At 37.3% G+C, this 72089-nt stretch overlaps 2 protein-coding genes across 2 annotated transcripts; one reads left to right on the forward strand and one right to left on the reverse strand.

The window, feature by feature from the left end:
- Positions 1–721: 721 nt before the first annotated feature.
- Positions 722–33373, reverse strand: LOC140144392 (uncharacterized). The gene is made up of 10 exons (XM_072166205.1): positions 33196–33373; positions 21365–21418; positions 20179–20349; positions 18382–18559; positions 18007–18063; positions 13612–13779; positions 11612–11665; positions 11138–11191; positions 9793–9840; positions 722–6075 (listed from the first exon to the last, which is right to left on the reverse strand). Exons 2-10 carry the CDS (start codon positions 21395–21397, stop codon positions 6002–6004), a joined length of 837 nt encoding a protein of 278 aa, XP_072022306.1. The 5' UTR covers positions 21398–21418; positions 33196–33373; the 3' UTR covers positions 722–6001.
- A 32025-nt stretch (positions 33374–65398) lies between these two features.
- LOC140144391 (uncharacterized) lies at positions 65399–67807 on the forward strand. The gene has a single exon (XM_072166204.1). The coding sequence runs from the start codon at positions 65402–65404 to the stop codon at positions 67013–67015; it is 1614 nt and encodes a 537-aa protein (XP_072022305.1). The 5' UTR covers positions 65399–65401; the 3' UTR covers positions 67016–67807.
- Positions 67808–72089: the final 4282 nt, after the last annotated feature.

Genomic DNA, 72089 nt, shown 5'->3' on the forward strand with positions numbered 1-72089 from the left:
GCAGATGACCCATAATAAAAGACCTTATTACAGTCAGTTCCGGTCAGGGTAATTCATTCATTTGTATTTCATTACCAACATCAAATAAGCCCGATTGTTCAGTGGCTACACTTGCCTGTCCTGTAAAATTGCCCCGACCAGCTATCTACGGCGACCCCCTTCGTTCACCAGGTCGCTTGTGCCTGGCGGAAGTTTCGTCAGCATTATCCCCTAGATTTCAGCTGAAATGCCTAGATATGCTTGACATAAAAGAACAAAAACTTGAAGCCATGTGTTTTGCTCCACAACGACACCCATATTTTTTTTTCAAATTTCTACTTTTTACATGATTGTAATGCCCAGTGGTGTACTACAATACCACATAAAAGACTAAGCCTGAAGTGCATTAATTGCAGTAAAATTTTTATATTAAAACCGGAGATCTCCTGTTTTATTCAGAGTTCACTGATCGAGTGCTTGCTAACACGTTCTGTGAATGTCAACTCGCCCCTACACACGTATACATTGTATGCATATCGCTGTTTGTAGTGCGTCTTGATGTATAAACTGCGTATAAATCACACATGGCTTTAAACTTCTGATTGTTCTATAGGAAACAACAGCTACACTCACACTTGAGACGTGTGATCGTAAGACATCGTTTTTGTTTTGTTTGTTTTTTCAGATAAGAGATACAATAACACCAAATTTGAACTTTTTGTCATTAGTTCCATTTATTAGCCAAAAACTACATCCACATTCTAATCTTAAATTTAGATAAGGAGCTGTATAATAATTATGTGTACCACCCCACCAGAAAGTTAATACCACACACAAATTATCCAGGGCTGTTTTGTAATTGGCAAAGTGGCATGTGCAGTACAGGAGCATTTTGTGATCCTAACATCCTCTTTTTAAAGACATTTTTAATAGATATCCAGCAAAAAAGCATATTCCAAAAATTTCAGTTCATTCTGATTTTGCGTTTGTGCGATATGCCTGATTAGGTGTATTACACTGTCCATAGGCCATTACTGTTTTAATTTTGTTCTTGTACAATAGAACGTAATTCAAATTTTGTACATAAATATTATGTAGCCAGAGGTTTCCAGAATTCCAGTAGTATAAAAATCTCAACTTTTTTTTTAGAAAAGTGTAGGATGAGGCTGTGGATCACAAAATGCCCTTATAATATACATCTAAATATACATTATAAAAGGAACCAACTTTTTCGGTAAATCCCACAAGCATTTGCGAGTACACCCGAGAACTCGTCATTTGACGTCACGCCGATCTGTGCCGATGCACACATCTTTATCGAACATCGTCACTGCGCATTTCAAGTCGGCGTGATGTCAAATGACGAGTTCTCAGGTGTACTCGCAATGGCTTATGGGATTTACCGAAAAGGTCAATAATTTAACAACCTTATTTGTTCTATGAATACAAGATCTGTTTATTTAAATTATAAATAAGTAAGCCATATAATGAATGCCCACTCATGAGCAATGCCATCAAAAAACCATTTTGATCATCTGATGCTACCATGGTTTAAAGAGTGGTCTTCAACTCTGAACACCACGTTTGACAACTTACTGTGTTACCTTTTCATTTGTAAGGATGGACATATTCAGGTGAATGTTGTCATGATCAGAATTGATAAAAATCGGGTTTGAAATGTTTCATGATTCACTTCATAATTATTACACGCCTCCTTTTATATTATGTACATGATACATTTAAAATTAAGTGCAATGTGTACATTTTGAGCCAATTGGGTTTTTTGCAGTTTCTTCAAACCTGTTCAATTTGTAAACATAATTCAAACATGTTACACAACTGTATCAATAGCCTTAAATGTATGGTAAACACACCTTAAATCTTTTTCAGAATGTCAAATTCAGATCAGTATTAATCAGATAAGTTAGCATGAACACCTAATTGGCATCACTTGGATCCCACAAGACATGAGGAAACTACGCCCAGTCTTCAATTTTTCCTTTTTTTTTTACCTTGAGCTGCACTTTTGAAAAGAACTTTGAACTTGACATCAAATCAATTGGATTGTTTAATATTAAAAAAGTGCATGCCTTTGAATATAATTAGGTATTTGATATTGAATAACTTAATGTATTTCATGTTTTACTATCAACTTCTAGCCTTAATACAAAAGTCTCGCACTTTCTTTTGGCAAAAAGTGCAGCCCAAGGTAAACAAATTAAGGGCAAAAGCATCTTCTAACCATTCCTGTGAGTGTGTTACAAGAATAGCAAGATTGAGATGTTTTATATATGGATTCAATAATGTTTCACCGTTGTTCATCACCGATAACAACGAAGCGTCGATCCGCATTGTCTGCATGGTTTACTTCGTGAGGGCAACTTTAGCTGCATGAGCGAAGTAAGCCATGCAGACACGCAAGTTGTTAAACGGTGATGAACAATGGCGAAACATGACTGACTCCCTGTCAACAACAAAAACTCTACAGATTGTCACATTCACAGGATCATTTCAAGGGGAATGTCCAGTTTAGTCATTGCCACTCAACATGACAAGAAGACCGACTATTTTTCTGTTCATAGCAACAATAGAATTACAGAATAAAAGGGCAATGTTTAGACACTTCCTCCAAAATAATGAAAACTACATGAAGCGCACACAAGTTCCAGACATGGCATAATTACGTACTAACTCGTATACGCGCTTCCATTAACTTGCATTCACATATACATGTACGATAAGCGTGAATTCATCACGGATGGTTGGCTCCTGTAAAAAGGTACAGGAAGGGTTGTTGAAAAAAAATTCAATAAAAAACACATGTACAATTTCAAGTTACGCTGGAATAATGATTCAGGCTAAAAAATATAATGCTATGTCTCAAAGTCCTTGGCACACCTCTGTTAGAGGACAATAGGGCTATTCAATAAAACTCTTTTGACTTCTTCGCCCGGCTTTATCATATACTTTACCTCCGAGGGCGTATAGACCACTTGACGCATGTGACGTCACTGCCCGGCAGTATGCGCGCGAATTATGAAAATTTCAATTGTTCTCTGCTGTGCGTACGTATAGTAGTTTGCTCAGGGCACATGCATTTAAAAATCACCCACCACATATAGTACAAGAAAGCCATTCAACAGTGTGGCAGTTTGTTCAAGCATATCGATAGACCAGTCCCTTGCCTTTGTTGATAAACAATAATTGCTAGTGGTCTATAGGATGCTATGAAATACACCGGTCGTTCAATGTATCAATTTAACAACAATTTCTCACAACCAGAATTTTAAAATTGACAGATAAAAATATAAAAATTAATTGTATTCATTGGTGGGCAGTAAGGAGGTATATTTTACAACTAATAAAGACTTTTTGCTTTAAAACATTCCCCTGAGGCAGAATATGCCCCAAGAAGATTTTCTTCAAAATATTTCTCAGAATTTCATGATTTTGGCAGCAAAAATATAAGAGTGAAATAAAACTTGAATGTTCTGTTTCTGCTGAAATTGATATGCTAAGAAAAACAAATACGCAAGGGCGCTTTGAGACATAGTTTTCTTTTAGCCTTATCAATACCAAAAATGATTATTGAGTCAAATACATAAATTTAAAACAGAATATCATTTGTATGCAGTTGCATTTCTGCAATAAAATTATCACATCTAGGGATGAACTCTCAAACACAGCTGGGTGCTACCCACACATGTCTGAAAGGGACATAATATAAACTTTTTCTCATGGTCATATCTTTAAAATGAAAATCTGTCCATACACACAGGATTACTTCAATACTCTACTCTAATGACATTTCAATATCCAAGTGGTTACTTTACTGACACAACTGAAAAGTGTGCTGGTGTGGAACTGCTTGCTGTATCAATTGTCACAGCCTGAAAATTTCAGCAACATAAAGAGTTTATGGCACGGGAAGTAAAGTCAAAACAAACTAATGTGTTTGTGAGAGACTGATCAGGGTGCACAGGTCGTATGTATCCGTGTTCACTTATGTCGGGGTGTGTTCGTTGGGCACGAGTGTTATTTTTGTGAGGCAATCATGGGACAGGAAAGTGCACATTGCTGTTACAATTATTTTACACACACATCATATGGGCATGGTCATAAAAGGTGTTCCATGTCAGTGCATTTTGCTGTGGTGTTACTTGGGCAACCGTTTGTTTGGTTACATACTTGATTGTGTTTAGAGTATCGTATTGGAAGTAATCCTGTCTGTAATTTTGATTCATTTTGATGGACATGATTTTAAGGTATGACCATACGTAAGATTACGTTTCTTTTTGAGCCCAATCAATTTAAAAAGCCTTTTTGCATTATGTATGCCCCAAAATAAATGCATTGCGTGCAAAAGCTTTCCTAATATGCACCTTTAGGGTTTCTCTACCAGATGTTGGTATTCAATTGCATAACAATAGATACAGCTCAGAGGTTAATTTTTATCTATATTATTATGTACTATGCCTACTAGGCCGTATAAAATTAATGTTTTGGTTCTCGTCCCCTCCTCCTCAATTTCTGGGATTTGTCAGATTTTTTTTTCCTTTAAATTATTTTAGACTTTGGAATGATTTATGAATTTTTCATACATATAAATAAGTTTATTACTCTAGGGGGTTTATCCCTCAGAAACTCACATTTGAAAAAGAAGTGCCTCATCGTTTCCTCGAGCACTGTTGGAAAAGACCGAAAACTACTGACAGTGCTGATTTTACATTGAAAAAAACAAAAAACACCTCCCTCCCTCATCAATTCATGAAAATCCTCTGGACGAGAACCAAAATATTAATTTTATATGGCCTTACCTTGTGGGAAGCAATATAACTTATAAGGTACAAATCAACATCTAGTAGAAATACCCTACAGGTGCGTATTGGGCTGTGCAATAATTATGTGTACCCCCACAAGTTGAAATTCTCAAAATAGTCTGCCAGAAATTGCCTGCCCATCAGAGCCAACAGAGCCCATCCATTTCGACGTGCCAGCAAATCTATCACCGGCATCTTTGAACAATTTCATAACATTTTCCAGTTCCGTTTTAGGGTGAAATATCAAAATGGTGCAAAATTAAAAAAAGTTACCCTTTTTATCTGTGCTTGTTCCCCTTAAAATTTACCCCTCTGGGTACACACAATTATTTCACCAACCCTCAACGGAGAAAAGAAAATAACTGGCATACTCTTCTTCATCTGAAACTTTCTGCTGCTAAACTATGGGAAGTCAAAAACCCACATTTTCTGACACATCCCAAAATTTAGTAAGTATATTTCACCAGTTATTTCTACTGAGTCCAAGTCACATAGCAAAATAATTAACCCTAGATCACCTTTTTGTTGTACAGATAATCATAAAAGAAAATTACTTTTGAAATTGCCATTATATGATGAAAATGCTGGGCGAGGGTATGTAGGAAGTCATTTAGTGTCTGCCCTTGTTATCACATAAGACGTCTGCCATTGACAGCTAGTTGTCCACAAGATGAATTTGTTAACAGTGTAATTTTCATTAACTTTTTAATAAGCTCGACTTCAAGCCATATTGTAACATTTCAAAGAAACAGATTTCTTTTACACAAAATATTAGTTATCATTGTCAGATATGTGTCCTTTTTAATTTTGAGCCGCACATGAGGTAAAACAAAGAAAATTTAAATCTAGCGTGTATGTCGACAATGCATGTCACGCCATCAATCGTGACTGAGGCATGGTTCTTTTCATGTGTATGACCATCCAAAATGCCATGTACGCACAGTGTTACTGTTATGAAGATCACATATGCATTTGACTAATTTTTGATAGCATGAACAAAATGACAGGACACATCATTTTATTTAAAAAAGTTGTATTTTTTAGTATATTATTAGCTTATTTAAGTCTATACATTACAGTCGTGTAAACATCAGAATTCTGAAAAACATTGAGGGCATCTGCCTCAGCAAATGTTACAATATGGGTTTAGATCCAACTTTTTCATCAAATTTGAAATGGCTTTACTGCATGCACTGCATTTATCATAGCCGTTCAGATATGGACACTTTCTTTAGCTTGATGACAGCCTTCCGCTTTCTGGCATTCTCTGACAAGACTGCAAATAGAAGGAAAATTGGAAACTATAGTTAAACTCTACACTCCAAATAATTATCAATAAACTGTTGAATAATATGTAACAAAATGAGTGAATTGCACTCAATGTTGATTAAATTGTACTGGTATCGAATAAGAATTTAATCAATATTGAGTTCCACTTGACTCATTTTTTGCTGTTTCCTCTTTACTCAATATTGAGTAATATTTACTATTTTTTATTTAGAGTATACGTCAAGTCCATGACTGCACATGTGTTGCAATATTTAGACCAAAAGTCGCAAAACATTCTGTGAAATTTCAGAGTTACATGGAAAGTAGGAGCAAAATTACACATGCCTACAAACACAAACAAAATTTTACTTCCAGTAAACTGCACACATTTACTTTTTTGAAAGAGTTTGATGTGCTCTTTAAGCATATTATAAAAAAGTTTGTTTTATTTGCACAGCTTGCCATAAAAATAGCACAATGTTGTCAAAAATTCACTCTGAGAATGATTTAGTAAGAAAAGTGTCAAACTAAGCTCTTGAAAGAAAGATCTATCTATTCAACTGTATGTGCAAAAATGTATGCTTTTAGTGCACCAAAATGCTGAAATAATAAAACAATCAGAGTAGCCTTAGCTAATACAATTTGACAGTATTTCAACTAGGCACAGATTTGCGCTGCATCACATGTTGTGAATTGTGCACATAATCATAATAATAAATATTTTGCATTTGTGCATTCTTAACTTGCATTTTCCTGTTAATTTTCTTTAGCTGCCTTGAGCTAAGTGAGTTTTTAGAGCAGGAAAGAGTGAAAAAATTGATTTTTAAATCAAGAAATAAATTGGGGGAAATATTAACATTTTTGTACCATGTACAGGTAAACAAATACATCTTATTGTTTGTAAGTATCAAGAAATCTCTAATTCGGGCATGGGTGAATATGTCTCTTCTTATCCTGCTCTTAATAAAACACCTTAAGCCTTCACAAAAAAAGCGCATTTTGATACCCCGTTTGTCTGATGTTGTTCAATATTATCAATACAGTAGTGTTTTTGAAGAAAATTATCCCAATTTAAAAGTTCGCACTTTACAGTGATCAATGATTATTATTACGCAAGCATTGTGACATATAAAAATGTCCCGATTAGCTATCTATGGCGACCCCTTTCACCAAGTCACTTGTGCTTGGCCCGAATTTTGGTCAGCGTTATCTCCTGCATTTCAGCTGTTAATGCAAAGATATGCTTGACATAAAAAAAAACCTGGCATTATCTTTGTGCTGACTTCAAATCAATGCAATATTTACTGCAACTTTGAAATTTTACAAACTTTACAAACACTAATACTGAACAACATTGGACATATAAAAATGCACTTAAAATAAACCATCATTCTTTATAAATGTATTACTTTTGGTGGAGGCTTTACAAAGTACATTTTAACAATTAAAAACTATATGGACATGATGTTAAAGCCTTAATGTACGATCTTGTTTCCAGAATATACCTTTATTGTTTTCAAAACCGATTTTTTTTTTTTTTTATTTGTAATACTTACACAAGTTCCAACTTAAATCTATGAGCAAACTGTAAAATTCGCCCTGTTAGTAGTAAAACAGGATGATTTTCTGTTGGTCCGACATATTATCATAATTTTTCAGATTATGATAACTAGGCGGTTACCCGTATTTCACGGTTCTCGGCTTGGTTAGTGGCTTTTACAGATCTCAAAATCAGGGTGTGTCCTTTGGCTGGGATCACTTTCCTCACAGTGAGCGCAATTTGACCTGACTTTCGCCCTCAATTTGAAATTTGACCCGACCATAGACCGTAGACCACAGATGACCTAATGAACGCAAACCTAAGCTTCTTTGGCAAAAGTTACACCCACTCACCAAGTTTGAGCTCCATATGAGCAATTTGAAATTTTTTTACCTATGGCCTCTTAACCATAGGCCTGACAAAAATGTCACCGTGGAAACCATTGTTTGTTAGTCCAAGCTCCACTCACCCACCAAGTTTGAGCTCCATATGAGCAATTTGAAATTTTTTACCTATGACCTCTTAACCGTGGGTCTGACAAAAGGTCACCGTGGAAACTTTTGTTTGTTAGTCCAAGGTCCACTCCACCCACCAACCAAGTTTGAGCTCCATATGAGCAATTTGAAATTTTTGACCTATGACCTCTTAACCATAAGTCTGACAAAAAGTTCACCGTGGAAACCATTGTTTGTTAGTCCAAGCTCCACTCACCCACCAAGTTTAAGCTCCATATGAGCAATTTGAAATTTTTAGACCTATGACCTCTTAACCATAGGTCTGACAAGCAGGTCACTGTGGAAACTTTTGTTTGTTAGTCCAAGGTCCACCCACCCACCAAGTTTGAGCTCCATAGGGGCAACTTAAAATTTGTACCATTTTTGACCTATGACCTCTATACCTTAGGTCTGACGAAAAGGTCACCATGGAAACTTTTGTTTGGTAGTCCAAGGTTCACCCACACACCAAGTTTGAGCTCCATATGGGCAATTTGAAATGTTGACCTTTTTTGACCTATGACCTCTTAACCGTAGGTCTGGCATAAAGGTCACCATGGAAACTTTTGCTTGGTAGTCCAAGGTTCACCCACACACCAAGTTTGAGCTCCATATGGGCAATTTGAAATATTGACCTATGACCTCTTAACGCGAAAAGGTCACCGTGAAAACTTTTGCTTGATAGTCCAAGGTCAACACAATGGCATGGCTAGATTTGCCATTTAACATGTTTGAAATTAGACTTCAATTGGCCTTGACCCCGTCGCTGACCTTTGACCTTAAAAAATATAAACTGGTTCTTCCTCATTCAAAGCTGCACCCGCCTATTTGATGAACGTGCGACCCCCAGTCTCCGAGAAAAGAGGCGGACAGACAGACACACAAACAGACAGATTCTGGTGAATTATAGTAAGATATGTTGGAACAATCGCAAATCGTAGTCTCCTCGAAGCCAGTTTGTTACGCTCAAGCCAGTTTGTTACGCTCCTCCACACATACGTGGAGGGAGTGTAACCAAACTGGCTGCGTAGGAGACTAACTCTGAGGCCGGACTCGCCGTCCTAATCTAAAAACTGCGAGATATTTCGAGTGATAGAGGCAAAGTTTATGATGTTATTTCTTTCCAAATTTCAAACATTTTTCGCACCCAAATGTATTGGGAACTTTCATAATGAGTGCATATTAACTATTTTATCATTTTGATCTAAAAATTTAAAAAGATCGTACATTAAGGCTTTAAATAGAAACTTTTGTGTCTGAATATTACCTGTACTGCTGCTATGCACTTGTGTGATTTAAAAAAAAAAGTTTCTGAACAATTAATTTTAAAAATAATTTTAATAATGTAAATGATACACAATAATAAGTGTGCACTTTAAATTTTTACTAAGTTAGTGCGTATGAGCACTGCACAATATCTGAAGTCACATCCCTCCCTGCCAAAAGATCTGGTGAATCAAAACCACCAAGTAATATTGACCAGTACCAAGACTGATTAGCAAATGGTTGACATTACTGTGACATTTCAAACAAGCTTAATATGAGGCTGACATTTCAATCCAGAATCCAAACTTTTGCAGAACCACCTGACTTTTGCTGGGGAAAGGAACATTTTGGCCCCGAAATTGTTGGACCCTGGTAAAACGTACATGTAAACCAAACTGTAATAAATAATTATGTTTTCAATTACCTTTCTCCTCTGGGGTAGTGTATCCTATCATTGCCTCAAGTAAGTCCACTGAATGAAAACAATAAAAATATATAAATCAACTGAGTACATGAATATGGTATGCAAGTTCAAATTACTCTATTAATAACTGTTTATTGGCGAAATGACCCGTGGAGTCACTCTTTCACTGAAATTGTGGTGCACACACATGCACATATTATAATCCAAGAAACATACATTAGTCAGAAATATCATGGGCTACAAGATTACTTATGTATAATGAATAGATCATAATGTACTTTTTGTATAATCATGATGTAAAATTGATCAATGTGCTGTTTGTTTTCATATTTGCTACTTGTAGACTACTACGTAGTCCACTTGCCCATTGTCATGATTGTGCATACTCTGGATATTGCATTTAAGCTTAAAACTCTGATTTAATTAATTTGTGCACAATTGATAGATTTTCACAACTGATCATCTTTTCAGTCACCGTACTCCCTCTGTATGTTAGCTTCCCAAGTGGACTACTGACTTTGGATTGCGGTTAACATTTTTAACATGGGACGCTATGGAGAGTTAGACCAATTTCTGGCCTAACTAAATTGGTCATGATGTAATGCATCTTTAAATGAATCTGGCTTGTGATTGGTCGCCCAGATCTTGTTATTGTTTAAATCCTCCCGACACATACCATTACCATTAACTATACATGGTACACATCTATCTTTGGAATGCGGCGCTTTTGTGCTGCCGCGAAAGTTGATGAACGTACGCATCTAGCACGTATTGTACCACCATGCTTAGTCTTGTGGTTAGATTTGATTGATAAACAAGTATGATTGACAGTGTGTTTTAGAGAACGAAGTCCCTGCATGGTTAAAGTTCTGCTTAAAAGTGAAAGTCCATAGTCGATTTTTAACTCGTAATAAACAGTGGTAAATTTGTGACTATTTTTGCATTTTTCTCAAAAAATAATAACACACTGGTAATAAATATTATGTATATTATTGGGGCACGGGATCCAATTACTACACTGAAATTGCAGTGACTCAAGACAAGCGGTTCAGTATATATGTTAGGAAACGAGGTACATCCTAGCGGTACCTTATTTCTTATCATAAATAACAAACCGCTTGTCTTGGGTCACTGAAATTCCAGTGTAGTAATTGGATTCCTTGCCCCTATAATAATATACATAACTTTTTTTACCACTGTGTTATTAGTTTCTGAGAAAAATGCAAAAATAGACACATGTTTATTGAGGGGTGTAGTACCCCCTTAAAGAGAGGATGCTAGGATCACGAAACACTCATTTATTTTAGAATCTTGCACAAATAAATAATAACAATATTTAACATACCTGCTGATGGTTCTGACTTCTCGTTAGCATTTCTTTGACGCTTCAAATCTGTACCTGCAAAACATAACAGGAAGAGAAGCTATTGGGGATAATTTGGAAAACATGCTATTTGTATTGAACAGTTTTCTACATTTATATTGCCTGTTGGTTAACATTTCTTGTGGAACTTTTGAACTTGAATGCTGTTTTCTCATATCTCATTTGTTGCCTGAGAATAGGGGAATCCAACATCGACAATCCCAGGCTTCCTTCTAAATCATACACCAGAAATTCACGTAGCTCTTGTGGGTTGAGCATGGGCAATTTCCCATGAGTAATTTGCTAGAGCTTGAGCATCTCCAACTGAGATACATACCAAAAAAAGAGAAAATACAGGGTGAAACAGGTTTAAACTATATGGTTTCAGTAGGCGGTGATATCCTCAACATGATTAATAGATTTTAAACACTGGTTGTATTATTGAAGCTTAAATACCTTCTACTTCTTCAACCTGTGTCTTCTTCTGCTTCTTCTTGTTAACTACTTTAGCTGCAAAATATAACAGGGAGAAAAGGGCTATTTAGTTAAAAAACAAAACTTCTTTTTATTGAAAAGTTTTCAACACTGTCATTTTGTTGCTTAAAACATTTCAACTTTTGAAATTGACTGAAAAACAAACAAAAACAAAGATATTCTTTTGTAAGAAATTCCGATAACACTAATTATGTCATCGGATAGTCTTTTTTTTATCATTTTGAACATGGTCTATCCCACACAAGGATAAATGTGCGGAAAAATCAAAGTAGATATTTGTTAAGAGTTAATTACTTTGATACGTATGCCAAAAAGATTTAAGACTCAAAGTGTAATCAAAATTTCCCTTTCTTTGGTATATTTGTCACAAATTTAAAATTACAGTTTTTCATCTTTAAAATATACGGGGGTCATTCAAAACGTTCAACCTCCATCATCAAATCTGTTATATTATACATATCCCATGATATTGAACATATATCCTTATGCTCTTATATATATGCTACAAAATAAAAGTTATTGAAAATGTGATTTTATTAGTTGTTTAGATGTTGTAGCTTAATTTAGATAATCGTCATAAAAATGTTTTTAGAGCCAGTTGTCTAACTACTTATTCCGCATAAATATTGTGTTCCTATATATGAGCTACCGAATAAGGTACAACTAGCTAGACTTGAGTCCAGTTCATGTTTACGGAGTTTATGGTTAGGGTTTAGGAGTGGGATAGGGCAGTCTTTGTAATAAGACTAGTATGGTTGCACCCTATTTGGCAATCGCTCCATCTTTCTTATGATAGGCTTTTTTGTTAGCTTATTTGGAAAACGCAAAAAATATTCTGCCTTGTTTTTCATGTTGACAGAATAACTTGCCAGATTACATGTAGGTTTTGATGTAATTTTACATGCTCTCATACCACAAAATAGACGACCACTAGAACTCGGCCCATAACGTTGTAAATTGTTATCTGTATGTATATAGATATTAATAGAACATACAAACTTAATGTATTTCCCCTTACATGAACGCATGCATTGGCGAGAATGGGAGGTTGAGAGGTACGGTGTGTAATAGGTAATAGTTATTTCAAGAAATGTATTCATATTCCCAGTCCATATATTATAATATGTTAATATTTTACCCTGATGTGGTAGTGACCTCAACACATTGAGGCAGCTGTTTCGCGCGCCAATCAATGCGGCGTATGTAAGGGTACATAACACAAAATAGCTTTCCATAGACTTTACATGCAAGATAGGGGTCACGTTTTAGGCCTTAAGTCGAGTTACCTCCTACTTTGTACTTTGAAATATATATATTTGATATCATCTTAATCAGAACAAAATTCTGCATAACATATCTGAAAATGACACAACATTTTAGGTCTACTTTTTGAGAAAATCAGCGTTATATAAAAGCCACATTTTCCTGTGTTTACATCCGACTGCTAACCACCTTTTGACCTCGTGTGTTCATGCGCACATAATCGTAAACATCACTCAAATTTTTGTGTTTTCATGCATGAACATCAAAACACATCACACAATGCACCCACGTTTAACCATGGATGATGGGGATTAGGCTGTCTGGAGGTGTTTTTTTTATCACAATATCTAAAGCAGATCATGTGTGATTTGATTGGACGATTGTAGGTCACATGCCATTCAATTCGTAATACACATGTGTCACAAATAGTAGAATATTAGTATACATGTTATACCGTGGACATTTTCATATTGCAATTTTAAGGAATCGAAGCGTTTGCTCGTGTGATCAAAGTTTGTTGAAGGGTCAATATGTTAAACGCTTCAACTCATCATATCCTTAATGCATTTTGCACTTTTTGTCCCGGGTTTTTGAAACCTTGCATTGTCTTTGCAAACTACCCAGACGAGGTTGACATAAACTTAATGTGTTTCAATTATTAATTATTACCATTACACGATCATGAAAGGACTACCTACTGGCACTACTCCGTCCCAGTTGTCGTTGCAAGCTTGGTTGACATGCACTTTGCTGTTGTTGTTGTTTCTGTTGCTGTTGTGGTGGTAGCTCAATATCAACCATCGTAACATCACCGGGAACATCACCTGATGACATACTAGGAGTTGTATCTACATCCTGACTCGAGGCTGCATAATATAGAATTATCAATCAATATATATTTTGAGTCGAGGTCCGATTATTTGATATTGCATGAACTATCATTCAATTCAATTCAATTCAAGAAACATTTATTTCAAACTTCAAAAATACATATTATAAATGACAAATGCCATAATTTTCAAACCAATTACATACAAAGCAAAGTAGTGAATCCGATCACAAGCCCACTGATGGCAGTCAAATGCGATCACGTAAGAACAAACAACCTATTAAAAGGCAAGAGACAGGACAAGAGTGGGCCTGAGACAAGATTAAGAGGGGCATCAATAAAAAAACCTAAAATAAAGTTGTGGTGCAACACGCGGGGATCAAGCTCGTGGGTGCGGGTTGCCGGCAGACAGTACAAACAAAAATACAAATACAAACAGGATAAGACAAGACATTACAAAAAAAATAAATGATGTGAACAGGAGTCAAAGAATAATTACTGGTAAACCGGTTTAGAAAGCAAATTGCTCTTAAAATGATGTTTGAAGGAGCTTGTGGATGTGGCATTTTGGATGGAAATGGGAATGGAGTTCCAAATGTTAACTCCATTCACTTTAATCGGGTTAGCAGCAAGATTAGAATGAACACGAGGCGGATAGAAATTATTCACACGCCTTGTATTATGACTATGAATTGTAGCACTATATTGAAAATAGTTGTCAAAAAGTGCAGGAAGCAAGCAATTGTGAGCTTTGAACATAAAGATAGCTGTATTATAAAGTTCATTTATATCATCCATACGAAGAGTTTTAAGATTGGCAAACAAAGGCCCAGTATGTGCTCGAATCAGCATTGGTGATATCTGATTGCACGCTTCTGAAGTCTAAAGAGAGGGTTTAGGCATGAAGACGCAGCTCTCCCCCAAGCAATATTACAATAACTCAGGTGGGGGAGAACAAGGGTGTCATAGAGTGACTTCAGGATGACAGATGGAAGGACATAACGAAGCTTAGCGCTTCGGGCAACTTTGCTTGAGATGTATGAAAGATGATCAGCCCATGATAGTTTATCATCGATGATGATACCCAGGAATTTTATGTGTGAGAGACTTGATCAATAACTTTGTTGTCAATGAGAATATCAAGAACAGCAGGGAGTTTATTCTTCATAGCTCTGGTGGTGAAAAGCATGAACAAAGTTTTATCTATGTTCAACGAAAGCTTGTTGGCATGAAACCATGAAGCAACTTTAGTTAATTCTGTGTTCATGTTGTCTTTTTGATTATACGTTTTCAACGTGAATATCGAGGGTAGGTTCAGGTGCGTATAAATAAGGAACTTTATAAAGTAGTTTAATATGGTAAATATCTTCAGGTGCTGACTTCTTTGTTTAGAGGTCGGGGTTACAGATCACGTAGGCCTACAGCCGGTACTTGCTTTTCATTTTTGCAGTAATTTTATTAGTAGGAAAATGGCAATAGTGTGCTCTATAGATGTTGAACCCGTGGTTATAAATATATATGTTCAGTTTATAGCAGACTTTACTTTTGGCTTTTGGGTATATCTCTGGCAGAAAGCTACATTGCCCTTATAACTGTATATCAAACTGCCCCTAGGATAATTCCCCGTTGTAAAACATGACAACTCACATACATGTATATGCACATCACGTGCCGGCGTTTGATGGAGATGAGGCTGTCCCGGGAGGCTGTATGGGAACAATTTTCATTATCATTTATACCACATCGAAACCGGTCCTGTCCTTTGTTATTTAATCTAGGGATTGTTTGGCACGTGTCATTCAATAAAATAACAACTGAAAACATAAATATGTTGCACGGTCGATCTATGTCATCGATATAGTAGAATATGGTTTATACCGCAATAAAAATGCCTAAATGTATATGGGACTTTTGAGAAGGAGGAATGGTAGTGTTTGATAGTGTCATGAAAGTTTGTTTGTTATGGTATCCATTGAACTTTTGAACAACCCATATCCTTAATGTCATTGGGTACTTTTTAGCCTATCGTTGAACTGGGTTTTACAAACTATCTGTATAAACTATCGTTTATAATCTGTGTGTTTTGTGCCGAAATAAAAATTGAAGCTGATCATTGCTATTAATATCACCAACGGCCTGCTTAGTTCACTATAAAGTAGATAGTGGCAAGCACATGATACAGGACTGATCACTCACAACAACCTTCACTTTAAACTGTATGTGTTGATTGTTAGTCCGGAACTCCTGCAAAGCCATGGACATGGCATCTTACCTATCCATTCTGTAATAGTCTGCATTGTGTGTTTTCTCGGTATTGAATGTAATTTTATGAATGAAATATAAAAAAGTGGCCTCATTTAAGTTATGTGTCACTTTACAGTATTATAATTAATAATTTTTTTATTTTCTGTAAGTGCATGTCAAAATATGCGATACATTGTTCAAAACTTTAGGCTTGTGCCATATTAGCTATAGCCCCTAAAAACTTAATTTTCCATCAGATTTTTCTCGTTGAAAAGACAAAACTGATGTTTTTGAGATAGCAATAATATCATCAATAACATTTTGAGTCATTTTTATCCATAGAACGATACAGGATATGATAGATAATTACTTTGACTACAATGTGGTCCATGTAATCAGGGAAGTGAGATAGAAAGAATATCAATTATGCACTCCAGGCAACCAAACATCATGCTATATGCTCAGTAGTCCACTGATATGCCTGTTGTCTATCATAGATAGCGGATAGTCAAAATAAAAGTTCTATCGTTTATTCTCATTCTTTGTCAGTTAAATATTATTATTAAACTATAGACTATTTTTTAAATTGAACAAAATTTGTTTACAACTTCACATATTTTGTTGCGCGTGCCGCGCGTGCGAGTATTCCGCACTGTGTCTACGCATACAACGCGATACATACTCGCACCTCTATGAGCATGTTACGCATTATCAAAACTCATGATGACTTGGGGTCATCTACAGCCCGATAGACGACACCAAAAATCATGCGGTTGTCCAATCAGATTATACCCACTCCCACTGACTAAGAATGAGTATAGTGACTCATACTCCTGAATTATACTGCTGAGGACCACAAAAGGGTGTCTCATGTCCCCGAGCACTTACAAATCCAATGCAGTATACATTTGTAATTTTATCAATAAATTAGGTGTTCGAGGGGTTACTCTCTTGAAAGCTCAACACTTTTTGCCCATTCTGTTTTGCCACCTGTAATATGTCTTCTTCTCTTAAGGAGTGGGGTATGAACGTTTGGACAGTATTTATTTTGGGACATTAGAGCACATCAGACATATCGAATTGCATTCTGAATACGAAGAATGCCCTTCTGATATCAAATAATTTTGATTTTTTGAAATTCGCAATTTAATACACATTTTTGGCAAATCATTAAAATTGATATTTTGATATTTAACAGTACTTGAAGTAAACTTTATAAATCTGATGATTTATACTTAAAGTGTATGTAGGTGGGATGAAAAGCCGACGATCAATTGAAAATTTTGACCTTTTCGTATTGAAGATATGGATTTTTTTCCCAAAACACCAAAAAAATTAGGTCTTTTTGGGAAAAAAATCCATATCTTCAATATGAAAGGTCAAAATTTTCAATTGACCGTCGGCTTTTCCTCCTGCTACATATACTTTAAGAATATATCATTAGATTTATATAATTTACTTCGAGGACTGTTATATATCAAAAATTTGAAAAATATCAAATTTTTATAATTTGTCGTAAAATTTGTATTATATTGTGATTTTCAAAAATGTAAATTATTTGATATCAGAAAGACATGCTTCAGATTCAGAATGCAATTCGATAGGTCTGAGGTGCTCTCATGTCCCACAAAAAAACTACTGTCGAAACGCAATAAACGCTCATTTTAGATCCCTTAAATAAAATAAAAATTGTGAAATAAAATTTTGTTATTGAGCATTTTCCCCATCAGGAATCAAATGTATGAAGGAAACATGAGACAAACATATTTTTTTTTTTTTTTTGCCTAATAAGTCAGCCTTATAATTATAATTCATTTGTACAAATTGTTAAAATTATTCCCTACCATTTAGAGGTGAATAATGGAAGAACAGACACCCCTGCCCAATTTTTTCCACCAAAACTGGTATTAAGATAAAATTTACTCAAATTTACATATATTTCAAATATTCAGTAGGCGGTGATATCCTCAACATGATTAATAGATTTTAAACACTGGTTGTATATTTGAAGCTTAAATACCTTCTTCTGCTTCTACTTCTTCTACCTGTGTCTTCTTCTTCTGCCTAGCAACTTTTTCTGCAAAATATAACAGGAAGAAAAGGGCTATTTAGTTAAATAAAAGTTATTAAAAATGTGATTTTTAGTTGTTTAGATGTTTCTTAAAGCGAATACCAATTTCGTATGTCAGAAACTGTTTTATTGTAATTTTAGTATGCATCATATTGTAGCTTTAGATAATCGTCAACAAATCATGCAAATGTTAAAATTATTCCCTACGTTTAGAGGTGAATAATGGAAGAACAGACACCCCTGCCCACTTATTTCCACCAAAACTGGTATTAAGATAAAATTCACATATATTTCAAATATGCAAATCTAATTTAAAAACGGTACCTGGCTTCAGGTGATTTGTCATGTATTGCGTCCAAACCTGCTTCACCAACGGCATTTCCTTTTGAAATTCCTCCGCTAGGCCCGGTGTGCATGTTGTTTGTGCATGATCACGTTCTACATTCTCAGAGTAGTACATGATATGTACATGTACCCCGTATGAAGACATCAGTTGCTTAGCCTAGATGCAAAAGTATTAAATAAAAACATGCTAGTTAATTAGACCAATAAAGCATAAACATGGTGCTTGGAAATTAAAATGTTTGTCACATGCTATGTCCATTTTCTGAATACTGGGTTAGGAGAAATATGATTGAAGCAAAGCACATAGGGAACAGCACTTGATAAGAAGATCTGGACCAGGAGCCACACATTTGGAAAAAGCAGCTCCTGGTCCTGTGATTATCTAATGAACAAGGAGCCATTTTTAAAGAGCTATTTGAGAGTCATTTAAGTTTTAATTGTACACATTAAATACAAAACCTGAGTAACTGCCCTATTTAAAAAAATGTAGAGTCTGTGGACCAAGAGCCAAAATGTTATGAGTATGACCATTGTGTAAATGTCTCTCTCTCTCTCTCTCTCTAGAACTCTCTTCCCTACATCTTCAGGTGTCCATTTTTTCCAACTTTATGAATGAAAATCAATCATAACTTGAGACGCATCGTAAAATCCATTAAAATCGGTACCATTCGTAAGGATTTATTACAGGGACCCCTTCGCCTCCTGACAATGCTAAATGCCCATAAGTATGTAACAACTGACAAGCGCCTATGTGGCAACTGCATACTACATGTATGGGATGGCATTAGTCAAAGGGGCGTCTTTAGAGGGTGTCCAAAATGGTAAAAAAACTAAAAATCATTGTGTTCACTTCCTATTCACTCCATTATAAAAATCAGAATGTTAGGGTTAGGGTGTCCAAATTGAAAACAGGGCGTCCAAATTGAAAACAGGGCGTAAAATGACACCTGGACACCACTCTGGCAAATGTATAAAATGTGATACATGCATTATCAAGATTTTTCAAGAAGATCCTGCTTGCAAATGAAAAAAAAAAATACTTCCTGTTTTTACTTCCAAATGCATGTTACAATGTATATGATATTAACTGAATGTACTTTTTACTAATAAATTTATCAAACAATGTCAAAAACAACATTAAATGTACAGGTGGTTGAAAAAATGAGAGACGGAGAGATGTTGAGATAAAATATCCCTACATCATACACTTTTCATGTGAGGGCACCTTGATTGAAGATGGGAATTCATATTATTATTTTATTTTTTCAAGACAGGGGATTGCAATTGTGATCAATTCAAACAGAACAATTAAGCCTATAATGTATGTCCAGCATATATGTCACCTTTTGGGTTAGAATTTCCGACTTCATATACTTAACAAAATCTTTATACATGTACATAAAAACTACATTATAAACAGCTGCTAAATTAATCTTCCAAACTGGGAACCATTGTTCACTTCTTAATAAAATCATGAGAGTTTCTATGTACAAGGTCTAATGTTGATTTTAAGGTGTGAAGCCATGTTGGATTGACCCCTGGTGCTTAAGTTCACACAGGGGTAAAAAATTGAAAATGCTCTGCTCTAATTATGGTTAGCATTTTAGCAACTATTTTATACTGTTGCGATTTGGTAGTTCACAGCATCTTGCGAATGGTATATAGTGAGCTTGGCAAAATTTGCATTGATCATTTCATAGCGAGTGTGTAGAAGAATTCAACTATTGAACTATTGGTTCATGAAAAGAATTTTTAAAAAGGTTATGAATGACTTACTTTTTTCTCAATCATGTTCTTGATTTTACACATCTCTGTCTTTACTCTAAATGCCTCAGAGTCAAAAGGAATGGGGACCAGTAGCAGTTTGCCACATTCTTTGCACTTTTTTCTGCTGTTGTGGTTCCTTGCACTGCAATCTGGGCAAGGTCGGTACACGCTGCCTTTTTTCTGAAAATAAACAAGAATATACATGTAATACCGTAATCTTACATCAACATAAGCATGTCTGTATTATGGCGTGACAATACTACGCACTAGTACGCAGTGCAGTTAAACATTTTGAATGGGTACTGATCTTATTCCAGAACAACAGTGTTAATTTACTTCATGGGCTGTGCAATAATGGCTCGCCAAAAATCACCATATCTTTAATACGAAAGATCAAAATGTTCAATTGATCGGCGGCTTGTCATCCCACCTACATACACTTAAGTATAAATCATCAGATTTATAAAGTTTACTTTGAGTACTGTTGAAATTAAAAAAATATCACTTTTTAATCATTTGTCATAAAATGTGTACTATTCCAGTGCGAATTTCAAAAATCAAAATTATTTGATATCAGAAGGACATTCTTCGTATTCAGAATGCAATTCGATATGTCTGATGTGCTCTAATGTCCCACAATAAATACTGTCCAAACGTTCATACCCCATCCCTTAAATGGTGTTGATACATACTTTGTGAGCGCACATGCAGGAAAATGTGCATATTTCAGCATTTCTGTATCGATTTCTGAAGACTTTTAGCGCCATTTTATTCAGAAGGCGCCCCATGATTGTGCGCAAAAAATCACTTGCCCTCAAACCCCCCTTCTTGGCTTGCCAAAAATTGCCCCCTTCCCCTTCAGCTCTCTAAAAAATTTCTTTCCCCAATTTTATTGCACAGCCTCTTATTTGCCCATTGCGCCCAGTGCAATGCAGTTAACACAACACTCAAATTTGTGATTTATGATTGCCAAGCAACAGCAGATATTTAATATGTCTGATGTCCTCTCATGTCCCACAAAAATATTGTCAAAATGCTCATTACAGAGTCATTAAGCTTCGCTTTAATGTTTTAAAGTCTTTGCTGACATTTATAGTCCACACTTGTCAACAATCAGGAAAATTGCATTTCCCTATTATAGCCTAGTGGCTGACAGGCTCTGGCCTACAAAATGTATGTACAATACATAGCTTACCTTCTCTTGAATATCTGCACCATTGGAGCTCATAATGAATGTATCTTATTAATCCTGAAAAGAGAGAGAGAGAGAGAGAGTGTGTAAACTTTTGCGCTGTACACGTCACTTAGCTCTGACTTTGCAACATCACAGAAGTACATGTATATGCACGCTCGTCAGACAACTTTAACTGTAAACTACTATATATAAATAAATATATAAAATACCATATTATGCATTGACACATAATACCCTACTCGGTTGACTCCCAATTTTTGGGGGTGTTGAGTAGCATGGTAGTACCAGCACAAGACAAGACATAACATCAAAAATATTGATAAATTTACAAATTACATGGACATGGTAATGGATTTTGGAACAGAAATAGAAAAGCTTGTTCGACAAAGATACCAAAATGTTTGCAACATTCATTGTTTACAGGGGTAGCGTTAACCCCCGATCAGGGGTGAATGACCCCCTAAATATAAAAAATATTAACTCTGACCCTCTACTTAACTCCTATCCCTGACTACACAGCAAAACATTTTTCACCCCCGAGATTAATTTTCACCCCATGTATTTGGATTTTTTGCAAGCTCTGGAGTGAAAAACACAGAAAAACAACCCCCGACTTTCGGGCCTTAATCCCGGTGGGTTCAGTCTTCACTGACGATGTGTACGCATGATGGTTCCAGTTAGGGGTACTTTTATATTACATTTGCAATGTTTAAAAGACATTAAAAAAACATATAAAATATACATGAAAACACCATAAAATTACTCAGAGAAATTAATTGCAATTGTTGAGGCAAAATCTCAGTCACACAGCTCACACACCCCTACATCTTTTCCACACACACCCCACATACACACCGGTCCCCCATACAAAGTGAGATTGACAAAATATTACACACATTGCAAAGCGAGGATAAAAAAGAAACATGCATAAAGACCGAGGAAATTTGCATTGCAAATTAGAAGCGAGGAGTATGCTTATATACCCCCTATACCCGTACCCCCCTCGCTACGTCAGAAGCATTATAAGGCTAATGAAAGTCGATTCCCAGCTTCCCGTTAGGGCCTACCCTACTCCGCTCAAAACAATTTGCTGGCCAAATATTTCATTATTTTGAATAAAATGTTGATTTCTAACAAACTTTAACACACAAATAAATAAATGTGGCTTTATCATAAATCTCTTTCTGTTGATTTTCAGGGATTTTCTTTGCAGTAGGAGCATGGTATATGGTTAAAAATGAATTAATAATGAATACCTACTCAATTCTTTGTCCCGCACTTTTTGATCTGCTCTGTTCTCATCCCGTCAAAACAATTGTGAAACATTTTGAAACTAGAGTCAACAGACGCTGAATACAAGCCGCAATTTGACCCCTATAACTTGACCCCTGGGTTACGGATGGGGTCAACTGCTCTTGCACTGTGCTTAGGATGTCATAAGAAATATTCCTGGTGAATTTCAGCTTAATCGGAACTTATACATGGATTTTGATTTTTTGAAAATTTTTGATTGACCTTTTGACCCTTTTAATGACCTTTGACCTCAATGTAAAAAAAACCTTATGTACACCGACAAAATGTATTGTTCCAATTTTAATTAAAAAATTCTAACATGTTCAGTTCTTGAGATAAAAATTCTTGAAGTTATTCAGCTAAAAACAGGAAGTGACCCCTTAATGACCTTTGACCCCCAAAATAAAAATACCATGCATACATCAGGGAACACTAATTCATGTATGTTGGTTATATTATTCTGGTCTGTTTACATTTTGAGATAAAATTTTTTTGAACATTTTTGGTTTTTGACCGGAAGTAACCCCTTAATGACCTTTGACCCCAAACCTGTAGGCATCCTAAAGACCCTGGCTAGTAGCAATGCATGTGTGCTAATGGCGACTTTCTGCTATATATTTTGTAAAGACAGTGATTTTTTGAATATTTTTAGCTTTCAGACCAGAAATGACCCCCTTAATGACCTTTGACCTCAATTCTTTTTAGGAAGTTTTAAGCACTGCCACATGTTGATTCATATGCATGAGTCACATGATCATTGCATGAAATTTGTGGAAGGAGTAGCATTTTTGTGAAATCACATTTTTGACCATTATAGCTAGGTCAAAGGTCACAGCGAGGTCAAAGTCAAATGGAAGGTTTGGCCTAGCCCAGTGGTCATTTGGGTCAACTTTGGATGAAATCTGTCAATCCTTTGCGAAGCTAGATGCAGTTGATTGGTTGCCAGAAGAAAGAAAGAACTAGAGTCAACAGGCGCTGAATACAAGCATAATTTGACCCTATAACTTGACCCCTGGGTTACGGATGGGGTCAACTGCTCTTGCATTGTGCTTAGGATGTCATAAGAAATATTCCTGGTGAATTTCAGCTTAATCGAACTTATACATGGATTTTGATTTTTGAAAATTTTGATTGACCTTTTGACCCCTTAATGACCTTTGACCTCAATGAAAAAAAAAAAACTTTATGTACACCGACAAAATGCATTGTTATAATTTTAATTAAAAAATTCTAACATGTTCAGTTCTTGAGATAAAAATTCTTGAAGGTATTCAGCTAAAACAGGAAGTGACCCTTAATGACCTTTGACCCCAAAATAAAAATACCATGCATACATCAGGAAACACTAATTCATGTATGTTGGTTATATTATTCTGGTCTGTTTACATTTTGAGATAAAAATTTTTTGAACATTTTTGATAATTTTGGTTTTTGACCGGAAGTAACCCCTTAATGACCTTTGACCCCAAAACTGTAGGCATCCTAAAGACCCTGGCTAGTAGCAATGCATGTGTGCTAATAGCGACTCTCTGCTATATAATTTGTAAAGACAGTGATTTTTTTGAATATTTTTTACAAATTTTTCAGACTTTTACCGAAATGACCCCTTAATGACCTTTGACCTCAATTCTTTTTGGGAAGTTTTAAGCACTGCCACATGTTGATTCATATGCATGAGTCACATGATCATTGCATGTAATTTGTGGAAGGAGTAGCATTTTTTGTGAAATCACATTTTTGACCATTATAGCTAGGTCAAAGGTCACAGCAAGGTCAAAGTCAAATGGAAGATTTGGCCTACCCCAGTGGTCTTTTGGGTCAAGTTTGGTTGAAATCTGTCAATCCCTTGCGAAGCTAGATGCAGTTGATTGCGGTTGCCAGAAGAAAGAAGAAGAAAGAACTAGAGTCAACAGACGCTGAATACAAGCCGCAATTTGACCCCTATAACTTGACCCCTGGGTTACGGATGGGGTCAACTGCTCTTACACTGTGCTTAGGATGTCATAAGAAATATTCCTGGTGAATTTCAGCTTAATCGAACTTATACATCGATTTTGATTTTTTGAAAATTTTGATTGACCTTTTGACCCCTTTAATGACCTTTGACCTCAATGTAAAAAAAACCTTATGTACACCGACAAAATGCATTGTTCCAATTTTAATTAAAAATTCTAACATGTTCAGTTCTTGAGATAAAAATTCTTGAAGTTATTCAGCTAAAAACAGGAAGTGACCCCTTAATGACCTTTGACCCCCAAAATAAAAAAAAATACCATGCATACATCAGGGAACACTAATTCATGTATGTTGGTTATATTATTCTGGTCTGTTTACATTTTGAGATAAAAATTTTTTGAACATTTTTGGTTTTTGACCGGAAGTAACCCCTTAATGACCTTTGACCCCAAACCTGTAGGCATCCTAAAGACCCTGGCTAGTAGCAATGCATGTGTGCTAATGGCGACTCTCTGCTATATATTTTGTAAAGACAGTGATTTTTTGAATATTTTTAGCTTTCAGACCGGAAATGACCCCCTTAATGACCTTTGACCTCAATTCTTTTTAGGAAGTTTTAAGCACTGCCACATGTTGATTCATATGCATGAGTCACATGATCATTGCATGAAATTTGTGGAAGGAGTAGCATTTTTTGTGAAATCACACTTTTGACCATTATAGCTAGGTCAAAGGTCACAACAAGGTCAAAGTCAAATGGAAGGTTTGGCCTAGTCCAGAGGTCATTTGGCTCAAGTATGGTTGAAATCTGTCGAAGCATAAGAGAGCTAGGGCGAAACGTGGCAATTCACGCAAAATGTCACGAGGTTGCCAGAAGAAAGAAAGAAGAAAGAAGAATTGGAAGAAGACAGTACAAGCCGACGTTCGTCGTCGGCTTGTAAGAACTAGAGCAACTGTGCCCTTTGCAAGGGCACGAGGTAAGTTAGGCGTATGACTGTGATGACATCATCACGCAGCAATACTGTGCAACGTTAAATTTGACCCGACCTTTGTCTTCGGTTGACCTTTTCGGTTTCATATTCGAGCAATGTTACATTTGACCTGACCTTTGACCTTGGATGACCTTTTCGGTTTTACACTCCCCAAGTGTTAGGGATCATTTGCCGCAAGTTGCAGCCTGATCGGAGCAACTTTAAATTTGATCTGACCTTTGAACTTGGATGACCTTTCCAGTTTCATACTTCTCAAGTGCCAGGGATTATTTTCCCGAGTTGCAGCCCAATCAGAGCAACTTTAAATTTGACCTGACCTTTGACCTCGGATGACCTTTGCGGTGTAATACTTCCAAGGTGTCAGGGATCATTTCCCCAAGTTACAGCCTCATCGGAGCACCTTCACATTTGACCTGACCTTTGACCTCACATGACCTTTGTGGTTTTATACTCTCCAAGTGTCAGGGATCATTTTCCCCGACTTACAGCCTAATTGGAGCAACTTCAAATTTGACCTGACCTTTGACCTCCCATGACCTTTGTGGTTGTATACTCCCCAAGTGTCAGGGATCATTTCCCCTGACTTACAGCCCAATTGGAGCAACTTTAAATTTGACCTGACCTTTGACCTCACATGACCTTTGTGGTTTTATACTCCCCAAGTGTCAGGGATCATTTTCTCCAAGTTACAGCCTGATCAGAGCAACTTCAAATTTGACCTGACCTTTGACCTCCCATGACCTTTGTGGTTTTATACTCCCCAAGTGTCAGGGATCATTCCCCCCGACTTACAGCCCAATTGGAGCAACTTTAAATTTGACCTGACCTTTGACCTCACATGACCTTTGTGGTTTTATACTCCCAAAGTGTCAGGGATCATTTTCCCCGACTTACAGCCTAATTGGAGCAACTTCAAATTTGACCTGACCTTTGACCTCACTTGACCTTTGTGGTTTTATACTCCCCCAAGTGTCAGGGATCATTTTCCCCGAGTTACAGCCCAATCGGAGCAACTTGTAATTTGACCTGACCTTTAACCTCACATGACCTTTGCAGTTTAATGCGGTCATATTTCAACATTTTACTTACCCCCCCCCCTCCATTATTTACCATTATTGCATCATCTGTAGAAACTATAAAGTGGGATTATTGATTTTCATAAATGCATCATGGGAAGGCGTGATGCAGTTTTAGCCAAGATATCACCCCCCACATACACACACCCACCCCAACCAGTTCCGATACATTTCTTCAAGAAAGAAGAAAAGTACGTGTGTGCAGTACCAGTGCAGCACAAAAGCTTTTATAGTACTAATACCACTGCATCACTAACCTCACAATATTCAGATCAAATCTGATTGAATGAAATCATTTCCCACAATAGCCTATTTCACAACCACATGTAATAGCTTCTAATACCATTGCCAACTCTACATGTACAATTGTACATGTACAAACAACTGCAATCACACCTATTTAAAGATATGACTATCTCAAGCAATGCATAATACTGTTGTAGCTGTTTATATCTGGCATACAGGCATCACATCACATCACAAGTTACACTCAAGATATGTAACAAAATTGGCATCTGAACATACCTCAGTTTGTTTCGTGTGAATCGCCCACTTGCGGTTTCATACACCCCAACTGGGCTGTTCAGTTGAAATTCATACAACCTCTCCGGAAGACATTATCTTAATCTCCCACACAGGGCGTGTGAATTTCGAATGGGCCTACCTCAATGGGTGACTCCGTTTGTAATATTCACTCCTGTGTGGACGATTCCAGTCATGTCTTGCGTGAAGGGTGTATGGATTGCAGTTGGAATAGCCAAAATTTACACGTTTTGATGTATGGATTGCAGCTGCAATAGCCAGGCGGCGACTGGTATGATAGAGCCGGCAACTTGTGAAACCGCCCGGCCGTATGACATTTTCCACACGGTTGACGATGGAAATTTACTGAATTTAGAGAATGCACGGCACTCACCACCTAGCACTAGACGAATCCAGACGAAGTTTTACACGTTTTGAAGCACAGACACCAGAACCATTGCTTGTTTATCAAAACACTAGACTAGATGTCTCCATGTTTTGCCCCTAATTATAATGAGGGTGTGGCACATATGAGGCAAAAATGACCATTTTTGACCCCTGTGACCCCCTGATGACCTCCGATATTAAAACTTTTAAGACTTTTGTAGCCACTGACCCAATACGGGTTGCCTATGCGTTTGGTCGAAATCCGATCACGGATGTAGCACTAGTAGTCAATTGTGAGAAAGAAAGAAAGAAAGAAAGAAAGAAAGAACTAGAGCAACTGTGCCCTTTGCAAGGGCACGAGGTAAGTTAGGCGGATGACTGTGATGATTTGATCAAGCAACAACACTGTGCTGAATAGTATTAATTTTAATAAGATTGTTTCATTAATTGCCGTTTTAATAAACCTTAATCGCGAAAGCTGGCATTTTGAAAACTTGACCTTTGACCTCTGTATGACCCCCTTAATGACTTTAAATAAATTTTAAAATATTTAAAACATGTTAAGAATGTCATAAGGATCATTGCATTTAAATTTCAGCTCAATTGAAGCATTTTGAAAACTTGAACTTTTGCCCCTTTATTGCCCCTTAATGACCTTAAATGAATTTTAAAATATTTTCAACATGTTTAGAATGTCATAAGGATCATTGCATTCAAATTTTAGCTCAATTGGAGCATTTTGGAACACTTGACCTTTGACCCCTTAATGACCTTAAATGAATTTTAAAATATTTTTTAAATGTTTAGAATGTCATAAGGATCATTGCATTGAAATTTCAGCTCAATTGGAGCATTTTTAAAAACTTGACCTTTGACCCCTTAATGACCTTATATGAATTTCAAAATATTTTTTAAATGTTTCAAATGTCATAAGGATCATTGCATTTAAATTTCAGCTCAATTGGAGCATTTTGAAAAACTTGACCTTTGACCCCTTTATGGGTCCCTTAATGACCTTAAATAAATTTTAAAATATTTGAAACATGTTTAGAATGTCATAAGGATCATTGCATTTAAATTTCAGCTCAATTGGAGCATTTTCGGTTAAAATGACCTTTTTTGACCCCTGTGACCCCTTGGATGACCTCTGACGTTAAACAACCCATAACTTTTGTAGCCAGCTACCCAATACTGCTTGTGACCGAATTTGGTCGAAATCCGATCAAGGCTGTGGAAGTAGTAGCCAATTGTGAGAAGAAGAAGAAAGCAAGAAAGAAGAAAGAAATGGCAAGAAAGAAATAAGTTAGGCTGCACGCCTAACTTAACTAGAGCAACTGTGCCCTTTGCAAGGGCACGAGGTAAGTTAGGCGGATGATTGTGACGATCTGATCAAGCAGCAATACTGTGCTGGATAGTATTAATGTTAATAAGACTGTTTCATTAATTGCCGCTTTAATATACCTTGATCGTGGAAAGCTGGCATTTTGAAAACTTGACCTTTGACCCCTTAATGACCTTAAATGAATTTCAAAATATTTAAAACATGTTAAGAATGTCATAAGGATCATTGCATTTAAATTTCAGCTCAAATGGAGCATTTTGAAAAACTTGACCTTTGACCCCTTTATGGCCCCTTAATGACCTTAAATAATTTTTTAAATATTTTAAACATGTTTAGAATGTCATAAGGATCATTGCATTTAAATTTCAGCTCAATCAGAGCATTTTTGGTTAAAATGAACTTTTTTGACCCCTGTGACCCCTTGGATGACCTCTGACGTTAAATAAGCCATAACTTTTGTAGCCAGCTACCCAATACTGCTTGTGACTGAGTTTGGTCGAAATCCAATCAAGGATGTGGAAGTAGTAGCAAATTGTGAGAAAGAAGAAAGAAGAAAGAAAGAGGAAATGGCAAGAAAGAAATAAGTTAGGCTGCCCGCCTAACTTAACTAGAGCAACTGTGCCCTTTGCAAGGGCACGAAGTAAGTTAGGCGGATGACTGTGATGATCTGATCAAGCAGCAACACTGTGCTGGATAGTATTAATTTTAATAAGATTGTTTCATTAATTGCCGTTTTAATAAACCTTAATCGTGGAAAGCTGGCATTTTGAAAACTTGACCTTTGACCTCTGTATGACCCCCTCAATGACCTTAAATGAATTTTAAAATATTTAAAACATGTTAAGAATGTCATAAGGATCATTGCATTTAAATTTCAGCTCAATTGAAGCATTTTGAAAACTTGACCTTTGACCCCTTTATTGCCCCTTTATGACCTTAAATGAATTTAAAAATATTTTTAACATGTTTAGAATGTCATAAGGATCATTGCATTTAAATTTCAGCTCAATTAAAGCATTTTGGAACACTCGACCTTTGACCCCTTTATGACCCCTTAATGACCTTAAATGAATTTTAAAATGTTTGTAAAATGTTACTTAATGTCATAAAGATCATTGCATTTAAATTTCAGCTCAATTGGAGCATTTTGAAAAACGTGACCTTTGACCCCTTTATGACCCCTTAATGACCTTCAATGAATTTTAAAATATTTTTAAAATGTTTAGAATGTCACAAGAATCATTGCATTTAAATTTCAGCTCAATTGGAGCATTTTGGAAAACTTGACCTTTGACCCCTTTATGACCCCTTAATGAACTTAAATAAATTTTAAAATATTTTAAACATGTTTAGAATGTCATAAGGATCATTGCATATAAATTTCAGCTCAATTGGAGTATTTTTGGTTAAAAGGACCTTTTTTGACCCCTGTGACCCCTGGATGACCTCTCACGTTAAAAACAACCCATAACTTTTGTAGCCAGCTACCCAATACTGCTTGTGACTGAGTTTGGTCGAAATCCGATCAAGGATATGGAAGCAGTAGCAAATTGTGAGAAAGAAGAAAGAAAGAAAGAAATGGCAAGAAAGAAATAAGTTAGGCTGCCCGCCCGCCTAACTTAAAGAAACAAACAGCAAGAAAAAAATAAGTTAGGCTGCACGCCTAACTTAAGAAAGAATTGAGAAGAGACAGCACAAGCCGACGTTTGACGTCGGCTTGTAAGAAGAAGAAAGAATTGAGAAGAGACAGAACAAGCCGACATCCGTCGTCGGCTTGTAAATAGTTGTACAATCACCTTTATGGTTGTAAACTACAAACTGTGATTTATCACATGTATACATGGGTAGTTATTGGTTTACACCTGTAACAGATGCAGTAATGAAATGGTATAAAATAATGAATAATGAATAAGGGGTGGTGCAATAATTATGTGTACCCGGGGGGGGGGGGGGGGAAGTATAGGGGGGGGGGGCAAAGATTTTTTGGCAGGCCAGAAGGGGGGGGGCCTTCCTTAACAGCCCGAAAAGGTTGACCCAATTTTTTTTCACGGTCGTTTGAAAAAGTGAAGAGCAAAAAAAAAAAAAAAAAAAGCGGTTTTAGGCGCTAGCGCCCTAAAAGCAACCTTTTTCAACAATTTTATGCTTTTTCAATTTTTTTATGCCCTTTTTATTTGCTAATCTGCTTTTGTCACTTCTTCGCTTTTGCCACCCTGTTTTTGCCGCCCTTCTTCTTCCGCCGCCTTACGTTTTTGCCGCCTTACTTTGACCCGGGAGCTGGCGCCCCAAAGCCCCCCCAAAATACGCGCATAGGCAAGCAATATTTGGCACAGATATTTTGGGTACTGTTTCTACATTACACCCTAAAAAGGCATAGGAAAACGTTAGGAACACATTCAAATATGGAAAAATTTCATGCTAGCTGCGCTCGCATTACATGATAAGACAATTTAAGGTTTTAAATGCAGGTTCCCCAAAATCTTGAATGTGTAGGGGGGGGGGCAAAGATTTTTTGGCACGTCAAAAGGGGGGGGGGAAGGCTTTTGGCACGTCGAAAGGGGGGGGGGGCAGATTTTTTGGCAGGGCCAAAGGGGGGGCAAGCGTTTTTTGGCAGACCATTTTGAGAATTCACCCCAGGGATACACATAATTATTGCACCACCCCTAATGAAATGGTCACTTACGCAGCCATAAAAAATTATGTAACGGGAAACTGGGAATTGACTTTCATTAGCCTAAACGGCATCCTCGCTTTGTTGCCTCGCTTGGTAGCCTCGGTTTTACGCAAATCTTCAGGGTGTTTTGGAGCAAAATTATCCTTGAAATGAAAAATAGGGTGTATTTCTAGGACTTTCCTCTGCGTTTCACCACTACAGTTTTCGGGTTTTTTTTTGTATTTTTCTGTCCGTTTGATTGATCCAACAAAATAATTAAATAGGAGAAAAATTCAAAAGCATCCTTGTGGTCAAAATAGGGGTATTTATTTCGGAAAATGTCCTTTGTTGAATCCTCGTGATATTCAGGGGGTAAAATAAAAATTCGTAATCAAAATGATAAAAATAGGGGAGGTATTTTGGGGCAAATTTTCCTTGATTTCACGCAAAATAGGGGGTAAAATTTAGGTAACCTAGGCAAACCTTAGTTAACACATTTACTAGTCAGCGAATTCGCCGAGACCGGGGCCCCAATACAATGCATATTTACATAGAAATTTGAATTTTTTTTTCGAGAATAGGTCGGTGAAGGAAACCTACATAAATATGTTTTCTATACTTCACTTGACCCAAATATATGATTTTTTATGGTGATAATCCCCGGGGGGGCCACTCAAATATGACAGTGTACGCATGCGTGACCAAATTTTTTCAAACACCCCTAAACGAGTTTTACCCTACCAGCAAATTTAGCCCCTTAATAAGGTAATTTAGTGTAGAATTTACCCCCTAATGAGTTTTTGGCTGGTGAAAATGCAACAAATGTACCCTTTTTGGACTCATAATTTACAAAAAAATTTAAAAGGTACCCTAAACAAGTTGCCAGTTTCAGAAAACAACCCTTATTCTTGAAAATCACTGTTTTTAGACCCTAAACGCGTCACACGCGTAACTTGCCTTGCCTAAAAAAAACACCCCCTTTTACTTGTTTTTTTGGTCACGCATGCGTACAGACCATTTATGTGAGTGATCCCCCCGGGTGATAATCAAGTCGCACATGGAATTTTAGAGGGATTTTGATGGCAGTTCCATTAAAAAAGCTGCTATCGCCATGAGACTAAGATCTAGAAACACCCCGAAATGCCGTTTTGGGGAATTTTGCTAGCTGAATCTTTTTGATAAAAGCCAATCTTTGACAAGATGTAACTTTGCTACAGAAAAAAAAAAAAAAAAAAGGTTTCCAGTTTTGGCTTAGTTTACTCAAGGGCTTTAATTTGATATATAAAATGATGCAATTTGATGGCAAATTTGAATTCACCTAGCATACCTATAAAATTGCTGCAAATGTCCTCGATTCCCCGTGAAATAGGGGGTCATTTTCAAATCCTGGAACCGTCATACGTCCTATACAAACTGAACCCACTCATACTCATGCACTGGAGCCTTAATACTACCCCTGCATTGTTTAACCTTGATTCGAAATTTGTAGTAACTACAACTGCTCGGATTGTGTAAATGATACACTACAATCATGCAATGTACCGTACATCATGAGCATGAACGTGTGAATGAATTCACTTGCATTTTTGATATCAATCAATACATCCACATACCTGATGTACCTGGAACTTGAAACCACAGCTGCTGTGCTGGATCTTTACCCGGATCTTTATTGATGTCTCTGCTGGAATGATCAAAAATGCTGGATCGTGAATGATGCTAGCGCTGGAGTAGATGCTCGAAGTATATTTGTAGTCCTTGACTAGTCCAAATTTGACCAAGAATTGGACAATTTAGCCGGCAATTTAGAACTCTTTTTGGTGAAAGACAAAAACGGCGCGACAAATCAAAGCAAACCGGAAAGAAAGTTTAACAGTATTGCTAAAAAGTTTGTGACCCGGTTTGTGAACAAGTGTATGAGAGACCCACATTAGATCACATCGCAAGGTTTCCATTTGTTTGCAGTACTCTCAGTTGCATACAAGAAAACTCCGATATCGTTACTTTACCGTAAATCAACTGTTCCCGATTAAATAAAATAAAATAGTAAAGATTAGCAAAAAAAATGTATCTATTGTAGAACAGAAACAGCCCAATACGGTCGCTAAACGGTCGTATTGGCAACACTCACTGGCGAACAATTAATCCTTTGGATCGTTCATATTCATAATCCGGGGGTGCCCGTGCAATATACCTGCCATCTGATCTTGCTTGAAGGGAGCACCTTTTCTATTCTGAGATTATGAGAGTTATTGTTGGACCAAACTTAGGTCAACAAAGATCCTACAAATACATTATTTTATTTCATTAAAGACAAGACCCATTCAGCATGCTCAGTGATCCCGGCGAAAATTGCACAGATACTGTAGGCCTAGGCCTATAGCCTAATTCATATTGTCATTGTCATGTCATTGGTATTTTTGAACTTGATGAAAAATTTGGCAAAACAGCACTATTGACGAAATTGAAGCCGTTCATGTTGACACATTAATATAACAATGACTAAGGTACCACAATCTAAATTTTGATGATTTTTACGATTGTCCCTATGAGCAAATCACTGAATGGGTCTTTAAGCTAATTATTAAGCCACTTAATTAAAACGTCAATCACAAGCAACATAATGTAATTCTAAAATTGGAAAAAAATGAAACAGATTATTTTAGTTTCTGTTATTTTTATGTTGCGTTATTTTATAGGCCTATAGGCCTAGCTTTATATTAATTAGAGACAACACTGGAATTTAAAGAATTCAAACAAAATCGACTCCGCATAGCTTCAAACGACTCCGCATACCGTAGCTTTCAAACAATTCGCTCGTCAAAGCGACTGAAGTAGCAAGCTCCCGTGAGCATGACGAGTAGCCTAGCCTACGATGTATGCTCAAATGCTGTTGTAATATAGTTGTATAGCATTGACCATTGACCAAGAGAGGGCGTCATTATAGACCCCGTAAACTGCTGTATATAGTCAGTTTAGAGCCATTTGTAAACTGACTATATACGGCAGTTTAGTTAGGAGACCAGGTTGACTGAATCGTTGCCGTTTACAACTAGACCTACACAGGTTATACGTGTAATGTTAGTGAACGTTGACAGAGGGTGTCAAATAATAAAGGCGTACATATGTCGCTTTTGAAAAAGAGCGAATCATTCATGCGCATGCTCAGCATACAATATGACGGCGATTTAGTACACTGATCATGCATGCGATTCAGTTTTCTGCAAAAGCGATTGAGTATAAATGCATGACTGACAACGTGATTGTGTGTTCTCAAGTGGCATTTATAGAATACCGAAGTGATGATGTCACAGAAAACTTTTTTTGCATTTCAGCTTTTTGAATACCATGTATCGGTGGAGCATGATGAAAAACATCCACAGTCCAAATTTGGTGGGAATCGGATCATGAGGGCCCAAGATATGGCCGTGTAGTTACCAGTAAATATTTAGAAGTGGCAGAAAATAAATGGAAGTGACTGGCAAATTGCACATTATTTTCTAATTTTCATGTGTAATTGTCAATTTGTGTTCTCCAATGCTCATCTTTAATGCCAATGCTTATCTTTAAGGGGGGTCGATCTTTTGTGCGTAATTATAGAGGGCCAGGAGATTCACTCTATCATTAAAAAAATTATTTGAAGAAGTCAAAGAGCCCTAGGAATAAAAACTGTAGTGTAATTCACGCCAGATACAATTTCTTTATACGACAAAAATTAATTTTTGTAATCGATCAAAAACAAACGTTTTATATCAATTTTAAATTTAGCCTGAATCCGTAAATATGGTACCTCTCGCCCTTTTTTAGGTCAAGGCTATTTTTACCATTATGCAGCGAACCATTGTTGAAGCTATTTCACATACATGTACAAAACATTCTAGAGAAATAATGATGACATAAAGTGTTGAAATATCTTTTGTTGATTTCGAATGATAATGTCATGAAGTCGTAAATTTTAAGGTCAAATTCCTAAAACCAAAACAAAACATTGCGACGCAGATAATTCCCGATTTACGCAATTTCATCATCACATCAGTGTCTTTATTATTTGTTTGAAACCTTTCCCAAACGTTCGTGCTATTTATGCATAAAACGGCTATAAATCTATCTTTACAAAACGCGTCTTTTTTAGTAAACAAAAGGCTTAAGATGGCATTATGAGATTTATCTTTTATCATTACACTCATCCGCTCAACTGCCATGGTGGCCGAGTGGTAAAGCGCTAGACGCGTAATCGAAGGAAGTTTAGAATCGCTGGTTCGAGTCCCAACGAAGCCTGTGGAAACTTTTTTTCTTCAAAATTCATGATCGCATTCCGAAATGAGTCACTTGTTGGTAAATCATGTATCGTATCCTTAATAGTGATAAACTCAATGTTGAAAATGGCAGAAATTTGGTCAATAGTTCCAAGAAAGGAAAAAATATTCCTAAACTCCAAACAGTTATGAACCAGGCCAATTTACACTGATTTCAATGGGGCTAATTAGGTATTCATGCGGCTATATCTCGGACCCTCATGATCCAATTCCCACCAAATTTGGACTGGATGTTTTTCATCATGTTCTACTGAAATATGGTCGTGAAAATGCTGAAATGCAAAAAAGAAAATTTTATGACATTGACATCACACTTTGGTACTCTATTAGCGACCTGACACATTGGTTCAATCAAGCATTAAAATCATGTCCCTCCCTTTATTTCTATCCGTCGGAAGGGGGCCTTTAAAAAACACCATCATTTTTCTCGTAGAACATGAGTTTACACTATATTCTATTGGGTTGACGTATATTTTTCACAGCCAAAAAAAAGGGGGGGACTGAAAATAATTTTAGGTCCGAAGGGGGGGCCGGGGGGGGGGGCAGAAAAAATGTGTTTGTGAACGGTCCCTAAATGTATTAGGAATACACCCACATGTTTTAGAAATACACCCAAAGGTATTAGGAATACACCCAAATGTATTAGGAATGCACCCAAATGTATTAGGAAAATATCCAAATGTATTAGAAATACACCCACATGTATTAGAAATACACCCAATTGTATTAGGAAAATATCCAAATGTATTAGAAATACACCCACATGTATTAGGAATGCACCCACATGTATTAGAAATACACCCAATTGTATTAGGAAAATATCCGACTGTATTAGAAATACACCCAAATGTATTAGGAATGCACCCAAATGTATTAGAAATACACCCAATTGTATTAGGAATACACCCAAATGTATTAGAAATACACCCAATTGTATTAGGAAAATATCCAAATGTATTAGGAATGCACCCACATGTATTAGGAATACACCCAAATGTATTAGGAATGCACCCAAATGTATTAGAAATACACCCAAATGTATTTGGAGTACATGGAATACACCCAACTGTATTAGAAATCTAAGCCTTCAAAATAAGATCATAACAATCAAAGCAACATCATAACAATCTCCATTCAATTTTGGTATAACATGCTTTTCGAAATGAAATCCCAACAATTGAAATTATTATCCATGTGAATAATAATAATACACAAAAATTAATGTTATTGATTAGAGGTTAATGACTGCGCATCAGTTGTTTTGAGGGTATTGTGAAATATCTAAACATTGTGCTATGGAACCGAGGAATATCCCGAGGGCGAGTTTCAAAGCACAATGTTTAGATATTTCACAATACCCGAAAAATAACTGATGCAAAGTCATTAACCTCATTCATAACCGTCACTTTTCACTTTTTTTAAATTCAATTTACGTCACATTTTCTTCTTTTAATTTGAAAACAGAACACAATTTTAACTTTATCTGTCGTTTTCCCTGTAAAAAATCGAATAGCCCATTAAGAAAATACCGATAGCGACCAATCCCACTAGCGCACAATCATGCGATGTCCAAATATGGCGGCCAGCGTTCACGTAAATTGTTCGAACGCGTAACACGTCACGTAACGCGGTCATTGTAGAGCGTACTTTTAGCTATGTCACGAGACGCGGTCATTATACTTTTTCAATGACCTGCATTTGTGTCCGCGTACATTTAAAAGTTATTATCTGTGATTGGATCGCACTTGCTGCGTATATTAATGAGGTTATGAAATGAAAACAAAGTACTAAAATTTAGTGATTTAGTCACGCTCAAAATTTTATAAATTACATTACATTACATACTCTGATTAAAATATTTTATTTACAATTTTCATTTCAGATTATTACGTGACTGGCAGTTGAAATCTACTTACCAGAATCTGGATAGGAACTGAGTGGATGGTACTGATGAGGATCTATGGATGGGATTGGACTGAAAGACATCGTACTGCAACAGACGAGTGAAGACTGTTCCATCACTACGAGTCACAACATGCTCATCTATAACTTCTTTAACCCCAATACATTTGTACATTCATTGAATGACCTTTGAAAATTTGGGTACAAAAACTCATACTCTATAAATTGAGGTCAAATTTTGCCCTATTGCAGTTTGTAATTAAGGTTATTGAACTATGCCATTGGAATGAGGCCATTGTGGTCCATATTGCATGTTCACTTTCATGCCCGAACTTGCATAGATTCATGCTGGAAATAAGCAAAATGAATGAATTCAACTGGATTAATCAATGTGATGTAGCCGACGACTGTTCCATGTCACATACATTCCCAGACTTGCATAGATAGATTTTCTAATACATTTGGGTGTATTCTTAATACATTTTGGTGTATTCGTAATACATTTGGGTGTATTCGTAATACATTTGGGTGTATTCCTAATACATTTGGGTGTATTCCTAATACATTTGGGTGCATTCCTAATACATTTGGGTGCATTCCTAATACATTTGGGTGTATTCCTAATACATTTGGGTGTATTCCTAATACATTTGGATGTATTCCTAATACATTTGGATGTATTCCTAATACATTTGGGTGTATACAAAATGAAAGCAAGATGTTTAAAGCCATTTATGTGTAGATTATGTGGCATCTACCTGTACTCTTTAAATCAACGGAAACGTCACGTCGACAGACATATGATCAAATATGTGAGAGCTACTAGAAACATTACGATTGGAGAGAAACCTTATCGGCGTGATCTTAGTCAGAAAATATATGCAGAATCTAGGCAACTTCAACGACACATCGGCACTCATACTACAGAGAAGCCGTATCAGTGCGAGTATTGTCTGAAATGTTTTACAGAATCTGTGACATTTAAGCGACACATCAGAACCCATACCAGAAACAAAACATATCAATGTGAGTTTTGTCAAAAATGTTTTGCAGAGTCTGGGACACTAAAACGTCACATCAGAACACACACCCACGAGAAACCCTATCAGTGCAACTATTGTCAGAAATATTTTGCTTTTCCTTTTAGTCTACAAGCCCACTTCAGAACTCACACCAAAGTGAAACCCTATCAGTGTGAACATTGTCTGAAATGTTTTGCTGAATCTGGTAACCTTAAACGTCACATTCGAACTCACACCAAAGAAAAACTCTATCAATGTGAGTTTTGTCAAAAATGTTATGCACGATCTTGGGAACTTAAATGCCACTTCAGAACTCACACCAAAGAGAAACCATATCAATGTGAGTATTGTCAGAATTGCTTTGCACAATCCAGGCAACTTAAAGATCACATAAGAACTCACACCAAAGAGAAACCCTACCAGTGTGAGTATTGTCACAAATGGTTTGCTCGAAATAGTACTCTCAAAGAACACATCAAAACTCACACCAAAGAAAACACTATCAATGCGAGTATTGCCAGAAATTCTTTTCACAATCTGGTAATCTTACAGCACACATCAGAACTCACACTAAAGAGAAACCCTACCAATGCGAGCTTTGTCAGAAATGTTTTACGAATGCTAGCCATCTAAAGCAACACACAATAGTTCATATCAAAGAGAAACCTTATCAGTGCGAGTATTGCCAGAAATGTTTTGCAAATGGTTATGTTTTGAAAAGACACATTAAAAATAACACCAAAGCGCAACCCTATCAATGTGAGTATTGTCAGAAATACTTTCCACACTTGTGCAATTTGAAAGTTCACATCATCAAAATTCACTCAAAAGAGAAAGTATTTCAATGTCAGTATTGTCAGAAGTGCTTCTTGCGATCTCATAATCTTAAAGACCACATCATAACTCATAACAAAGACAGCCTCTTGCAGTGTGAGGTTTGTAAGTTATATTTTGCACACTCATTTACTCTTAAAAAACATCTAGAAACCCACAACAAATAAAAAGATGGGTTAGATTGCACAATGGTTACACATGGGCTTCAAATGGGCTTTAAATTGGTTTACGAGTAGCTTTGGCTGAAAGGCTAACTTCACGTTTTTAGCTCTGTCGGACCGATGCTCTTTTGCGCTGCCCTCTGATATTGGTGTCTTTGGAAAGCTAAGCAATCCAACTAGTCTATTATTTCGGGTGTATTCCTCTGGGGTATATCTAATACATTTGGGTGTATTTCTAATACACTTGGGTGTATTCCTAATACATTTGGATGTATTCCTAATATATATTTGGGTGTATTTCAAATACATTTTTGGGTGTATTCCTAATACATTCGGGTGTATTCCTAATGTATTCCTAATACATTCCTAATACATTTGGGTGTATTCCAAATAAATTTGGATGATATTATTGCACTATAGGCCAAACCCACAATGCAGATTGATTCAGGTGACCTTCGAGAGCAGATGGTGCAAACTCACAACTTACATATATGCAGAATATGTGTAAAGTCCTAGTGCATGCATGATGGGATATTATCTGAGTTTGAGATTTCTTGCTAATTATTGCAACTTTCCAGATATTCCTAGTTGGACTGGCCGACGATTGTGGACCTTTAATTCTGGAATTTGCATACTGACTACCCTTACCAAACATGAATGCCTATTTGACATTCTGTAGCTATTCGCCAAGCCCTCGAGTGCTAAGGATAGAGGTACTAGGTGGTCACTAGCACTCAGTAGCTAATGAATGCCTATAGAGCTGGTTCACAGGCATTCCGAATGCCTTACAAGAATGCTACCGAATGCCTATTTACTCATTAAGCCCTCAATAAAGCTCAATACTATTAACTTAGGCATTCCTAAGCATTCATAACGTAGGCATTCCAAGTGGTTCTAGGATTAGGCGGTTTGCTATAGGCACTCGGTGGCATTCGGATAAGTCATAGGCATTCCACTGAAAAAATTTCTAAGTATTAGGCATTCGGTTAAATTTTTTTAAAGTAATAGGCATTCCACTGAAAAATTTCTTAAGTATTAGGCATTCGGTTTAAAAATTTCTAAGTAATAGGCATTCTGTTCAATTAGGCATTCTGCTATAGCCTTGACTAGCATTCCTTAGTGGTTGACCCAAGGGTCAAACAGGTGCATGATGGGAATATATTTCTAACTGCCATTTTTGAACTGGTGTGAATGCAGAGATGATGGAATCTTTATCCTTTCATGTTTCCAGCTTTATTATAGACCTTATTTTTCCACTTTTTACATTTGGGATGTTACATGACAATGCATATTATGTGGACAACATCATACATGTATACATGTGATCCATGTAGTTATCTTTGTGTGCAATAATATGCCACAATATGGATGGTGTATGTATAAAAGGTAAACTTAAATATGACTAGATGTAATGTAGGCAGTTTCTTGAAATATGGAAGGAGAGGCTAGTTAGTATGTATATTGGGGCATTATTATTATTAATAATAATAGTGTACATTTATACCACGCACAAATATCCACTAAAAAGCACTCATATGGTGCAAGAAGAGCTCAAGCAAAGAGCATGAAACCTCAAACAATGAAACCAAACAACAGTGACAAATTACCGGTACATCATTATATATGTAGCTATAATTATTTTGTGTACGTACACTGATCCCAGAAATCAGGCTGTATTTGCAAATGAACTTCAACCTGATTTCAACCTCTGCATCCGGGGTCTGCATTGAATGTTGGTTGAAATCAGGTTGAAATTTCAACCTTGTATCAACGTTGAAATTTCAACATGATATCAACTAACCTTTAGGTTGAAGGGTTGAAATCAGGTTAGGTTGAAACTTCGATGTTGTTTCAGTATTGATACAACGTCGAAATCCTAACCTGTGCAGACTAGGATATGTTACTCAATTTATTAGTTATGAATTTGATGCAATTTAGTGGACCTTGCTGATGCCCATGGCTCCGGGACATGGCTATATACTTGCTGATATATTCAAGTTCAATTTGTGCATATTCTTAATCCTTACTCTCATAGAATTCCTACAGCAACCCTATAAGATTCAAGTTCAAGTGCTATTTTTGAAGAAAAAAAGACGGGAAATCATATGGAAAAGTATACTGTTACATCTTTGCGTTCACTCAATTGATGTGAATACTGAATTTTAAGCTGAATTTGCAATTAAAATGCCTCTGCCTCTGTCACAATGGATAAAAAATGGGAGTATATTATGGGCTTACCATTTGCGATTTTCTGCAGTGCATTCCTATTCCTCACTTTTGTAGAATTGCTATAGCTATATTATTATTTATATCGTGGTTCAAGTGCTATTATACAGGTGGTTGGAATACCTATAAGCGGTTGGAATGCATATAGGCGGTTGGAATGCCTATAGGCGGTTGGAATGCCTATAGGCGGTTGGAATGCTTCCTAGGCAATTGGAAATTTCTTTGGCGGTTGGAGTGCTTCATAGGTGGTTGGAATGCCACTAAGTGGTTCGAGGGCCTAGCTCATTTACATATTTCGCCTCTGAGGAGGGCTTATGAACCGCTTACGAACCACTTGCGGTTGAGGGCTTAATAAGTGGTTCGAGTGCTAACCTGTAGGCGGTTGGAATGCTTCTGAAGCGGTTGGTATGCTTCCTAGCGGTTCGAATGCTTCCTAGGCGGTTGGAATGCTTCCCAAGCGGTTCGAATGCTTCCCAAGCGGTTCGAATGCTTCCTAGGTGGTTTAAATGCTAGGTGGTTTGAATGCCTCCTTAGTGGTTCGAATGCCTCCCTAGTGGTTCAAGTGCTTAGCTCATTTACATATTTCGCCTCTGAGGAGGGCTTATGAACCGCTTATGAACCACTATAAGCGGTTGAGGGCTTAGAAACAGGCGGTTGAGTGCTAACAACCGCCTATTAGCTCAATGTTATAGTATTGGAGGCATTCACCATTTAGGCATTCATTAGCGGTTCTTTACCATTCAATGGAATGCCTAGTGAGTGCTTAGAGAATGCTAGTTTTTTAGGTAAGGGTACTGACCAATTACTATAGTATACAATGATTCCACAAAGCATTTCTGTCAATTAATTCATTAAGGACAGTTAATTAATTAATTAATTTACTGTAAGATGAATCCACAAATTGAAGGGCCTCTCGGTAATACATGTAGCTGTCATGTGTCATATTTTGATTAAGATGTGCACCCGGGATGTGCACTTGTACAATGTAGAATGCAGGGCTTGCCAAAATATCCATAGGGCAGCTATGCAGGTAGAGCTATTTTTTTGGCACTTAAAGGGGCATTTCGTGATCCACAGCCCCATCCCCCACTTTTTTCAAAAAAAGTTGAGATTTTTATACCACTGGAAAGCTCTGGCTACATAATGTTTATGTACCAAAAATTTCTTGCAGATTAATTCGTTTAGCAAAAATAGCGTCAAATTTGAATTTCGTTCTGGTGCACCAGAACGAAATTACACACAGTGGCCTATGGACCAGTGTTATACACACGATCAGTCGATCATGCATGACTCACAAACGCAAAATCGGAATCAACTGAAATTTTGGGAATAAGCTTTTTTCGTGAATATCTACTGAAAAATGTCAAAGAGGATGCTAGGATCACGAAATCCTCCTTTAAGCCCCCAACTTGTGGATGGCACACCGAAAAAGATGTATGCCAATGTAAAAATAAATTTAAAATAAATAAATAAATAAATAAATGGAAAAATTTGAATAAAAACAGGTATAAGAGACCAATAAATGCGCATTTTAATGTGTTTTTGTTCAATTAACTGTTCATTTATATTACATTAGCCTTTATTACATTACATACAAGTCTGTGCCATGCCTGACGGAGGGGGACCCTGGCACAAAGGAAAAATTATTCCTTGTTCTAGCTTCTGGGATGTCATTTTCTTTGGAGGGGGTCATGAATTAATATGTCGTTGACCGGAATCAACTTTCTATGACCCCCTATCGCGAGCTAAATTTTTCTACGACCCACTTTATGGGTCAAAATTTTTGATGCCCCCCTCCCTCCTGCCGCCTATACACGTCAGACTCAAGACAAATTATTTATTGCCACAAGGCGCGGAACGCTCCAAAACTTTAGAGCGAATGTGCCTGGAGTGTGTGAATTTTGACCGTAAGTGTAAAGATAAAAGAATGCGCACAGGGCGCACAAATAACTATAACCCCCCCCCCGTATTTCGGGTGTTAACAAATTATAACCTTAATTAGTCCTACATAGTATGATATAGCTATTTAAATATGCAAACCCCGCGGTAATTAAAGTACTTGATTTTATTGTATAACATGCAATATAATAACTAAAACCAGGGATATATTAACGTGTATTTCAATGGGTCTTTATTTAGTGGTGTGCGCCCTTCACCAGGCAGCACACCACTAAATCCTTCCGCATTTGGTGTAACCTTCGATAGTCCCGGTAAACATAGGTCGGTAGTGCAAACAAGTGGGTGTCCCTTGGGAGCAAGATGAGTAGCCATGATTGTTTATTATAATTAAATTAAAAGATATGCAATTGGTAAATGTTCAGAATATCACAAAATGGTGCATCTTGATCTGGTCAAAAGTTTGGCTCCCAAAACTAATCCGCGTACGGACATGGTAAGGAGGCATTCGTGCAAGCTGAAAATAAGGGTGGCGCTGTTCAAGTCCCCGTAGCTTAAAAGTTAGTCTCAACTTGTGTCAAAAACCCATTTTAAATTAAATTTTAATCTTTATTTAAGACATTGGTGCTACCAAAATATGAAAAATGGTTTTACATGGGGTAGAAAAACAAACTTATTTTCATGTATATTTACACGTATTTCAATGGGAGTTTATTTAGTGGTGTGCGCCCACCAGTGAATCATTTTGGGGTCAATCCTGTGGTACAAAGTGTTGCTGTTGCTGTTCGATCGGTTGACGGAATTCATCCTTAGGGGCTAGGGCATAGGTCAGAAAATGTGAAGATTGCTCAATTGTCGTGCCGTCACACGTACATGTACATTGTACACATTACACTCAACCATGGCATGCGGCCAATATACGGTAAGCTTCAATAGCGGGTCTAGCTTAATTCATGTGGGCCTTCATATCATGGTATCACGTATATGGATCGAATCCATGGGTTTCTACAGTCATGACACACATGTGTAGCCCTAACAGCTGTAGCCCTAACAGCTGTAGCCCTAACAGCTGTAGCCCTAACAGCTGTAGCCCTAACAGCTGTAGCCCTAACAGCTGTAGCCCTAACAGCTGTAGCCCTAACAGATGTAGCCCTAACAACTGTAGCCCTAACAGCTGTAGCCCTAACAGCTGTAGCCCTAACAGCTGTAGCCCTAACAGCTGTAGCCCTAACAGCTGTAGCCCTAACAACTGTAGCCCTAACAGCTGTAGCCCTAACAGCTGTAGCCCTAACTAATATCACTATCAACTATTGTGAGATATTATACACCAGAAAACCAATCAAATTATGTGAATTCTTTACAAGACGCGCCCATTGAATAAGAATGAATATTATTTGCCTAGACATGGTCATGGTCTAAGATTTGGTAATAACAAATTACAGTTGATAAAATAATTCGGTAACATATTTTTTTTTTCATTTCAGATATGATTATTACGTTGTTAGTTAAAATCTACAACCTTAATCTGGGTAACTTGGGCGCTAGACCAGGGCGCTAAATTCTGTTTCAAATACTCTCATAGATTGGAATAACTTGTCTTAGCACATCATCGACATAGAAGAACCCAAAGCATATTTGTAACTACAGAACCATTTTCAGTAATAAGCATCAAAGCTTGTTCACCACTATATACCCGACTTATGTGTCTCCGCCTAATGTATTAAGCTGTAAATCAAAGCAGAAAAAGATACTGGTACTGGTGAGGACTTAATTGTCTGGAATTGAATATAATGGAAGCCAGGGCAGAATTCAACTTGCTATATAGACTAATTCCAATCAGCCGTCTACACTTCGCATGTAATGTGTATGCTTCAATCCAGACGGTTGACGACTGAGGGCAGCAGTCTACTTGCTGCAACTGATGAGTGATGTTTACTTACATCCCTAGACTTGCATTAGATACGATGTTAGAAACAAGTAAAATGATAGTTAGACATTTCAAGCCATTTACGTGTAGATTTTGTGGAATCTACTTCCATTCTTTGAATCGAGTGAAACGTCACGCTGACAGACATGTGATCAAATATGTTAGAGCTACTAGAAATAGAGAGAAACATCGACGTGATCACAATCAGAAGTTTTATACAGAATCTGCAGAGAAACTTATACAACGCATGAGCACTTACACTACAGAGAAACCGTTTCAGTGCGAGTATTGTCTGAAATGTTTTGGTGATTCGTGGAAACTAAAACGACACATCAGAACTCACACCAAAGAGAAACCCTATCAGTGCAATTATTGTCAGAAATCTTTTGCGGTGTCTTGTAATCTTCAAGCTCATATTAGAACTCACACCAAAGTGAAGCCCTATCAGTGTGAGTATTGTCAGAAATGTTTTGCACAATCATGTAGTCCTGAAGGCTCACATAAGAAGTCATACTAAAGAGAAACCATATCAGTGTGAGTATTGTCAAAAATGCTTTGCGCATTCCTGGAATCTGAAAGCTCACATTAGAAGTCACACTAAAGAGAAACCCTTTCCATGTCAATACTGTCAGAAATGCTTTTCACTCTCTAATCAGCTAAAAGCTCATATAAGAACTCACACCAAAGAGAAACCCTATCAATGCAAGTATTGTCAAAAATGTTTTACGCAATCGAATCATGTTAATACTCACATCAGAACTCACATTGAAGAATATTAGAAGTGCTTTGCAAATGTTCTCAAGACACAGAACTCGCACTGAAAGTAAACCCTATCAGTGCCGGTATTGTCAAAAGACTTCTTGCTATCTAATAATTTTAAAGATCACATCAGAATTCAAACTAAGGAGAAACCATTTCAGAAATCATTTTCGCAATCTAGACATCTTGAAGTTCCCATCAGAACTAGGTCCCATGTCACAGGGAAATTGCCCAAAGTTGTCAAAATAGTATTTAGTTTCTCAAAGTTGCTTAAGTAACATATTCTCAAAACTGCGTTAGTTTATTCAAAAGTTTTCCAAGTTGCTTAACATAATTTTCAAAATTGCATAAAATTATTCAAAGTTGCTTAACATTTTTTCATAATTCGAATTTGCTGAAAACATGCGCTCAAAAGTTTTTAAAGTTTGATACTCAAAATTGTTCCACCCTGTGCACAGATTGCAGTGAGTGAGCGCGAATTTTACAAAATTGCAGAACATTTTTCAATGTGGCCAGGCCGGGGGCCAGGCAACAGAGGCAATGTGAAACTTTTACATAACTAACAATATAAAATGTTGCGATATTTCAGGTGTTTTGGGAGAATTTTGCCAACTTTGGACAACTTCCCCTGTGACATGTGGCCTAGAATTCACACTGAAGAGAACCCCTGGCAGTATTGTCAGAAATGCTTTTCACCATCATTTAATCTTCAAAGAAAAAAATAATAATAAAAACAATAAGACACAAAAATATCAATTGATATATTTTGAAAACCGTATTATTTCTTATGCTTCAGGCAAAAGGCAAATCGATAAATGTGCTTTGCCCTACTCAGTTAATCTGTTTAAAACACTATAGTCCCACATTGTATACTGTTTTCGGAAGCAAGATCTTATCGCCAAACGGTCCAACTTCAAGTGACAACTTGTCAGTAATTGTGCATGTGTGTTCATCTCTACCAAGATCCGAATAAAAGCTAATAAATGTCTGTTAAAATTAAGGGTGCAATAATTATTGGGGGGGGGGGGGTCAAATTTCCAAATGGCTCGCCAACAATCGCTTGTCCCCCCCCCTATTGGCCCACCAAAAATCGCTTGCCACTCCCCCCCCCCCCACCGGCTCACCAAAAAATCTTTGCCACCCCCCCCGCACATGGCAATTTTTTTGTGATCCCAATTTGCAAACCTTCAATGGTCTATATACATGTTGCGAGCGCCGTACAGGTTTCGTAAGCATGTTTAGAGCGTTTTATTTAAAAGGCGCCCAAAGAATGTGTGCCAAAAATCGCTTGCCCCCCCCCACCCTCCCCCTAGGGCTCATAATTGTTGCACAGCCCCTAAGGCGGAAGCAAAGAACAAGTCGTATTTACGTGAACATACGTGTATGTCAACGACGGTAGTCATTAAGTAGTGTGCGCCCGTTGTGATTTAGGTAGACGAGCTACCTTTAACGACACCGTCGCTCGCAGGTTATTTATTGTCTGAAATTTCTTGATACCTGTCTGACTTCCTAATGTTTGCGAACATTTGAAGAGACGAATCGATTTCTCTGTGTAGCTTGGAGTAAAGGGGTCGAATTACGGTTTATGCGCCGTGCAGTAACACACACTGGCATGACAATTGACTGACATTAAATACGGTAAGCTTACCTACTAGAATGCATCATCGACATAAGGGGCTGTGCAATAATTATCAGCCCCCGGGGGTAAAATTTCGAACGGCTCGCCAAAATCGCTTGCCCCCCCTCTTGGCCCGCCAAAATCGCTTGCCCCCCTCTCGGCCCGCCAAAAATTCTTTGCCCCCCCCTTGAACATGCCAAATTTTTGGGATCCCAAATTCCAAACTTTAAATGGTCTAGATGTATGTTGCGAAAAGCGAGCAGGAAAATTTGCATATTTAAGCGCTTTCCGTACCGTTTTCCTAAGCCTTTTAAAGCATTTTATTAAAAAGGCGCCCGTGAATGCGTGCCAAAAATCGCTTGCCCCCCCCTCTCGGCTTGCCAAAAATTGCTTGCCCCCCTTTCGTCTCGCCAAAAATTTCTTGCCCCCCCAATTTTACCCTCCCCAGGGCTCATAATTATTGCACAGCCCCTAATGTAGATATGCTAGCTGAACTCAAATTTGCCATCAACCTGCATCATTTTACATATCAAATTAAAGCCCTTGAGTAAAGAGAGCCAAAACTGAAAACATTTTTGTCGCTCACTTTCCGTAACAAAGTTACATCTTGTCGAAGGTTGACTTTCATCAAAAAGATTCTGCTAGCAAAATTCCCCAAAACAGCATTTAGGGGTGTTTCTAGATCTTAGTCTCATGGCGATAGCAGCTTCTTTTAATGGATCTGCTATCAAAATCCCTCTAAAATTCCATGTGCGACTAGCTCATCACCATAAAAAATCATATATTTGGGTCAAGTGAAGTATAGAAAACATATTTATTTAGGTTTCCTTCACCGACCTGTTCTCGAAAAAAAAAATGCATTGTGTTAGGGCCCCGGTCTAGGCGAATTTCGCTGACTAGCAAATGTGTTAACTAAGGTTTGCCTGGGATACCTATAATGGTCATGATGGATAATTTTAAAAACCAAGTTGTAACATTTCTGTAAACACACCTTGAACACACCTTCTTCTTGGGCTCTTGTTGAAGGGAAAAAAGTCCTTAGGCCTATATGTAGCCCATCCAACCTCACTGCACAATCTAATATGGGGCCATGTTAATAAACAACTTTCTGCCAGAGAGCTCCCGTTCCATGGGTGAACTTGTTGTATGTCTTCTCTAGAGCTCTATCTATGCCATTCTTGAATTCATTTGTAGTCTTGGCATGCACTGTACTTGCAGGCAGTCCATTCCATGCGCTCACCACTCTGTTGCTTAACTAATTTCCTCTGATACGGAGTCTAGTGTGTTGTTTCTGTACCTTTAGGCTGTGTCCTCTAGCTTTTATTCCCACACCTTGCTGTGCCATTTGAAAGATAGAGGCTGGGTTGATGTCATTAATACCATGCATTATCTTATACATCTGTATCAGATCTCCCCTTAATCTTCTGTAGGCTAATGTGGGTAAATCAAGCTCTTTCAATCTCTCTTCATACGTCATCTCTTTCAGGCTTGCAACAATTTTTGTGGGTCTTCTCAATCTCTGTACTCTCTCAATCCTTATACTATCTCTGTGTAGAACTGGACTCCAAATACAATTTGCATATTCTAGGCGTGGATGCACTTGGCTTTTGTACAGAATCTTCAGCATGTCTTTATTGGTGTAATCTAATGTTCTCCTTATGATTCTCACTTAACTTACTTATGTAATTCATACTGCCATGCCTCTAACTTAACTTACTTATGTAATTGAATACATGAATACAAAAGCCACCTAAGTCCATGCGAAGTTATTTTGAGAGAAAAACCCGTGTATCATTTTAAATTCTTCAGTTAGATTTACCTGGTCAATATGGTAAGTTTTACGTGCAAATGAGTGGATTAACCTGTATTAGGTATGACGATTAGCATTTCAGGGACTTCGTGGGGTTCATTTTAAATTTTGGTGGTTTTTTGAATCATATACAAAGACAACAATGTTAGAATGAGATTACCACTAGTAAGATAATACAAAATAAAGCACACAGGTATGTATAATGTTGATAAGCATTCTGCCATGTAATATAAACCACACACTGTCCTTTATTAAACCCATTTTTTGTTCAAAAGTCATTCTCTAGCAATGAATGTGTTACAAGTGGACTTTTATACATACTGGATTTCAATCAATGTGTTACAAGACTCAAATCATGGAATTGGGTGATTCTTTCATACACGCTATTTTTCACATGCCCAATAGACACAGAGAATGAATTTGAGTTGTTCTTTCATGCATATGACAGGCCTATGTATAGCAACAATTTCCCATGCTTAACTCAATTTGGCCAAAGTATGGACTTAGGTGGCTTTTGTATTCATATATTCAATTTATACTGCCATGCCTCTCACTTAACTTACTTGTGGAGTATCTATTTACATCATCAATCTCCTTTTCTGTGCTACATTTGATAACTGGCGAAATGTCCGCAGCTTTCTCTGCTCCTGGCACCAGTGTTACAAGAGTCCACTTGGGTAAACTTACTGCTACATTGTACTTTCATACAGTTTATACTTCTGACTGTTATGGGAATTCTTTTTCCTTTCAGGGGCTATATCTACATGTTTGCGGTGCAACTTTGTAGCTCCAGGGGTGTAACAAATAGTGCTTCCAACATACGGTGCGGTGTTTGCTGTGCGGGTCCCTGCAGCTACTTCCTTTCTCTTTTTTAACGAAATGATTGAGAATTGGATGGTTGAAACGTCTCATCATCACCATCTTTCTGTATCTGAGTAATCTTCCCTCTCCGTATCACTAGTCCCTCTTCACCTTCTTCGGTTCTTCTCCGTAAATCTTCTCTCAAACTCTTGTTATGTTGACGTTCTTTGGGTGAGAAGTCAGGAGTTACATAATGTTGCTCCATTGATCTGTTTCTTTTAGCTTTTTAGCATTCGTTGACTGAGTCTACTGTTACTTTTAAAAGTCTTGCTTTCCTCTCCACTTTCTTCCCTAACCTCACGACTGAACTCATTAGAGAGCTTGCGATTTCTAAACGTAGACATCGGACGTACGTTGATCTATTCAAAACCACTCTCCTGTATAGTTAGCCTCTCAGCCACGCGCAATTGGGAAATGGTGTTCACTTTATGTTTGAAGTCGATTGTAGACCAAAATTTTCCGAGGAACACGATCCCGGTGGGCCTTTTTTGAAAAAATGTGCCCAAAGTGCTCTTTTCCGGGGGTGCTCCCATTTTGGGGGTCAAAATTTGTTTTTAAGTATTATCTGGCCAAATATGGTATATTTGGTGTCTATTTATATGTTTTCGAGCATGGACAATCTATTCTGATAGTTTTTAAAATCAAAAATAGCTGCCTTCTGCTCAAAAATCCAAAATGGCGCCCAAAATGCCTTTTTCCGGGAGTGCTCCCATTTTGGGGGTCAAAATTTGTTTTTAAGCATATACTCTGGCCAAATATGGTATATTTGGTGTCTATTTATATGTTTTCGAGCATAGAAAATCTATTCTGATAGTTTTTAAAATAGCCCTTTGCTCAAAATGGCGCCCAAAATGCCTTTTTACCGGGGGTGCTCCCATGTTGGGGGTCAAAATTTGTTTTTAAGCATTCTCTGGCCAAATATGGTACATTTGGTGTCTCTTTATATGTTTTCGAGCATGACAAATCTATTCTGATAGTTTTTAAAATCAAAAATAGCTGCCTTATGCTCAAAAATCCAAAATGGCTCCTAAAATGCAATATTTGTCCAAATTGAAATATTTCCCCATGTAGGAACATTTTTAAAATGATTTTAGTACTTATTTGCATTGTGTGGGGTACAAAGATCACAATCAATCTATTTTCACAATTCAAAATGGCTGCTGCATACCCAAAACTCAAATTGGCGGCCAAAACGATGTAGTAATGTGGCCAAAAGAACTTTAGTGTCGAAAATTAAGTGTTAGTCTAAATACATGTATAATCATGTAGAAATGTGTTGGCAGCAGTTTATGAAAGCTCAAAATGGTTGCTATTGGCTGAAATCATATAGTAATGTCCGTCACATAGCTCATAATGACTGTTTGTACTAGCATATATGATAATGTTCCTAGGTTCAATTTGCATTTTCTCCTCTTCCACCATCTGTCTCACCTCATCTTCATTTGCAAGTGCCGAACCACGGTACCAAACGGGCTTAAGAACATCATCATCAAGTTCCCAGCCGTAGTATAGAGGATTCTGTTTTTTGAACATACCAACCATACAGTTTACTACAAAGTTTGCACGTTGGATGTGGCATTTCATTGATTTACCGTCAGGGGGAAGCCTCTGAGACGGGTTACCTTCCGCTTCTTTCCCTTTCCACACATTCTCATTGCATAGCGACTATCCCCTGCCGTCCTTTCCTTCCTTGGCCTGTTGTAAACTATGTGAAGTATGAAGACTGTAACTTCATTAACATTGGTTGCAGTTCCCTCAAGGCTAGATAGAAGTTCTAAGCTTTCTGGATTCTATTGCATCTTGGTAAAGGCTCTCATTTTTTTGCCTTCCATCAGAACCAGAGTCAGTAATACGAGAAATCCCAGAGCTGTTTTCCTATCAAAGAGAAGCTGACCCTCGCCTGGCTTTCCACGCAGTGTATTCTACTGCAACACATAATACTTGTGTGGTAGCTGATGACACAGATGTATTTATTCTGTTGCTATTTGTAGCAGAAAATGCTACTAAGAACCTGTATTTCAGACAAGGGACCAGGCTGCCAAGAGCAGGCATAACGTACCATGATATCAAGTCTCTTGCAAATCACCTTGGAAGAGATATTTGCAAGAGCCTACCTGCTTTTCATGTAGTAACAGGCAGCGACTTCACGCAACCTTTCTATGGCCGGTCTAAAATGAGAGCCTTTACCAAGATACAACTGAATCCAGAAAGCCTAGAACTTCTATCTAGCCTTGAAGGAACTGCAGCCAATGTTAATGAAGTTACAGTCTTCATACTTCACATAGTTTACAACAGGCCAAGGAAGGAAAGGACGGCAGGGGATAGTCGCTATGCAATGAGAATGTGTGGAAAGGGAAAGAAGCGGAAGGTAACCCCGTCTCAGAGGCTTCCCCCTGACAGTAAATCAATGAAATGCCACATCCAACGTGCAAACTTTGTAGTAAACTGTATGGTTAATTGCCTGGTTGGTATGTTCAAACAACAGAATCCTCTATACTACGGCTGGGAACTTGACGATGATGATGTTCTTAAGCCCGTTTGGTACCGTGGTTCGGCACTTCCAAATGAAGATGAGTTGACGTGAGATAGATGGTGGAAGAGGAGGAAGGGGATGAACCTCCAGAAGCAGTCATGCCGACTCCAGATATCCCAACAGAACTAAGGGGATATGATCTGATCAGCGACTCTGAAGATTCAGAGGACGAAGAAGTCCCGTTAAGTGAAGAGAGTTCAGAAGAGGACTCGTAAAAATGACAATTAATAACTATATGAATTAGGAAAATACGAAATAAACTTTATCGGCCATCTTGAATGTAACGGTAATTAAGGTAATTGGTGTTCAAAATGGCGATCAAAATGACCTGCGAACAGCAAATCACTATTAGATGGAGCTGTAATATAAGTTTAAATCAAGAAAATGCAAATTGAACCTAAGATAATTATCATTATACTAGTACAAACAGTCATTATGAGATATGTGACGGACATTACTAGTATTAGGCATGTCCACTAAAAATTGAAGTACTTTTAAATTGATTCAGACCTAACTTATTGGATGGGAATTGATGAAAGAAACATTTTGGCGTTTAAATAATCTTAATCGGACGTTTCATTCCAGAGATATGGCCTTTCGAGTGTCACGGTTTTATATAGGGCTGCTAGAACATGTTAAAAAGTTAAAGTCCAAAAAGGAATACTAACAGAAAGTGCAACTTTAAGGTACTTTTTCTTAATGTATTTATTAACTATCTTATCTGGAACATTATATTTGCTTATAACAACATGAAAATAAGATCATCCTGAAAATTTAATCGATTTTGTTGACATACAACAAAAACTATAAGACCTCAAAACCCATGGTTTGTTTGTTGAAACCTCAAGCATGATCATAGATGGCCGCCATGGAAAATATCTCCATAGAGGAGATGAACAATAAGTGCATTATTTCAAATGAAAAGCGGTAGTCTTAAACATTGTTCAATCTTTTAAGGTCAGCACATTTTATCTTCAAAAATTATTATATTTCATCATGGCATAAGTTTGGTAACATTAATCACTACCAATTTTGAGGAATTTGCTCCAACTCAAAGGTTATCTTTACTACATTGAGCAATACACTGTGTGCATGGAAGCCATGATGGTCCCCGGTTTTTATACTCCCTATGAAATGGACATGGTAGTGAGAAGTGCAAGGGTAAGTGCATGATTTGAGATGGGCCGCGGTAGGCTTAAACATTCTTAAATTTCTTAACATCCTACACATTTTGTCTTCATAAATAGTTAAATTTTATGAGTATGTAAGTTTGCTTGTCTGATTCACTCCAAATTCGGAGATAATTGCGTTTGAACACCTGATGCACGGAATGGTGTCACTTCAACCTGTTGTAGTTCTCATCTCATTAAATTTTTCATTAAAAAAGTTGATCTCTTCATGCAGGAAGATACTCTCTATTTACTGACCAAACAGGAAAAAGTTTGGTGAATGTTTTCTGGTGGAATCAGGAATTTCTTGAAACACCCTGATATAAGCCTACATTTGGATCAAAACAAGTATGTACGCCATTTAACATGCCTGGGATTTCTTGTATCGATCAGTTTCTCCATAGACAATACGTGTGTGAGTGCACGCACACAGTAAATGAAAAATCGTTCTAGTGGAAACTGTATTGAGAGTGGGCATCCCTACTAGTATGATTTCAAGTCAATAGCAACCATTTTGAGCTTTCATAAATTGCTACCAACACATTCCTACATAATAATTTTCAACACTTAAGTTGTGGAACATTGTTTCCTTTGGGCCACATTACTACATCGTTTTGGAGGCCATTTTGAGTTTTGGGTATGCAGCAGCCATTTTGAATTTTGAAAATAGATTGATTGTGATCTTTGTACCCCACACAATGCAAATAGGTACTAAAATCATTTTTAAAATGTTCATACATGGGGAAATATTTCAATTTGGACAAATATTGCATTTTAGGCGCCATTTTGGATTTTTGAGCATAAGGCAGCTATTTTTTATTTTAAAAACTATCGGAATAGATTTGTCATGCTCGAAAACATATAAAGAGACACCAAATATACCATATTTGGCCAGAGAATGCTTAACAACAAATTTTGACCCCAAAATGGGAGCACCCCCGGGAAAAAAGGCATTTTGGGCGCCATTTTGGATTTTTGAGCACACGGCAGCTATTTTAAAAACTATCAGAATAGATTTTCCATGCTCGAAAACGTATAAATAGACACCAAATATACCATATTTGGCCAGAGTATGCTTAAAAACAAATTTTGACCCCCAAAATGGGAGCACTCCCGGAAAAAGGCATTTTGGGCGCCATTTTGGATTTTTGAGCAGAAGGCAGCTATTTTTGATTTTAAAAACTATCAGAATAGATTTTCCATGCTCGAAAACATAAATAGACACCAAATATACCATATTTGGCCAGAGATTACTTAAAAACAAATTTTGACCCCCAAAATGGGAGCACCCCCGGAAAAGGGCACTTTGGGCACATTTTTTCAAAAAAGGCCCACCGGGATCGTGTTCCTCGGAAAATTTCGGTCTAGAATCGACTTCAAACATAAAGTGAACACCATTTCCCAATTGCGCGTGGCTGAGAGGCTGACTAGTATCGAAGCGAGGTCACGTATTTAGCTATTTTTGAAGATATTCCACGTGCGAAATCGACGTAGATACATCGTTGAAAATGCACAAAATTTGTCCATTTCACAATATTTTAAAGACAGTCAAAGATAATGAACATACGAAGAAAAGTCTAATTACTATTATGATCCTTTTTGTTTGTAACAAATCATTATAATAAAGGTACAGCGATGTGTTAAAAATGGACTAAATTTAAACGCAATATTCATACGCAGAGATTGTCTATTGAAATGTGTGTGATACTTTGCGTATAAAAATTTACCTTGCGATTTGACATTTTGGACTCAACGTAGCATTAAAACGTACGTTCCACCATGGTTCCACGTGGAAATGGGCTGATTTTACCTCGAGTCTAGGTAAAGGAAACGTAGAGAACGAGTGTTTCTCTACTAATGTTATAGTCAAAATATCATGGTTTTTTTTGTACAACTGAGGGGTGGTGCCATAACTTTGTGTATCCCCGAGGTGGTGAAGTATTATAGGGGGGGGGGGGGGCAAAGATTGGTTGGCAGGTCAAAAGGGGGGGGGCAAGTATTTTTTTTGCAGGTCGAAAGTTGGGTGGGGGAGGGCAAGGAAATTTTGGCTCAGATATTTTAGGAACATTAGGAACACGTTCAAATATGCACAATTCCTGATCGGTTATTTATTTATTTATTTATTTATTTATTTATTTATTTATTTATTTATTTATTTATTTATTTATTTATTTATTTATTTATTTATTTATTTACACACAAATTCAAAGTACAGACCTCTGGCAAGGCAACGGTTCACTCGCACCTATAAGATTAGTATTTTTGAAAACAGCTGTATTGTATTCAATCTTTGTTTGCAGACATACACAGGTGATTAGTGCAATCTGCTTATGTTAGCATGGTTGGGTGATCTATTCAAACATTGTATTCATCTATTGCGATTATTACGTCACTTCTTAACTTATAGAGGCCCTGCATTCTTTTATCGATTGGCTCCAAACAAGGGATTTGAACCGGTGTCCTTCACCGTAGTTATGGCGGAGTGCTGTTCAACAAAAGCATGATTGCAATCTACCACGACATTTCGGCTCACACACATAAGAAATGCATTACGATAAAATAAGTTGATGAAAACAGTGCAACAGAGCATTAATGCCCAAAATTGAAAAGCTGTATAATTTATAAACAATATACACTACACATAAAAAATACTACTAAGGGATTTTCAACATATAAGAATCCAAACAATCAAGTACCAACATGCACAGTTTTGTCCTTATATCACTTTTGGGTTTATAACAAAATGTTTTCAAGCCTCTATCGTGATCGGCAGCTGCATAAGACATCTCTTTGATAGCTGATAATGCCCATCTATTCACCAAGTGGCTATTAACTGATGAGTACTGTCATTATGCTAAAATGAAATCATTGTTTATCAACAAAGGCGAGGGACTCGACTGTCGATATGCTCAAACAAACCGCTACACTGTTCAATGGCTTTCTTGTACTATATGAAATATGGTGGGCGATTTGAAATGCACGTGCCCTGAGCAAACTACGATGCGTACGCACACTGCAGGGCAAAGAAAAATGGAAATTGTCATAATTCGCGCGCATACTGCCGGGCAATGACGTCACATGTCAAGTGGTCTATACCCGATCAATGTTGGAGTTGCCTATAGCCTATATGTTTAAAATTCAATATGGCTACCGAACTGTCATGTGGTCCAGTGGATTAGTGCGCTGGACTTCTGTATTCTGTATGTAGCAGCGGCGAGGGTTCGAGGCCCACCTGTGCCGAACTGAAATTCCATTTTTTTTTAAAATTTAATATTAGAAAAATGAGACTGGGCGAATTTATGTATGACGTAGAGAGGATTAAGATCCCTTTATTGACCCCTGACCCCACCGACTACCCCGGGCTGATTTCATGCAAAACAAATCACCAGATGACTGACTATAGGACATAGCGCCACAACACGAGCGTTGGTAAAGTACCGGTATGTGGCTTCACTGCAATACATAGCTACGTAAAACGTACGTGTTAACGTACGTAAAAACGTACGTCCTACGTCTACGTTTAGAAAATCGCAATCTCTCTAATGCTACCTCTTCTACTTCTAGGCACATATGAGTCATGTCTACTACTTGCTCCGTATCTTCCCTAATTCTGTCTTTAGATTCTTCTTAATAATAATAATTTATTCTTATATAGCGCATTACATCAAAGACCACAAGGCGCTTTACAATTAAAACATGTGTACGTAAAAACAAAATACCCATATAAATATACATAATTAAGAAATAAGAAACAAATGAAATAGGCACACGATGAACATTGCACAAAAGGGATTGCACGGCAAAAATGCATGCAAAATGAGCAGAGAAACAACTAGAAGTGAAATGTTCAGAGTGATGGCATAAGCAATAAAGCAAAATAAGTTTAACCAAACAACAATTTTGTAAACAACGGCAATATACTGCAAACAAATATCAGAGATGAAATTAGAATCATAAAACACATTTTTTAAAACGCCAAGCTGTACACTACATTGATAACACGTGAGTAGAAAAAAAAATGAAAATGAAGTATACAGCGAAGCAATTAAACACATGATCATCAATTCAATGCAATATAAAAAATGGCAAAACACAAAATCAAATTGAATATGAAAAATTCCAAACAAATGGATACTTTTAACGCAAACAATACCAAAAGTAGCAAAGCAAACATATTTACACCAGGTATAATACTCAAATGAACAGAGCAATCACGAGAACAACCAAGAAAATAACTTGAGTTATACGAGGTGTAGGCAAAATATTATGCGAAACATATTGCACACTTTTTTAAGCATAATAAATAACCAAAATTGCACAATTATTAATAATACAATAATATCAAAATATCAACAAACTACCAAAATGGCGAAGCAAACATATCTACACTAGGTATGAAAAGAGGAAGACACATCACGAGAGCAACCAAGAAAAAGAACTTATACGAGGTGTAGACAAAATATTATGTGAAACATATTGCACATTTTTTTAAACATAATTGATAACAAAAATTTCGTAATAATTAATAAAACAATAATATCAAAATATCAACAATAACAAAGTGGCGAAACAAACATATCTACACCAGGTATAATGCTCAAATGAAAAGAACAAGACACATCACGAGAGCAGCCAAGAAGAAACTTGAGTTATACGAGGTGTAGACAAAATATTATGCGAAACATACTGCACATTTTTTTAAACATAATTGATAACAAAAATTTCGTAATAATTAATAATACAATAATATCAAAATATCAACAATAACAAAGTGGCGAAACAAACATATCTACACCAGGTATAATGCTCAAATGAAAAGAACAAGACACATCACGAGAGCAACCAAGAAGAAACTTGAGTTATACGAGGTGTAGACAAAATATTATGCGAAACATACTGCACATTTTTTTTTAAACATAATTGATAACAAAAATTTCATAATAATTAATAATACAATATATCAAAATATCAACAAACAATACCAAAGTGGCGAAGCAAACATATCTACACCAGGTATAATGCTCAAATCTTGGTCCGATTCGGGTAAGTTGTGTATTATGATATTACACTTCCGTAATTCCCTCTGTCGGTACTCCTCAATGGCCTCTTGGACCTTAGTATCAATAGAACTCTCCAGCTTGTCAACCTTTATATTTAACTCCCAAAGTCCACTTCTACAGCTGTCCTGTTCGTCCCTAACACCCTGGAGTGTTTTCCCCAATTTTTTTTTATGGTAGGAAGTGCGTGCATGGAAGAGTCGCATGTCCAAATGATGTTGGGAACCTCTTTATCAAGCATTAGGTCGTACATAGGCTCTGACACTGCAGTGCAGTATAGGCACATCCACATGGCGCAAAATTCACATCTCAGTGCCTTTATATTCTCATTTATGTCACCATCACATTTGGCACAGTTTACGGGAGTGTCAACTACTTCATTACCACTACTGGCGCTTAATGACTGATCTTGTTCGCCCACTACCTCCAACACTTCCTTTTTACCTCTTTGTTTTGTCTTACTTCTTACATTACTTCTGGTAGGTTTGGTTCGCTCTCTACTATCAGGACTACTAGGCCTACTACCTTTGCGTCTACCTTTCCCATTGCTAATGCTAATTTCACTACTACCTGCATGACTTGAGGAGCGGAATTTGACGCCCTTGGGTGTGACGCTTAAGCTTATCTCTGATTCAGGTAACTCCTCTTCATTTGTTACCACACTCCTACTTCACTGCTACTTACTTTCTGGGTATGTGTTACATCTTCTTCACCATCGGGGTTCTTGACCTCCATTTTGGATTTAAGCTTCAAAGTATTACGCCACCCACACACACACCAGAAAATCTTCGAAATCTCTATAATCAGTACAGCATCCGCTTTATCGAGTAAAGCCAAGGACATAAAAGACAATATGCAGTGGGTATTGTGGTGAAAAAGGATGTTAAAACATAAGATTTAGTGAAAAGTTTTACTCAATATCGATGACAACAATCTTCATCAGTCTGACCTCTGATGACCTCATGCTCCTCATCCCACAAGGTTAGTATTAAAACAAAGATTATAAAAACAAGATTATATCTTTTCCATAAAATAGGTATGTAGTCTTTCTTTCGGTCGTATTAATACGGTTAACGGCACAATCCTTTGATTGTGATTATAACCGTCTTGCACGCCGTGTACTTACCGTAGTAGCTCTGCACAACGGTATAGGAAGCTATACCGTGCAACGCAATAATTGCATGATTTCAATTAGTGTTTGCACTACAAAATGCAAGGCTCCTAGGCCTGTAGCTTATATAGTTGCATGTTTGTCATAATATTAATTACACAGCTTCTTGGCTAAACTCCTATGCTTGAAATTGTAATTAATACTTCATTATCTATCCAGAATAAATAAAAATTCATCAGCACATGATCCACATCGGCGCACCCAAACTGAGATGACACTTCTGTGCAAACATAGTGAGATAGCCCGAGTACCGACTGTGAACTCAGGTAGCACAGTGGTAAAGCTCTGGACCGGTAATCTAGCGACCGGGGTTCAATCCCCGCTGATTCCTGATTTTTTCTCTCTCAATATTTTCATATGCCAGTTTGCTCGAGCCCCATCACGCCAAACTTAAATAGGGCAGCACCAATACGAAAATGTCATACCGATTAATGATGTGTCTGTTTTGCCCGGTTTTTTAAGTTTGTATTGCGAACTAGTACCGTACTTACTGGCCATCGCATATACACTGTATGTGTTCGAGTTATCGACTAATATTTTCATCGTAATATTAACCCGATTAGGGGTTTATCATTTTTCGGAAGGGGGGGGGTCCCAAATATACTGGGGCGGGGTTCTTAATTTTTGGAAAGAATAAAAAGGGGGGTCATAAAATGACCGAAATGTAGGCAGTCCCAAATTTGCTAGCTGTTAATGTATAATGGATATTTTCACATTTCCGATATTTTGATATTTTAGATACAGGGAGTGTTGATAAATACTTTGGTGGAAAATAGTGGGGTAAAAATAAAAGTGGGTCATAAAAAGAGGGGGGGGGGGGAAAAAAAAGAGACTGGATTTGGTGCCAATTTTTTAAAATTTTTATTGAACCCTATGATGTTATGTTAAAACATATGGGGTTATGGGGTTCACTAACTTTTTTCAAATTTTCCATTTCATTTTCAGTTTTATTTAATGCCTTAGGGATATGAAGGAAATCCTTTCCATATTTGCATGGAGCAATTCCATCCCAATTCCATGCAAAAGATGGAGTATGTGTCTGTGTCCGATGTTTCATTCCATCTTTTTACTATTAGAATTATATGTTATATGTATCCCATGTCTGTGAAGATGGAATAAGGATGGGAGCTGGCTCATCAAGGTTGTGGTTTTACTCTATTGTACTATGCTATTGTGCCAAAATCTCATAAATCTCATAAATGGCCAGAGTTGTTATGGGATTATCTTAAGACCTTCAGGAATGTACTTTTCTGATTTTGATATTAGCTTGGATTTTCATACATTTCAAAGCCAGTGTTGGTTGAAATGTTATTTTTATACAGTGTCATGGTCATAATAATCTCAAATTACAAATATCATAACCCAGGATTAACAGGTTAATGGAATCTAATATCATGTTTCATTATACAAATGAGTTGACAACATGCAAATATAAACCTACATAGGGTATTCTACAAGCATAATTATCAGAATTGAAAGCTCTGATAAACATAAAACTTTAACCTTCAGAAATCTTAAGGTTTTAAAATACCGTAGGCCTACCATATAATATAGAATATTACCCCATATAGTCCATATTTATAACATTGGATAGACAGCGTGGTGAGGTGGTTTTCAGAAACTGAAAAATACTGTTTTAAGGGTTGTATTAGGTTCATCTGGATTGTCAATTATAACTGTTTGATGGGAATTCATACTATCAAATCCAATTTTTGGTGACCAGCTTCTGGCGCCGCCACCGGCAGCAACTTCAGGAAAGAAGAAGAAGCAAGGTTGCCAGTCTGATGAAGTGCTGCGTAGCAGCATGAAACTGTAACAAGGTATGTCACCAAAAATTGGATTTGATAGTATGAATTCCCATCAAACACTGTTTTAAGGGGCTTCATCAATGTCACTATTATTTATTAATATTAATGTTTAGAATGTTAGAATTTTACAACTGTATAAATGTTTTATATTGGCAGAGGATACTAAACAGTAAACCATTGTGTTTAACAAGCTTTATGATTTGTCTCATATCCCTGATTTAACCAACCGCAAATAATGAGTGTTTATGCAAGGACGAATGCCTATTGTTGCATAGTGTTATAATACCAAGAAAATTGCATGGAAGCTGGCTATCTGGCTCCCATCTTGCTCCAGTGCACACAGCGACAAGTTCCTGGTTTACTATATTTTTAACAAGCAAACCAATAGGCAAGCATGGAATTGACAAAGATGGAACAACATGGAATCATTCCATGTTAAGATGGAAAGGATTTCCTTCATACCCCTTAGTGTTATACCCTATGTCATTTTAAAGTGCATTTTTGGATTTCAGTTTATTTGCTGCAAGAATATGTCGGTGACCGGAGTCATTTTTAATGACCCTCCACCTATCGCGGGCAAAAATTTGTATGTCTCCCCCCCCCCCTCCCCTTATCTTGGATCAAAACATTTTATGACTCCCTCCTCCGGAGCGTGCCAAAACTGAAGCGTGAAGAAAGTGTGCACCTATTTTGGGTGTTAACATTATAACTCCCCCTATCTTTGGTCTAAAAATTGTATGACCGCCCCTATATTTGGGACCCCTCTTCCGAAGAAAATGCCAGCCCCTTTAAAACAGATGTATGGATCTGTGTGAACATAGCGTTGTGAATTCGGCAGACGGCCGAATCCGGATTCGGCTTTTGGTAAATTCATTTTACGCATGCATAACATTTGAATTAGAGAACAAGGGATCAATGATGTACATAATAGAGGGCAGCATATCATTTTTTTAACGGAGATAAGATGATAACAGCAGTAATCTGATAAGTAATCAAAAGAGGGCGACATACAGGGTTAGCTAACAGTGCATCGCAGTGCGGTCAACGACGATAACCGTTAAAAAAATCCTTATGCTGCCCTCTAAAGGTAAAGCATAGATCCCTTGTTCTCTAATTCAAAAATAATGCATGCGTAAAATGAATTTACCAAAAGCCGAATCTGGATTCGGCCGTCTGCCGAATTCATAACGATATCATATGCCCTCTGATAACTTCCTAGGGTCTGACCCTAGACTATGCCATAGTCGATTTGGTAACTTCCTAGGGTCTGACCCTAGACTATGCCCTAGTCAATTTGGTAACTTCCTAGGGTCTGACCCTAGGCTATGCCATAGTCAATTTGGTAACTTCCTAGGGTCTGACCCTAGACTATGCCATTGTCGATTTGGTAACTGCCTAGGGTCTGACCCTAGACTATGTCCAGGTGGTGGCCGCATTGCATTCTCTAAATCCAGTAAATTTTCATCGTCAACCGTGTAATTGAATGGGATTATTTTGAAATTTTAAAACGCTTGAAATATCACAAACAAATAGGCCTATGTTGATAAATAATATAATTGCAAGCTAAAACCGTTGGGGTTCGATAATGAACCCCACAAAACTAACCGAGTATATTGGAAAATGCCATACGGCCGGGCGGTTTCACAAATTGCCGGCTCGATCATGTCATCCGCCGCCTGACTGTGTCACATATTAAAAATTGAATAACCTGAATTAGAAGCTATCAGTTTCTTTGGAAGGGGGGGGGGGCTCCCAAATATACCGGGGGTCGTATTTGGTCATGCAATTTTTGATGAACAAAAATGGAGTCACAGATGGTGTTTTTATTCAAAAATACTGATTTCAATAAAATTTTAGCCTGTTTAGGGGGTGAGGTGTATCGGTGGGAGGGGTATAATTTTTTTGCCGAAATAGGGGGATCACAATTTTATTGACGCCAACTTTTTGTAAATTTGGGACACCCTCACACTTCCGAAAAAGGTTATAGCCACCTTAAGTATATTAGACTGGGATAGTATTGTCCGAGTAACATTATTTTAATTAAATCATAAACTCAAGAATGCAATAGGCCTTGTAAAAACCTGTTCCTGATTGAAGAATAGCAGCTCTTTCTTAAGTAAATATCCTGTTTTGCCAAATGAAACATTTGCAATTTGAGAGAAAATGGGCCGTTAACATGAACTTTTGCACGTTTTTTTACAATTGCAGTCACAAAAGACTTGGAACAATTCTAAACACTCAAAATGTTAAGTATAGGCTTAGAGTGTGCTCGTGATTTTAATATCCGAAAATGGGTATTCCAAGAATCACTAACCTGAAAACAGTCTTTAAAATGTCTTCTAAAAATTTAATGCTCTGCGTGCTAGCCATGCGCTTCAACGGATAAATTCAAGTTTTGAACTTTTTCTCAAAATAACAAGAGCTATCTTAAGAACCACTGAATCAATACTAGGCTTGTTTGTACTCATTTTAATGCATTTTTCAAGCTGATTCCAAATATGGTCATGAAAATTCACATTTCTGAAATTTTTGAATTTTTTGAATTTTTTTAAACATGTCGTCTGCAGTCGACACCCGCGTGAAGAGAGTTAAAATCGGTCTTTTAGTCTTAAAATGCTTGTGCAGTATACAACAGACTGAAGCTGACAATTATAACAGATTAAAATTAAAGGATTATCAGCTACATGTATGTATGTGATAATAAAATGATCAATAAATCCTTATATTGCATTTTTCCTCAGATTTTAATATGACGAATATGCCAGCCAATTGGATGGACCGTCTACCATTTCATGTATGCAGATATTGCCGACAAAGATTCTATTATGATACCAGTCGCTATTTAGTTCATTTAAGACACCATGAAAACTGGATACATCCAAACAGGAATAGGGGTCAAAGGTCATTTCGGGGTCATTTCCAGCAGACAGCCAAAACTGTGACCTTCGTAAGATATCAAGATCGCAAACCTCTTAGGGAAGAAGGCAAAGATAATACAGGAGTTTTCCGAAGGAGATTCTCAACACGGAACAAGCCAAGGCATGATGATATTAAGTCTTACCAATGTAAATATTGCGACAAGAGCTTCTCACAGGCAGATCAAAAGATTGATCATGAAAGGAGTCATGCCAAAAAGAAATCGTACCAAAGAGAAAAGATTCACACTGAATCAAAGTCTTATCAATGTAAATATTGCAACAAGAGCTTCTCAGACCGCAGTAACAAAGCTAGCCATGAAAAGATTCATACCAAAGAGAAACATTACCAATGTAAATATTGCAATAAAAGTTTCTCGCAGGCACCTCACAAGACTATCCATGAAAGGACTCATACCAAAGAAAAACCTTACCAATGTAAATATTGCAATAAGAGTTTCTCGCAGACATCTCACAAGACTGTACATGAAAGGATTCATACCAAAGAGAAACCTTACCATTGTAAATATTGCAATAAGAGTTTCTCGCAGGGATCTCACAAGAATATTCACGAAAGGATTCATAGCAAAGAAAAACCTTACCAATGTAATTATTGCAACAAGAGTTTTTCAGACCGAAGTAACAAGGCTAACCATGAGAAGATTCACACCAAAGTAAAACCTTACCAATGTAATTATTGCAACAAGAGTTTCTCAGGCCGAAGTAACAAGGCTAACCATGAGAAGATTCACACCAAAGTAAAACCTTACCAATGTAAATATTGCAATAAGACTTTTTCACGAGCAGATTCCAAGACTCTTCATGAAAGGATTCACACCAAGGAGAAACCCTACCAGTGTGAATATTGTGTCCAGAGTTTCGCAACCCAAACTACCAAGAAGCTACATGAAAGGACGCATACCAACGAAAAACCTTACCAATGCAAATATTGCAATAAGAGTTTCACACAGGCACATCACAAAGCTTCCCATGAAAGGATTCACTCCAAAGAAAAACCTTACCAATGCATATATTGCAACAAGAGTTTTTCTCATGCAAGTACCAAGACTAAACATGAAAGAATTCACACCAAAGAGAAACCTTACCAATGTAAATATTGCAATAAGACTTTCTCATGTGCACACAGTAAGACTCAACATGAACGGGTTCATACGAAAGAGAAACCTTACCAATGTAAGTATTGCAACAAGAGTTTTTCTCATGCAAGTACCAAAACTGGACATGAAAGGATTCACACCAAAGAAAAACCTTACCAATGTAAATATTGCAATAAGAGTTTCAGAGACCACAGTCATAAAGCTAGCCATGAAAAGACCCACACCAAAGCAAAACATTTACCTTACCAATGTAAATATTGCAGCAAGAGTTTCTCAGTCCGAAGTAGCAAGAATAGACATGAAAAGATTCACATCAAAGAAAAATCTTAACTATATAATTTTTCATCGGAGTTTTTCTCATGCAGATACCATCATACCATGACTAATTTTGAAAGGTTTCAGACTAAAGAGAAACCATACCATTACCAATGTATATATTGCAGGACGTTTTTCTTATGCAAGTATCAAGATTCAACATAAAGGCCGGGCATAAAGGATTGCAACAAATGTTTCTTTGTGGCAGGAGACAAGACTAAACACAAAAGGATCTAACTCAAAGAGAAAGCATATCAATGTTAAAATGGCAAGAGTTTCTCACAAAAAGTATATATTGCAGGACGTTTTTCTCATGCAAGTACCAAGATTCAACATAAAGACCGGGCATAAAGGATTGCAACAAATGTTTCTCTATGGCAGGAGACAAGACTAAACACAAAAGGATCTAACTCAAAGAGAAAGCATATCAATGTAAAAATGGCAAGAGTTTCTCACCCCGGGTTTTCTCACGTGCAGACAGTAAGACTCAACATGAACGGGTTCATACGAAAGAGAAACCTTACCAATGTAAATATTGCAACAAGAGTTTTTCTCATGCAAGTACCAAAACTGGACATGAAAGGATTCACACCAAAGAAAAACCTTACCAATGTAAATATTGCAATAAGAGTTTCAGAGACCAGTCATAAAGCTAGCCATGAAAAGACCCACACCAAAGCAAAACATTTACCTTACCAATGTAAATATTGCAGCAAGAGTTTCGCAGTCCGAAGTAGCAAGAATAGACATGAAAAGATTCACATCCCCGTTCACATCAAAGAAAAATCTTAACTATATAATTTTTCATCGGAGTTTTTCTCATGCAGATACCATCATACCATGACTAATTTTGAAAGGTTTCAGACTAAAGAGAAACCATACCATTACCAATGTATATATTGCAGGACGTTTTTCTTATGCAAGTATCAAGATTCAACATAAAGGCCGGGCATAAAGGATTGCAACAAATGTTTCTTTGTGGCAGGAGACAAGACTAAACACAAAAGGATCTAACTCAAAGAGAAAGCATATCAATGTTAAAATGGCAAGAGTTTCTCACAAAAAGTGACAAGACTAAACATGAATGGATTCACACCAAAAAGAAACTTTACTTTACATTTTTACAATGGCATCCAAGAGGTGATTGAGTTAAATGGGCAGAGGCTAGGAGCAGTTTCAAGTTTCAAATATCTTGGTATAATCATATCAAATGAAGGACCTTCATCGACGAAAGAGTTTTTCACATTCAAGTTACAAGATTCAGCATGAAAGACTTCCACTGCAAATATTGCAACAAGCAATGACGTGTAGAAAGCCATGAAAGGACTCGCACCAAAGGGACATGTGAATTAATACCGAAGACAAAAAGAACATTATCGATGTAAATATGAAATAGGAAATTTTGACAATTGAAGAGCTTTGTTTCAAAACCCCTTACATCCACTTGCCCATTTTTTTGAGAACACATTAAAAATCATCAAAACATCACTGATATATGGGGTTTGCAACAAAAGCAGTGTTTGGCGGGATGCTTGGGTACGATGAGCATCCCGCCAAAAACTGCTTTTGTTGAAAAACACCTTATATCAGTGATTATTTTGATGATTTTTTGATGCGTTCTCAAAATTAGGAAAGTGGATGTAAGGGGTTTTGAAACAAAGCTCTTCAATTTTGCATGGACCAGAATTGTAAATAAACTCCTCAACAAAAGTTTGGAAAGTTTTTTCAAGCATCTGTATCTCCAATTATTTGTGACATATTCATATCGTGTTGCATATCACTGGTTAGCTACAATACTCCCCTTTACAATGACACCCCATTTGAAACAATAACATTTTCACGGCTGAGTACACGCCTTGTGAATGTAGTTGGGGCTCAAAAAGAATTTGCCAAATTGACCATTATTCTGTGCAGAAAGTTGCAATCCCATAACTTCACAATCTGGAACGTAATGCAATCCTCCAAGATGACACCATTCGCCCCACATAGCCACGGTAGTCAATGAGTAGCTACAGAATATGGGAGTAGAGTCAAAATGGCCTGCCATCAGGCCAGACCGGGGGCCAGACCTCAACCCGATTGAACACTTGTAGGACCAGCTTGATCGTGCTATGCGTGCCAGAGAAGCCCATATGCAACCACATTGAATGACCTGCGACGAATCCTTGTTGGAGAATGGAATTCCATCCCACAATAACGTGTAACCAGGTCGGTGAGCAGCATGAGGAGAAGGTGCCTGACTATTGTGGCTGCCTGTGGTTTTTCCACCCGCTATTGAGGTTAGTGGCTAGCGTTGTTTGAGCACAGAATAATGGTCAATTTGGCAAATTCTGTTTGAGACCCCACTACATTCACAAGGCATGTACTCAGCCGTGAAAAACGTTATTGTTTCAAATAGGGTGTCATTGTAAAGGGGAGTATTGTAGCTATCCAGTGATATGCAACACGATATGAATATGTTACAAATAATTGGAGATACAGATGCTTGAAAAAACTTTCCAAACTTTTGTTTGATACTTGAAACTTGGAAACAATTTTGGAGGGCAACCCTGAGAGTCAGATTTCCATCGAACGATCCCCCGGTTCCTAAGTGTACTATATTACAACAACTGGTTTTCACATGCATGTACCAATCAAGACTCAAAATAAAGGATTCATACCATCCAGAGAAAATCTACACTTCCCACAATACATTTGTTCAATTTCAATTTCTGTACTGATTTGCTATCAAATCCAAAATGGGACGATAATGACAAAATAAGTACCTTTAAATAAAAAGAGCACATCCAGATCTTGCAAAATATGATTATTTCTCGACTATCGATCCGTATATCTAGCCAGTCTGTTCTCAACATGAAAACAGAGGGAGTCTGTCATTTGATGTAATGAGCATGCAGCAAAGGGTTCTGGGAAGGGTGAGGTATCTTCTCTGCATACAAACATTGCCAAGGAGAAATCTAATAGAAGGCCATATTCAGGGTTTGGAAAATGTTTAAAAAAAATAATAGACCGCTGCCCTGCTCATTTTCTGTACATAAGATAACGTAAATGAGTATCGGCTACAAAGGCTCGAGCTCTGCTTCAGGGGCGGTGCAATAAGCCCGGCAATAAGTACTGTTTTTCTGAGCCATTTTAGAATGTTTTATGTAAAAGGCGCCACATGAATGTTTAGCTAGTTCTAGCCCTATTCTCGTGAAAAATTACATGATACCCGACATTTCACACTCTTTTGGAGTCAAATTTACTCTTTTGCAGTGAAATTCACTTAAAAGTAAAATTCGAGGCGGGAAATACACTCAACTTTAAAGCGAATGTTTTACTCTATTGGAGTAATTGTCATTCTTGTTTGACGTGCCTAATACCCTGTCGTGCTTTCATGCCGCTTGCCGCAGCAGCATGACAGCAATCATAAGCTTTGATTGTCTGCAATATGTTCATGCGCCATGCCGCTCAGCGGGAAGCGGCATGAAAGTATGGAAGCAGCATTAGTGCTCATTCTTTTAGTTCACACGTGTTATTAACCCTAACGCCAAACGTGGGTTTTGGCTATCGGAAAGGAATGAAAAATTTTGACTTGGCACCCCAGGGATTCGAATCTTAGACCTCTCGGGTACCACGCACAAGATCACCGACTTGTAGCTACGGGGGTATGGCTGACCCGGCCAGCGATTCCCTGGGTATATGTGACTTAAGCTGATTGCATCATGACACGTGCAATGTATGCATGCCCCATAGTTTTCTGTGTACGATTTTATAGTGTTACCGTCGTTTTATCTTTTCAGTTTCTGTTTCCGTATCCGTATCTGTTTTTGTAAGTCATTTGTTATTCTGAAGTGGTAGTCTCCCAGGTGTGACCAATCGTTTATTCTAGCCTTTTGTTAGTTACTGAAAATTTGAAGCTCGTGAATTTCAGTTTTCATTTTGGTAAGTTATATTGATTTTTTACATAAAACCTTGAGATGTGCGGTTGGGTGCTAATCTAGACAAAAGAAGAGTCTAAATTTTACGGTCCTAAATTCGCGGTAAATTGTACGGATTCAATTGACTTGTGTTTCGTGTATATGCACTTACGCCTAGACGTAAGTGGCTCTTAAAAATAGTCTTGCATTGAAATATATACTAACCATGTTGCCAGGTTATAAGCAAAAGCCTATCATATTGGCCATGAAACGAGCGTCTGAAATAGTCAAATATCTCCCAATGAGGCGCATACAAGTGGTGATTTGGTAATCATGTTTTATAATGCAATACAAAAGAATTGCATTGGAGCAAAGATAATTTATTCTATTCATTCGTACCAATGGCAAGCTAATCTGATAATTGGTTGGGCCTATATGCAAGACTCGGGTTTATTTTAAATGTTTATTTTTGCAGAGCTTATTTTCAGTCTCATCTTCTCTGGTCATACTGATAAATTTCGCAAGGGAGGGGGAGGGAGAAAGGGAGGGAGAGGATACTTGAGACTGAACAAGTGAGAGTGGGAGGGGGTGAGGAAGAAAGAGAGGAGAGGGAGAAACGGAAAGACTAGAAAGAGAAGAACTCGAGAGGAAAGAGAAGGGACCGGGGAGAGAGTGGGGAGACTGATCATTCGGAGGGGGGGGGGGAGGAGGAGGAAGCAAAATAGGGTGATAGACGAGGGAAGGGCAACACTGCGGCCTGCACATGTGTATTGGGGTGCGACATGCTCATAAGCGGACCTTTTATGATTTAAGGGCTTATTTTCAACGTTTTTACAGAAAAAAGTGGACCTTTTCATTCGGATTGGCATTTTGTAATAATGTGAATCAATAACAGTGTCAAAGACTAGAGGGCGCTAGACCACAAAAAATACTGGTGTTAACACCCATGACACCGGTGATCCATAACCTTGTCTCTCCAGCCTTTATTGACACAGACATCCACACCTATTGAAATAAGCTGATTGGTACTTCAAAGTTAACAATGAAGTCAGATTACAGTAAACTTACTGAATCCCTTGCGTTTTCGTATCTGAACAATAGACTTACGGAAACTGAAAAGATAAAAAGACCCTTAGGGTTAACTGTTGTGTCAAAGTACTGTTTAGGCCTATGCGAAGTAGCTGCAATAA

The sequence above is a fragment of the Amphiura filiformis genome, unplaced genomic scaffold (assembly GCF_039555335.1).
Source record: "Amphiura filiformis unplaced genomic scaffold, Afil_fr2py scaffold_52, whole genome shotgun sequence".
Taxonomy (NCBI): domain Eukaryota; kingdom Metazoa; phylum Echinodermata; class Ophiuroidea; order Amphilepidida; family Amphiuridae; genus Amphiura; species Amphiura filiformis.

Excerpts from the sequence above, each read along its gene's own strand:
- LOC140144391 (XM_072166204.1), top strand. The coding sequence starts at position 65,402 with ATGACGAATATGCCAGCCAATTGGATGGACCGTCTACCATTTCATGTA.
- LOC140144392 (XM_072166205.1), bottom strand. The coding sequence starts at position 21,397 with ATGAGCTCCAATGGTGCAGATATTCAAGAGAAG. Across the intron at positions 20,350-21,364 it reads GTGCAGATATTCAAGAGAAG|AAAAAAGGCAGCGTGTACCG; the intron begins GTAAGCTATGTA and ends GTTTATTTTCAG. Across the intron at positions 11,666-13,611 it reads ACTGGGACGGAGTAGTGCCA|CTAAAGTAGTTAACAAGAAG; the intron begins GTAGGTAGTCCT and ends TATATTTTGCAG.